At 44.6% G+C, this 65,902-nt stretch overlaps 3 protein-coding genes across 6 annotated transcripts; all 3 read right to left on the bottom strand.

The window, feature by feature from the left end:
• Positions 1 to 5,230: 5,230 nt before the first annotated feature.
• On the bottom strand, positions 5,231 to 48,531 carry LOC103785280 (zinc finger protein 878). Of its 2 annotated transcripts, XM_063599914.1 has the most exons (5): positions 42,797 to 48,531; positions 40,074 to 40,196; positions 17,997 to 18,123; positions 17,734 to 17,794; positions 5,231 to 17,182 (listed from the first exon to the last, which is right to left on the bottom strand). In XM_063599914.1, exons 3-5 carry the CDS (start codon positions 18,028 to 18,030, stop codon positions 15,031 to 15,033), a joined length of 2,247 nt encoding a protein of 748 aa, XP_063455984.1. In that variant the 5' UTR covers positions 18,031 to 18,123; positions 40,074 to 40,196; positions 42,797 to 48,531; the 3' UTR covers positions 5,231 to 15,030. The 2 variants fall into 2 exon arrangements, with proteins under 2 accessions (XP_063455984.1, XP_054959616.2); XM_055103641.2 differs by lacking the exons at positions 40,074 to 40,196; positions 42,797 to 48,531 and adding an exon at positions 37,558 to 38,091.
• On the bottom strand, positions 31,542 to 32,188 carry LOC117977082 (probable ribosome biogenesis protein RLP24). The gene has a single exon (XM_063599922.1). It carries the CDS (start codon positions 32,090 to 32,092, stop codon positions 31,640 to 31,642), a length of 453 nt encoding a protein of 150 aa, XP_063455992.1. The 5' UTR covers positions 32,093 to 32,188; the 3' UTR covers positions 31,542 to 31,639.
• Positions 48,532 to 52,433: 3,902 nt separating the features above from the next.
• LOC100988007 (zinc finger protein 433) lies at positions 52,434 to 64,811 on the bottom strand. 3 transcript variants are annotated; one of them, XM_008966337.6, is made up of 4 exons: positions 64,524 to 64,811; positions 55,343 to 55,469; positions 55,079 to 55,139; positions 52,434 to 54,185 (listed from the first exon to the last, which is right to left on the bottom strand). In XM_008966337.6, the coding sequence occupies exons 1-4, from the start codon at positions 64,524 to 64,526 to the stop codon at positions 52,454 to 52,456; spliced, it is 1,923 nt and encodes a 640-aa protein (XP_008964585.4). In that variant the 5' UTR covers positions 64,527 to 64,811; the 3' UTR covers positions 52,434 to 52,453. The 3 variants fall into 3 exon arrangements, with proteins under 3 accessions (XP_008964585.4, XP_063455985.1, XP_063455986.1); XM_063599915.1 differs by lacking the exon at positions 64,524 to 64,811 and having other exon boundaries at positions 55,343 to 55,478; XM_063599916.1 differs by lacking the exon at positions 64,524 to 64,811 and having other exon boundaries at positions 52,434 to 54,182; positions 55,343 to 55,478.
• Positions 64,812 to 65,902: the final 1,091 nt, after the last annotated feature.

Here is a 65,902-nt window from a genome sequence, read left to right as displayed (position 1 = left end):
TTTCATGACAGTGAAAGGACCTGGAAGAACTGAAAACTTTCCCACATTGCTTGCATTCATATGGCTTCTCTTTCCTGTGTACCCCTTCATGTATTTGAGATGAAGAGAAATTACTAAGCGCTTTTCCACATTGCTCACTCTCTCCAGTGTGAGTCTTTTCACGCTTTTGAAGGTTTGAGGCACATCCAGAGGTTTTGCCACATTGCTTATATTCATAGCGTTTTTCTCCAGTGTGAGTCCTTGCATGCATTTGAAGGTGTGAGGTAGATTGGAAGGCTTTTCCACATTTCTTTTTTTTTTTTTTTGAGACTGAGTCTCATTCTGTTGCCCAGGCTGGAGTGCAGTGGCGCGATCTCGGCTCGCTGCAACCTCCGCCTCCTGGGTCCAAGCAATTCTGCCTCAGCCTGCTGAGTAGCTGGAACTACAGGTGCCAGCCACCACGCCTAATTATATATATATATATATATATTTTTTTTTTTTTTTTTAGTAGAGATAGGGTTTCACCATATTGGCCAGGCTGGTCTCAAACTCCTGACCTTGTGATCCACCCGTCTCTGCCTCCCAAAGTGCTAGGATTGCAGGGGTGGGCCACTGCGCCTGGCCCTTTCTCACATTTCTTACATTCATAAGGTTTCTCTCCAGTGTGAGTCCTTTCATGATATTGGATGGAACTATGAAAAAGGAAGGCTTTATCACATTGCTTACACTCATAAGGCTTCTCTCCACTGTGAATTCTTTCATGACATTCAAAGGAAGTGAAATAAATGAAGGCTTTCCTACATTTCTTACATTCATAAGGCTTCTCACCAGTGTGACCCCTTTCATGTCTAGGAAAGGATCTGGTACTGTGGAATGCTTTCCCACATTCGTTACATTCATACAACTTCTCCCCTATGTGAGTTCTTTTGTGTACTTGAAGGGAAATGGGATGGGGGAAGGCTTTACCATATTGTTTACATTCATATGGCCTCTCCCCAGTGTGAGTTCTTTTATGTGCTTTAAAGGCACTGGCGCTATTGAATGCTTTCCCACATTCCTTACATTCACAGGGCTTCTCCCCAGTGTGAGATCTGTCATGCATTCAAAGGGTACTGGAATAACCACATTGTCTGCATTCACATGGTTTCTCTCCAGTGGGAGTTTGTTCATGAATAAGACGTAAACTGGCTTTCCCCAAAGTTTACATTTATAACGTCTACCTCCACTGTGCATTACCCTGTGTCTTTGAATGCTTAAACCAGAAATAAAGGTTTTCCCACATTATTTACAATAATAGGGTTTCCCCCCAGTGCTCACCTTTCATGTGTTCGAAAGTAGGAAAGACAGCTGAAGGCTTTCTTACAGTGTTTACAATTATATGGATTCTGTCCAAATTCCCAATACTCTGGCTTGTGTCTAGTGTCAGCTCTGATATTCCCATTAAGGGATGAATGACCTATGCCAACTTCTCCACACACACTGCTTTGAGATAATTTTACTCTGGGAAGAGTTTTCTTCTTCAACATGTCATCTGGAATCTAGGTGAAAACTTCTCCATGTTACCTTCTTTACTTTCAAAGAGTCTGTCTCCCAAAAAACTTCTATGAACAATGAGAAACACATTTTAGTGGGTTTATCAGTGATTTTATGTTTATTAACAAGTACTCCACTTGCAATTTTAACACTGTCCAGCAAAGCGTATGCTTTCTGCCCAGTCAAGATCACATGCTCTACAACATGGTCCAGCCATACCTATTATCAAAAAAAAGATAATATTCTGAGGCAGGTGGATCACCTAAGGCCAGAAATTTAATAAGAGCCTGGCCAGCATGGCGAAACCCTGTCTTTACTAAAAATACAAAAGTTAGCCAGGTGTGGTGGTGCACACCTGTAATCCCAGCTACTCAGGAGGCTGAGGCATGAGAGTTGCTTGAACCCAGGAGGTGGAGGTTGCAGTGAGCCGAGATGGCACAACTGCACTCCAGCCTGGGCAACAGAGCTCCCTCCCTGCACCCTGGTCATTAGACATTTGTATTTTAGCCAAACTTGCTCCTGATTTTTAGACAGAGCACTATCTTCTTCCTCACTCAATGGGCTGTCCCTTCTCCTTCATCCTGCAGGGGATTACAAGTGTGTGCAGGGAGTTCCAGAGTCAGTGGTGAAGTAAATTAAAATACTGCATACTAGGCTGGGCGTGGTGACTCATGCCTGTAATCCCAGCACTTTGGGAGGCCAAGGCGGGCGGATCACGAGGTCAGGAAATCGAGACCATCCTGGCTAACACGGTGAAACCCTGTCTGTACTAAAAATACAAAAATTAGCTGGGCGTAGTGGCGGGCGCCTGTAGTCCCAGTTACTTGGGAGGCTGAGGCAGGAGAATGGCGTGAACCCGGGAGGCGGAGCTTGCAGTGAGCCGAGATCATGCCACTGCACTCCAGCCTGGGTGACAGAGCAAGACTCCATCTCAAAAAAAAACAAAAAACAAAACAAAACAAAAAAATACTGCATACCAAAAAAATATTTCTTTGAAAATTCTGAATGGCCGTTGCTTGTCAGCAAACAGAAAGAGCCTTGCAAAGCTGTCTTTTGCGGGGATGAAATCTGTTAACTGTAGAGAATCTCCATTAATAAAGCTATTCCCTCTCTCCCCTTCTTTTCCTATCCCTGATCGCTGATAGACTGAGAATGACACCTTTGAAACCCAAACAGAGACTGGGCACAGTGGCTCATACCTGTAATCCCAGCACTTTGGGAAGCCCAGTGTCAGGCCTCTGAGCCAAAGCTCAGCCATTATAACCCCTGTGACCTGCACATATACATCCAGGTGGCCTCAGGAGCCAAGAAGTTTGGAGCAGCCAAAAAACCACAAAGAAGTAAAACAGCCAGTTCCTGCCTTAACTCATTAACCAACGTTACAACATTTTACCACTGTGACTTGTCCCTGCCCTACCTTAGCTGATCAATCAACTTTGTGACATTCTTCTTCTGGACAATGAGTCTTATGATCTCCCCACAACATACCTTGTGACCCCCTCCGCTAACAATAGATAACCACCTTTTACTCTAATTTTCCATTACCTACCCAACTCCTATAAAGCAACCCCTTCCCCATTTCCCTTTGCTGACTGTCTTTTTGGACTCAGCCCACCTGCACCCAGGTGAATTAAAAGCTTTATTGTTCACACAAAGCCTGCTTGGTGGTCTCTTCACACTGATGCGCTTGACACCCAGGAGGGAGAAAAATTTAAAGCGAGGAATCTGAGACCGGCCTAGTCAACACAGTAAGACTTCCATTTCTGTTACTTAAAAATCTAAGTAAGAAGGCCAGGCATGGTGGCTCACACCTGTATTCCCAGCACTTTGGGAGGCCGAGGCAGGCAGATCAGGAGGTCAGGAGATTGAGACCATCCTGGCTAACACAGTGAAACCCCATCTCTACTAAAAATACAAAAAAAAAAAAAAAAAATTAGCCGGGCGTGGTGGCAGGCACCTGTAGTCCCAGCTACTCGGGAGGCTAAGGTGGGAAAATGGCGTGAACCCTGGAGGTGGAGCTTGCAGTGAGCTGAGATGGCACCACTGCACTCCAGCCTGGGCGACAGAGCAAGACTCCATCTCAAAAAAAAAAAAAAAAAAAAAATATATATATATATATATGAAAAAAGTAGGCCGGGCGCAGTGGCTCACGCTTGTAATCCCAGCACTTTGGGAGGCCAAGGCAGGCAGATCACCTGAGGTCGGGAGTTCGAGACCAGCGTGACCAACATGGAGAAACCCTGTCTCTACTAAAAATACAAAAATTAGCCAGGCATGGTGGCACATGCCTGTAATCCCAGCTACTCAGGAGGCTGAGGCAGGAGAATCGCTTGAACCTGGGAGGCGGAGTTGCCGTGAGCCAAGATTACGCCATTGCACTCCAGCCTGGGCAACAAGAGCAAAACTCTGTCTCAAAAAAAGAAAAGAAAAGAAAAGAAAAGAAAAAAGTAAATAAGTAAATGTCTGAAAAGAAGCATTTACCATCTAGTCCCTCTGGGACCTTTCCTCTTTTATGTAACAGTCCACCTTTGCTATCTAAACCTCTTACTTTCCCTCTCTCATAAGCTGTCTTGCCACTAAATCTGACTTACCAACATAACCTGAATTTTGTTTTTCCTAGCCTCAGGATGGTATATAAGCTTTTCCATCTTATTGTTGGGTGGGCCTTCATTCTGAAGCTTCCCGTGTATACCTGTTAAATAAATTTGTATGCCTTTTCTTCTATTAATCAATCTGCCTCATGTCAGTGCAAGCCTTTAGGGGGCCAACAGCCTATTGCCCTGACAAAGCCATGCATTTGCCTTAGAGCAGGAGCGGAGCCCAGCCCAGGTACCACTGTACTAGGAGAGACAGATGTCCTCCAGGAGGCAGAAACTCGGGAAGAGGCAAGGTCAAGCCTTCCTCGCACCGCCCCCCGTCCCCTCCTCGCAGTGCAGAAATGCTCACTCCCTCCTTCCAGACTTTTATTTTCACCAGCAGGAAGTTCTCACCCAGGGTCAGTTTAAACTTCTGACCTAAAACTATCTACTTCATCAAACCTTCCTCTGATGATGCCTTAAACAATTCTGTCTCTGAGCCTGACAGTCATACATTTTCTTCATGTGTAGAAATTACAGTCTGGGCTGGGAGCAGTGGCTCATGTCTGTAATCTCAGCACTTTAGGAGGCCAAGGTGGGAGGATTTTCATGCCTCAGCTTCCCGAGTAGCTGGGACTATAGGTGAGCACCACCACACCCAGCTAATTTTTGTATTTTTAGTAGAGACAGGGTTTTACCATATTGGCCAGGCTGGTCTTGAACTCCTGAGCTCAGGTGATTAGACCTGCCTTGGCCTCCCAAAGTGCTAGGATTACAGACATGAGCCGCTGCACCCAGCCAAGAAACATTTTTTTTTTTTTTTTTTTAGACGGAGCCTTGCTCTGTGGCCAGGCTGGAGTGCAATGGCTTGATCTAGGCTCACTGCAAACTCTGCCTCCTGAGTTCATGCCATTCTCCTGCCTCAGCCTCCCGAGTAGCTGGGACTACAGGCGCCCGCCACCACGCCTGGCTAATTTTTTGTATTTTTTAGTAGAGACGGGGTTTCACCGTGTTAGCCAGGATGGTCTCGATCTCTTGACCTCATCATCCACCCGCCTCGGCCTCCCAAAGTGCTGGGATTATAGGTGTGAGCCACCGTGCCCGGCCAAAACATTTTCTTTAATGTCCTAAATGAAAAACCGTTTTTCTAGCAAAAATTAGGTTTTTTTTCCTTTTTTTTTTTTTTTAATTTTGAGACGGAGTCTCGCTCTGTCGCCCAGGCTAGAGTGCGGTGGCACAATCTCGGCTCACTGCAACCTCGACCTCCTGGGTTCAAGCGATTCTCCTGCCTCAGCCTCCCGAGTAGCTGGGATTACAGGCGTGTGCCACCACGCCCAGCTAATTTTGCATTTTTAGTAGAGACGGGGTTTCACCATGTTGGTCAGGCTAGTCTCAAACTCCTGACCTCATGATCCACCCACCTCAGACTCCCAAAGTGCTGGGATTGCAGGCATGAGCCACTGCGCCTGGCTTTTTTTCCCTTTTTTTAGAGACAGAGTCTTGCTACGTAACCCAGGTTGGAGTGCAGTAGCTATTCACAGGTGAGATTATGGTGCACTAAATCCTCCAATCCCTGGGCTACGGCGATTTTTCCACTTCAGCCTTTCAAGAAGCTAACACTATAGCCAGCTGCTGTGCCCAACGTCTACTTGAATTTTAAAAACCAAAGAACAGGGCTGGGCATGGTGGCTCATGCCTGTAATTCCAGCACTTTCAGATTTCGAGCTCTGCGGTACAAATGATCCTGTTACCCAGGTACACAGCATAGTACCCAGTAGTATTTCAACACTTGCCCTTCTCCCTTTCTCCTATCTCAAGTAATCCCCAGAGTCTGCTGTTGCCATGTAAAGCCTGATCTTGAAGACATATTTGAAAAGCATTTTTCACAATAGCTAAGAGGTGAACCAATGCACATGCCCACTGAGAGGCTAAATGGATAACCTAAATATGGTAAGCATATAAATACAACAGGATATTGTTCAGTCTTGGAAAATAACATCCTGGCCCCTGCTGCAACATGCATGAAACCTCAGACAGGATGCTATAATTGTAAAAAGCCAGTAGCCAAAAAAAAAAAAAAGTATAATTCATATTAGATGTTATGTAGAGTTCTCAAGCTAATTCAACTGTATACATCAAACTGTTTAAGCTGGTAAATTTTATGTTTTTTATAATAATGATTGATTATTCTATGAAATAAACTAGTTGATTAAAGATAGGCAGGCTGGGTACAGTGACTCAGGCCTGTAATCCCAGCACTTTAGGAGGCTGAGGCAGGTGGATCACCTGAGGTCAGGAGTTTGAGACCAGCCTGCCTAACATGGTGAAACTCATCTCTACTAAAAATACAAAAATTAGCTGGACGAGTGCCTGTAATTCCAGCTACTTGGGAGGCTGAGCAGGAGAATGCTTGAACCCAGAAGGTGGAGGTTGCAGTGAGCCAAGATTGCACCACTGCACTCTAGCCTGGGCAACAGAGCGAGACCCCATCTCAAAAAAAAAAAAAAAAAAAGGGAAGCCACAGGAACTTCCATTCACTGTTGATGTGAATGGAATATTCTACAGTCACTCTGTAAGACAGTCTGGTGAGCTCTAAAGATAAGCATGGTCTTACCACACGATTCATCAGTAACCCTACTACATATTGACCCCAATGAATTGAAAGCTCATGTCCCCAGAAAAGTCCTCCCAAAGATGTTTTCAGCAGCCTTATCCATATTTCCCAAAAACTAAAGTCAGACAAGATGAGCAAAATTTTTTTTCCCCAAGACATGGGGGATCTCACTGTATCTACCAGGCTGATCTCCAACTTCTGGCCTCAAGCAATCCTCCTACCTCAGCCTCCCATGTAGCTGGCAATTCAGGCATAAGGCACTAAGCCCAGCTCAAGATGAACTTTTCAATAAATTATTCAGTGATAAAAAGAAATTAGTGGCCAGATACAGTGGCTCACACCTGAAATCCTCGCATTTTGGGAGGCCAAGGCGGGTGGATCATTTGAGGTCAGGAGTTTGGAACCAGCCTGGCCACAAACCTCATCTTTACTTAAAATACAAAATTAGCCAGGTGTGGTGGTGTGCGCCTGTAATCCCAGACACTCAGGCTGAGGCAGGAGAATCGCCTGAACCCGGGAGGCAGAGGTTGCAGGGAGCCGAGATCGTGCCATTGCACTCCAGCCTGGGCAACAAGAGTGAAACTCCGTCTCAAAAAAAAAAAAAAACAAACAAACAAAAAGAAGGCCGGGCGCGGTGGCTCACGCCTGTAATCCCAGCACTTTGGGTGGCCGAGGCGGGCGGATCATGAGGTCAGGATATCGAGACCACGGCGAAACCCCGTCTCTACTAAAAATACAAAAAATTAGCTGGGCGCAGTGGCGGACGCCTGTAGTCCCAGCTACTCGGGAGGCTGAGGCAGGAGAATGGCGTGAACCCAGAAGGCGGAGCTTGCAGTGAGCCGAGATCCCGCCACTGCACTCCAGCCTGGGCAACAGAGGAGACTCCGTATCAAAAAAAAAAGAAAGAAAAAAAGAAAAAAAAAAAAAAAGAAATTAGTGGCCAGGTGGCCAGGTGCGGTACCTCACCCATGTAATCCCAACACTTTGGGAGGCCAAGGCGGGCGGATCAAGACCATCCTGGCTAACACGATGAAACCCCCGTCTCTACTAAAAATACAAAAAAAAAAAAAAAAAAAAAAAAAAAAAAAAAATTAGCCAGGAGTGGTGGTGGGTGCCAGTAGTCCCAGCTACTCGGGAGGCTGAGGCAGGAGAATGGCGTGAACCCAGGAGGTGGAGCCTGCAGTGAGCCGAGATCGTGCCACTGCACTCCAGCCTGGGTGACAGAGCGAGACTCCGTCTCAAAAAAAAAAAAAAAAAAAAAAAAGAAATTAGTGGCCAGGCATGGTGTATCATGCCTGTAATCTAACTATTTTGGAAAGACAAGGCAAGAGGATTGCTTCAGACTAGGAATTCCAGAAAACCCTGAGCAAAATAGTGATAACCCCCATCCATAAAGTACTTTTTAAAAAATAAAAAAATAAGGCCGGGTGCAGTGGCTCACGCCTGTAATCCCAGCACTTTGGGAGGCTGAGGCGGGCGGATCATGAGGTCAAGAGATCGAGACCATCCTGGCTAACACGGTGAAACCCTGTCTCTACTAAAAATACAAAAAATTAAAAAAATATATATATATATACACACACACACAGACACAGAGACACATACACATATATACACACATACAGGTTGTGAAACTATGAAGAAACATAAGGAAATTATAATTTACAATACTGGCTCCATCAGTATTTTGGTTCATTGTGAACTGTTTTATGTATTTGGTGCATATGCAATATTTTCAGTTTCTACAATGCAAACTCTATAAAGAAATAAATCTCAGTGCATGTTGAATTACCAGCAACAACTCGTTGAATGTAATTTTTTTTTTTTTTTTTTTTTTGAGACGGAGTCTTCCTCTGTCTCCCAGGCTGGAGTGCAGTGGCGTGATCTCGGCTCACTGTAACTTCTGCCTCCCGGGCTCAAGTGATTCTCCTGCCTCAGCCTCCCAAGTAGCTGAGATTACAGGCGCACGCAGCCACGCCTGGCTAATTTTTTGTATCTTAGTAGAGATGAGGTTTCACTGTGTTGCCCAGGCTGGTCCTGAACTCCTAAGCTCAGGCAATCCGCCTGCCTTGGCCTCCCAAAGTGCTAGGATTACAGGAGTGAGCCACCACACCCGGCTGCTAATTTTTATGTTAATATTTTTAGTAAAGACAAGGTTTTGCCATGTTGCCCAGAGTGGTCTCGAACTCCTGGCCTCAAGTGAATTGCCTGCCTTGGCCTCCCAAAGTGCTGGAATTATAAGCATGAGCCACTGCAACCACAATTAACTTTCTTGAAGTCCCTAAAATTCTCAGGAAGGATATAAAATAATTATTATGCAAAAAGTATATACTGAAAGACATCAAAGTAAAGGGTAATAAATGGAAAGATGTCATATATCCTTAAATAAAGACTGAATATCACCATAAGGTAACCTGTTTGAAATACATCAGTGGGCCGGGTGCAGTTGCTCACCCCTGTAATCCCAGCACTTCGAGAGGCCGGGGTGGGCAGATCACCTGAGATCAGGAGTTAAAAGACCAGCCTGGCTAACATGACAAAATCCTGTCTCTACTAAAAAATACCAAAATTAGCTGGGCGTGGTGGTGGATGCCAGCTACGCGGGAGGCTGAGGCAAGAGAATTGCCTGAACCCAGGAGGCAGAGGTTGCAATGAGCTGAGACTGCACCACAGCACTTCAGCCTGAGCAACAGAGCAAGACTCCGTCTCACAAAAAATAAATAAATAAATAAATAAAATAAGGGTTTTTTCACTGGTGTGTAACATGATTATTCTCTACTTTCCTCTTATGTGAAATGTTCAGAAACAACACAAATATTTTTAAATTATCATCCATGGACCCTGTGAAAAAATGATAACCATTAAAAACTGCATCGATGTGAGAGAAAGGATGAAGAAATATACTCTACAATAAAGAACAAATCGTTGATAATACTGTGAATTGGAGAAAAAGGGTTAACGTTTGGAGATTTGGGGAAGAAATTGAAAATTTCCTAACATTACTGCAAGAGTTAGGCTGGGGTCCCAGGGTTGAGGATTTGAGACCCTGTATCCCATAGATGAGGAAAATGCAGGGATAAACCAGTCCCCATAGGCAGTGTGAAGAAATTAAGAGCAGCAATTGGACCAAAGTGTTTGTAGTGCACTAAGGTTCTACCTAAGGAATCGAAACACAACTAAAATGCAATTCTTCTAAATTTTTCTGATAACAAACCACAAACCACGACTGGGTGATTCTCATTCATAAATCACCGTATGTTCAAACTGTTTAATTTTTAACAGTGCCTCAGTTTAATTTTTTGTTTACCTATATACTGTAAAGGACATTACAAAGGATATAGCTGAACAGCCAGATGAGGATGATAGAGCAAGATGTGGAGTAGGGGGATACAGAGCCTCCCTGCTCTCTCTGGGTGTCCCACCATCCCAGCCTCGCCATGTGTTCAGCAACCCAGAAGCTCCTTTTTTTTTTTTTTTTTTTTGAGACCGAGTCTGGCTGTGTCGCCCAGGCCGGAGTGCAGTGGCGTGATCTCGGCTCACTGCAAGCTCCGCCTCCCAGGTTCACGCCATTCTCCTGCTTCAGCCTCCCGAGTAGCTGGGAGTATAGGCGCACGCCACCACACCCGGCTAGTTTTTTGTATTTTTAGTAGAGACGGGATTTCACCATGTTAGCCAGGATGGTCTCGATCTTCTGACCTCGTGATCCGCCTGCCTCGGCCTCCCAAAGTGCTGGGATTACAGGCGTGAGCCACCACCCCCAGCCCAGTTTAACAGGAAAAAAACGTACTGGGGGCCCCAGGGACCGCAGCTCCTCCCACACGAACCCTACACCCAAGGCAGGACTCTCCTTTTGTCATGTGTGGCCCCCGCACAATCTGGGAAGACGCGAGGTTGCGGGGGCGGAGCTGCCCACAGAGGGCTCCGGGACCGCAGTCACCAGGCAGGGACAGGACAGGACGCCCAAGGTCCCGGCTGCTGGCACAACCCCACCTTGCGGCCGAGGAGACTGAGGGCCGAGATGTGCCAGAACTCGGGTCCCAAACCCCGAAGTCGCCTGCAGGGGGCCTGGGGTCCTCTCACAGCCGGTTCTGGCCGTTTCCACCCAGCCCCTGCCGGGTTTCGGGTAGCTGGCCCCAAACACTCACCATTTCCAGGCGTCCTGGCTTATCTCTCTAGGGCTCCCGTGACTAGTGCAGGTCACAGTGCAGGCGACAGAGCGACAGCAGTTGTGGTGTAGGGACCTGGTCCCTTTCACAGCGGGAAAGACTGGATCCCAATCTCAGTAGGCACGGTCACCAAGGTGAGAGCGGGAATGCGTCCCCACCTTCCCAGGATGGACAGTTGGCAGGGCCCCGCCCCAGCACTCCTGATTGGACAGAGGTCCAGGCCCCCATCCCCTCATCCCAGAGTGACAGTAGAAGCCCTGGGTAACTGGACCTGCGGAGCAGAAGTGAGGGGTTCTAGCCACCATCTAAGGGCCAGCTCCCTCCCTACAACTTGGTCATTGGATATGTTCATTTTAGTGAAATTTGCTCCCGATTTTTAGACAGGGCACTATCTTTTTCCTCACTCAAAGAGCTGTTCCTGCTCCTTTCTTCTCCATTGGGGTTACAAGTGTGTACTGGGAATTCCAGACTCAGTGTCCAGCAGGGCAATCTCGTCACCTCAGAGTCAGAGAGGAACCAAGACCAGGTCAGGCATGATTGGACCAGGAGGGAGAGGCAGGTGTCCTTCAGGGGGCGGCAACTGAGGATGAGACATAGCCAAGGCTTTCTCTCATACTCCCCCACCCCCTCCTCACAGTGTGGAAACGCTCCCTCCTTCCAGACCTTCACATTTACCAGCAGGAAACTCTTACCAGGTGACAGTCTAAGCTTCTGAGCTAAATAGTCAACTTCATAAACTGTTTCTGCAGGTGAGGTCCCAAACAATTCTGTCTCTGAACCTGACCTTCACAGATTTTCTTCATATATACAGATTACCGTCTGACCCCAGGGACACTATGCATGTCAGAACCAAAACACTGTTCCCGAATATGGCCCCAGGCTCCAGAGGTCCAACCACAGAAGGGACAGCACCCTGCCAAGGGCATCTGCACATAGTCTCCTGCTTTCCAGGGCTCTGTGGCTTATCAGAATCCACACTCCTGGAGCTGCTCTGAACAGCTGGAGGCCACATGCAGAATAGGTTGGGCCACCCAGGAAGCACCCATGGGAGCTCCATTTCCCTCCCTCTGCAGCCTCCATACTGGCCTCAGCCTCTGTTACCCTCTGCAAATTTGCAGTGGTGCCTGAAGGGAGGGACCGTGGATGGGTGGGGGGAGAGGCCACTCGAACCATTGGCAGGCCAGGCCTTTCATTTTTTTTCTTTTTTTGAGACGGAGTTTTGCTGTTGTTGCCCAGGCTGGAGTGCAATGGCGCAATCTCGGCTCACTGCAACCTCCGCCTCCCAGGTTCAAACAATTCTCCTGCCTCAGCCTCCCAAGTAGCTGGGATTGCAGGCATGCACCACCACTCCTGGTTAATTTTGTATTTTTAGTAGAGATGGGGTTTCTCCATGTTGAGGCTGGTCTTGAACTCCTGACCTCAGGTGATCCGCCTGCCTCGGCCTCCCAAAGTGCTGGGATTACAGGCGTGAGCCACCGCGCCTGGCCTCAGGCCAGGCCTTTCAACAACTACCTGGGAGGCCGAGTGCCATAGCTCAAGCCTGTAACCCCAGCACTGCAGGATGCCAAGGTGGGAGGATTGTTAGCAACCCAGAGTTTGAGACCAGAATGAACAAGGCAAAACCCCGTAACTACAAAAAAAACGAACATTATCTGGGTGTTGTGTCACATGCCTGTAGTCCCAGCCACTTGGGAGACTGAGATAGGAAGATCACCGGAGCCCAGGGAGGTCAAGGCTGCAGTGAGCCATGATCCTGCCACTGCACACCAGCCTGCGTGACAGAGTAAGACTGTCTACAAAAGCTATTAAAAGACAAATTATTAAATAATTTTAAAAGTTCGCTAGCTGAGGTGGCCTGTGCCTGTACTTCCAACTACTGAAGAGGCTGAGGCAGAGCCAGGCACAATGCCTCACACCTATAATCCCAGCACTTTGGGAAGCTGTGACAGAAAGACTGCTTGAGCACAGGAGTTCAAGACCAGCCTGGGCCACATGGCAAAACCTCATCTCTACCAATAATACAAAAATTAGCCAAGTGTGGTGGCAAGCACCTGTGGTCCCAGCTGCTTCAGAAGGCTGAGGCTGGAGAAGCCCAAGAGTTCAAGGCTACAGTGAGCTATGATTGCACCACTGCACTCCAACCTGGGTGACAGAGGGAGACTTTCTTTAAAAATGAATACCCATGAGGAGAGTGAAAGCTAGGAACAATTCACCAGTGGCAACAGTTCTCCTTCCTATATGCGTATAATACCTGAGTTTACTTATTGGAGTAGTTCTCAAAGAGTTACATTCCACCTTTTGGAGTTAACACAATTTTTGTATATACCTTTTTTGTATTACTTTGACCAGGGTCTGACATATGCCTTGAGTAAAAGGTTTAAGAAGCCTATAGAGGCAGGGCACAGTGGCTCACACCTATAATCCCAGCACTTTGGGAGGCCAAAGTGAGCAGATCACAAGGTCAGGAGATCAAGACCTTCCTGGCCAACATGGTGAAACCTTGTCTCTACTAAAAATACAAAAATTAGCTGGGCGTGGTGGTGCATGCCTGTAATCCCAGCTACTCAGGAGGCTGAGGCAGGAGAATTGCTTGAACCAGGGAGTCGGAGGTTGCAGTGAGCTGAGATTGCGCCACTGCACTCCAGCCTGGCGACAGAGACTCCGTCTCAAAAAGGGGGGGGAAAAAAGAGGCCTATAGAAAGGGAGACATGTAAATAAAGAGAAAGAATGTAACTTAGCTTCACATTCCCAATTACTACACCTCTTACACGAAATTTGGTGCTTTGCAAATAAAGTGAGTGCTGATTTGTGGGATCAGACATAAATAGCAAGTGTTCTAAATCACATATAATCAACCATAAATAAGAATAAACTGAGGCATTACAAAAAACACTCAAAATTCCCAGATTAAGAGCAAGGTGCTTTTTCTCACATGAAAGTCCTGGGTGACACCACTCACTACACAATGCAGAGAGAAACAAGCTCCCATCTAGTTGGTTTTCAGGGCAGCATAGTAAATGTCAGGCTGAATCATGAACAGGGTCACTGCCACTAGAACAATGCTTGCAAAAGAGTATAGACCTTAACTCACTCTATAGATTAGGGAGTTGAGCATCAGAGTATTTCCAACCATGACAGTTTGAATTAGTTCTCTGGTAATCATTTACTAATATCTGAAATAAAAAAGTCAACTGGAAATGTACCTTTAATGTGAATCATCTGGCAACATCTCTGGAGAACTACAACTCTGAGAAAAGGAAAGTCAAGTGATTTGGAGAATACTCTTAATTTGCAAGCAAGAGAATCAGAAAAAATGGGCTGAAGCATGTGGCCACACACTGCTCTCCCTGTGTGGTGCCTCTAGTATGTGACTGATAACCTTCCTTGTCTGTGCCTATGAAATCTCATTAAGATTGGCTATAGGTGGCACTTTGGGAGGCCGAGGTGGGTGGATCACTTGAGGTCAGGAGTTTGAGACCAGCCTGGCCAACATGGTGAAACTCCATCTCTAAAATTAGCCAGGCGTGATGGTGGTTACCTGTAATCCCAGCTACTTGGGAGGCTGAGGCAGGAGAATTGCTTAAACCCAGGAGGCGGAGGTTGCAGTGAGCCAAGATCGTGCCACTGCACTCCAGTCTGGGCGACAGAGCAAGACTCCGTCTAAAAAATAAAAAAATTTAAAAAAAGATTGGCTACAGATGAATTGTATCAGAACTATCTAAATACATCTAGATTTAATTGTCCATTCACAAGTAGCTCTTCTCAACTCAGAAAACAGTTATCTCAGAGGTCCTTTCCCTACTCTTTTTCTGTGTTTCAAAGGAATTAGGATAACTGAATGCATATTAACAGAATGTGTCTCTTCATGTCTCTGACAGGAACTGGAACAAATGAAAGCTTTGCCACATTGCTTGCATTCACATGGTTTCTCTCTGGTGTGTGTTCTTCCATGATTTTGAAGGCTCTTGGCAGATGAGAAGGCTTTCCCACAATTCTTACATTCATATGGCTTCTCTCCAGTGTGCATCCTTCCATGTATAAGCAAGGAAGAGAAATTACTAAATGCTTTTATACACGCCTTACATTTAGCATTTCTCTGTAGTCTGTCTTTTCATGCATTCAAAGCTCCACAGAAGATATGAAAAATCCTTTCCCACATTGTTTATTCACAGGGCTTTTCCCTAGTGTGTGCCCTTTCATGTCTATGAAAGGAACGGGAAAAACTGAATACCTTCCCACATTCCTTACATTCATAAGACTTCCCTTTTCTGTGACTCCTTTCATGTTTTTGAAAGGATGTAGGATTATCAAATGCTTTCCCACATTCCTTGCATTCATATGTCTTCACTCTAGTGTGGACCCTTTTATGATTTAGAAAGAAACTGGAACTATAGAATGATTTCCCACGGTCATTAAATTCATAAGGCTTTTTTCCAATATGAGTTAGTCCATGTATTCGAAGGCCACTCCAGTAACGATAGACTTTACCACACTGTTTACATTCATAGGGTTTCTCCCCATTGTGAGTCCTTTCATGTGTTCGTAGGTGTGAGGCACATCTGAAAGCTCTCCCACATTGCTTACATTCATAGGGTTTCTCTCCAGTGTGAGTCATTTCATGATATCGAATGGAACTGGGCAAATTGAAGCCTTTGCCACACTGCTTACACTTATAGCGTTTTGCTCCAGTGTGACTCAATTCATGACACTGAAAAGCAGTGGAAGAAATACAGGCTTTCCCACATTGCTTACACTCATAGGGGTTCTCTCCAGTGTGGCTCCTTTGATGACGTTGAAAGGCATTGAAATAAATGAAGGGTTTTCCACATTGCTTGCATTTATAGCGTTTTTCTCTAGTGTGAGATCTTTCACGTGTTTGAAATGAACTAGGAGAATGAAAGACTTTTCCACGTATCTTACGTTTATGAAGTATCTCTCCAGTGTGTATCTTCATGTGTCTAGGACAGCTTCTATGAAAAAATCCTTTCCCATGCTGTTTACATTCACAGAGTTTTTCAGTGTGTGTCCTTTCATGTCTCCGAAGGGAACTGGAAAAACTGAATACCTTCCCACATTCCTTACATTCATAAGGCTTCCATTTTCTGTGACTCCCTTCATGTTTTTGAAAGGATATGGGATTACCAAATGCTTTCCCACATTCCTTGCATTCATAAGACTTCTCCCTGGTGTGGATCCTTTTATGATTTAGAAAGGAACCAGAACTATAGTATGATTTCCCACATTCCTTACATTCATAAAGCTTTTTTCCAATATGAGTTACTTCATGTACCCGAAGGCCACTCCAATAACGAGAGACTTTACCACACTGTTTACATTCATAGGGTTTCTCCCCAGTGTGAGTCCTTCCATGTATTCGGAGGCTTGAGGCACATCTGAAAGTTTTCCCACATTGCTTACATTCATGGGGTTTCTCTCCAGTGTGAGTCATTTCATGATATCGAATGGAATTGGGCAAATTGAAGCCTTTGCCACACTGCTTACACTCATAGCGTTTCGCTCCAGTGTGATTCAACTGATGATATTGAAAAGAAGTGTAAGAAATATAGGCTTTCCCACATTGTTTACACGCATAGGGTTTCTCTTTAGTGTGAGTCCTTTGATGGTATCGAAAGGCACAGAAACTAATAAAGGCTTTCCCACATTTCTTACATCCATAAAACTTCCCGCCAGCATGAGGCATTTTATGTCTATGATAGAAACCAGAAAAATGGTATGTCTTCCCAGAACCCTTACAGGCATGATACTTCCCTCCTCTGTGCATTCCTTCATGTATTTGAAAGGAAGATAAGTTATTAAATGCTTTTTCACATTTCTTACATTTGTAAGGTTTCTCTACACTGTGAGTCCTTGCATGCATTTGAAGTTCTGAGGCGCATCCAAAGGGTTTTCCAGATTGTTTACATTCATAGGGGTTCCCTCCAGAGTGAGCTCTTTTATGACTATGAAAAGAAATGGAAAAACTAAATGCCTTCCCAGAATCCTTACATGCATAGGGTTTTTCTCCAGTGTGTGCAATTACATGTCTGCGAAAGTAGGGGAGACAGCTGAAGGCTTTCTTATAGTATGTACATTTATATGGCGTCTGTCCATATTCCTGATACTCATATGGCTTGTGTCCAGTGTAAGCTCTGGTGTGCTTAGTAAGGGATAAATGACCCATGCTGACCTCACACACATTCCTTTCACATGATTCTACTCCAGTTTTCTTCTTCAGCATGTCATCCAGAACCTGGGTCAAAATTTCTCCATGCTGATGACCTTCACTTTCAAAGAGTCTCTCTTCCATAAGACCTCTGTGAAAAATGAAAAGCACATTTAATGGGTTTATCAGTGATTTTATATTCATTCACAAGTCTTACACTTGCATTTTTAACATTATCCAGCAAAGTGTAGGCTTTCTACTCTGTGTGAATTGTTTGAACATGAATGAACCACATGGTCTACCAGATGGCCCAGCCGTATCTATTATCAAAAAATATATGGAGCTTAATATGATTTCCATGTAAACTACTGTACACATACAAAAACTCTTTGTCTTTTAATTTTGTTTCTGAGAATCTTGCCCTGTTGCCCAGGCTACAGTCTAATGATGTCATCATGGCTCAGTGCAGCCTCAGACTCCTGGGCTCATGCAATCCTCTGGTCTGAACCTCCCAAAGGGTTGATTATAGGCATAAGCCATGGTGTCCAGCCTATGTCACAAATAAATGCATGTTTTTAGAGAAAATATTCTAAGAATAAATACAATGGAACTCAGCTTTTTTGTTTCTTCCCTTCTTTTTAACATTTCCTCCCATTCTAAAATTTTCTAGAGACACTGCTTTGTCTTGTGAGTGCAGATTACCTTAGGTTGCTCCTGGGATTTTTGTACTCCTTTTCAGTGTTCTGGTCTTTCCATTTCTTCCCTAAAATACAGGCGCAGATACACAGGCCTGGATTAGTATAAAATTATGAAATGATTATTTGATTCTATGTTCATGATACACTACAACCGTGCCTCATTTACTCATCAAAGTATTGCCTGTCCATATTCCAAATTACTCAACAGCACTGATGAATGAGAAACACTTCTCTAATTCACTGAGGGAGTAATATTGTCACCGTTACCTATAGAGGCCAGGTTCCTCAAGGTTTCTTGCATCACTTCTCGGTAGAGATTCTTTTGGGAAGGATCCAGCAAAGCCCACTCGTCTGGGGTGAAGTTCACAGCCACATCCTCAAAGGCCACTGAGTCCTAAAACATCCCATATGTGTAGAGAAGGATGGGTGAGACTGATAGCACCGGGCATCTATACCCTATTCCCAAGAAGTTCTCATGATGCTATGGACTCCAAAGATTTCATGACTTGGTCATCAGACCTCTTACTCTCTGCCTATACTCACTTTCTTCCATAAAGCAATTCCGACGCTACAATTTAACCATGGGGTAAAGCAACAGCAGAATAGGAAAATGTATGAGTTTCCGGTGAATCCACACAGAAAGATGTGCTGTCTGGGCTGCCCCTAATGTCTATTTGTAGTGTGGATCTGTAGTAGCTGCTGTAACAAAGTCCTGTAAATTCGCATGCAGAAAAAAGTTAACATGAGGAGTCTTGAGGCTGTGTATCCTTGAAAATGTCTGTTCCCAAGTTTAAACTTTCATGATATCTAGAAAGTAGATTTCGTTCTAAATACCAGCAACAGAAACAAACAAAAAACTGGATTTTGCGAGGGGCCCATCAATCTAACTAATAAGACAGTTATAAATAACTAAAAAAAAACCAAACTCATGAGAAGAAACGATTCTGGGAATCTCTGCTTGGGTAGCAAAGCCTAAATTGTAACTGAATTGCTCAAAGCTGAATGTCAACAAGATTGAGAGGTAAAAACCCCAGGGTGCCAAATCGTGACAAAAAGGCAAGTATTTATCAAACATAAAAACGTTTGTGTGAACAGGCGTGGTGGTTCATGCCTGTAATCCCAGCACTATCGCAGGCTGAGGCAAGTAAATCACTTGAAGCCAGGAGTTTGAGACCAGCCTGGGCAACATGGTGAAACCCGTTTCTACTAAAAATAAGAAAATTAGCTGGGTGTGGTGGAACGTATCTGTAACACCAGCTACTTGGGAGACTGAGGCACGAGAATCACTGGAACCCAGGAGGTGGAGGTTGCAGTGAGCTGAGATCGTGCCACTGTACTCTAGCATGGAGACAGAGCGAGACTCTGTCTGAAAACAAAAACAAAACAAACTTTTGTTTATGAGAGGACACCATTCACAGAGGGAAAAGGCAACCCATGTGCTCTGTCCCAAGGATTATAAATGGCTCAGCCCTTCTGGAAAATAGTATGATAGTGCCTTTAAAAATAACAAAATCATGGCCAGGAACAGTGGCTCATGCCTGTAATCCCAGTACTTTGGGAGGCCAAGGAGGGCAGATCACCTGAGGTCAGGGGTTTGGGACCAGCCTGGCAAAAATGGCAAAACCCCATCTCTACTAAAAGTACAAAAATTAGCCGGGTGTGGTGGCACACATCTGTAATCCCAGCTACTTGGGAGGCTGAGGCAGGAGAATTGCTGGAATCTGGGAGGCGGAGGTTGCAGTGAGCCAAGATTGCGCCACTGCACTCCATCCAGCCTGGGCGACAGAGTGAGACTCAGTCTCAAAAAAAAAAAAACAAACAAAATTCCCATATCTTCCAATAGCTGACTTGTAGGTCTATTTATACTGAATTTAAAAAAAAAAGTAGAAAACCAGATCATGGAGACATATTTGAAAACCACTGTTGGCAATAGCCAAGAGCTGGATCCATCCACATGTCTACTGACGGTTGTATGCATAACAAAAATGTGGTAGGCATCTACATAAAATGAAATATTATTTAATCTTAGAAAATAACACCCTGTCCCATGCTTCATACATGAAAATTCACGATGCTATAGAAATTACACAATGGTAGTCACACACAAAACAGATTATGATTCATCTTAGATAAGTTACACAGAGCTGTCTAAGTAAACTGTACACTTAAAATTGCTTAAGCTAATAAAATGTAATTTTATTTTATAGTAATTAAAAATAATAAATTCACTTTGGGAGGCCGAGGCAGGTGGATCACGAGGTCAGGAGATCGAGACCAGCCTGGTTAACACAGTGAAACCCTGTCTCTACTAAAAATACAAAAAATTAGCTGGGTGTGGTGGCACACACCCAGGGTTCCAGCTACTCGGGAGGCTGAGGCAGGATAATTGCTTGAACCTGGGAGGCAGAGGTTGCAGTGAGCCGAGATCGGGCCACTGCACTCTAGCCCGGCAACAGAGTGAGACTCCGTCTCAAAAAAAATAATAAATAAACAAATTCCTGTCCCAAGTATAAAACTACTTGATCAAAACATGGGCAATGGGGCTGGGTGCAGTGGCTCACAGCTTAATCCCAGCTCTTTGGGAGGCCGAGGCGGGCAGATCACTTGAGGTCAGTAGTTCGAGACCAGCCTGGCAACACGGTGAAACCTCATCTACACTAAAAATACAAAAATTAGCTGGGGGTGGTGGTAGACACCCATAATCCCAGCCCCTTGGGAGGCAGAAGTTGCAGTGAGCCAGGATCGTGCCATTGTGCTCCAGCCGAGGCAAGACAGCGAGACTCTGTCTCAAAAAAAAAAAAAAAAAAAAAAAGATAGGCAATGTATTCCAATAACATTTCTCCAAGATAAATCCAAATGACCACAACACACATAAAAAGGTGCTTAACATCAGGAATTATTAGGTGTACTTATTTTTTTTTTGAGTCAGAGTCTTGCTCTGTCACCCAGGCTGGAGTGCAATGGCACAATCTTGGCTCACTGCAACCTCCGCCTCCTGGGTTCAAGCAATTCTCCTGCCTCAGCCTCCCGAGTAGCTGGGATTATAGGTGCCCACCACCACGCCCAGCTAATTTTTGTGGGTTTTTTTGTTTTGTTTTATTGAAATGGAGTTTTGCTCTTGTTGCCCAGGCTACAGTACAATGGCATGATCTCGGCTCACTGCAAGCACCGCCTCCCAAGTTCACACCCATTCTCCTGCCTCAGCCTCACAAGTAGCTAGGACTACAGGCACCTGCCACCACACCCAGCTAATTTTTTTTAATATTTTTAGTAGTGATGGGGTTTCACCATGTTAGCCAGGATGGTCTCGATCTCCTGACCTCATGATCCGCCCGCCTTGGCCTCCCAAAATGCTGGAATTACAGGCATGAGCCAATGGACCCAGTCAACATAATAAAATTTCAAAGAGAGTCATATATGGCTCTGTGGGAATATAAAAAACAATTAAAATACTGCAGCTCTTTCAAATATGTCAGGGTGGATCCATAATTGAAGATGTCCTTTAGAGAGGGAAAGCGGGTATTTTGGAATATAGCGAGGAAATCAAATATTTAGGGATTGTCCTTCCTAAAAACAGCCAGCTACGGGAGTCTTACAGACTTCTTCCTTCCTTGACCAAACGTGAGTCAGGCTGCTTAGGCCCTCTTCTTGACCCGTTTTGTCCTTCTCCTGCAGAGCCCAGTTACATCAAAAATCCATCTAAGGGAGTTCAGGGAGAATCCCCCCAAAACTTGATATTCAATCAAGTTCCATTTCCTCAACCCATGATAATTCATCAAGTTTCTCTACCTTGTTTTGAGACAGAGTCTCGCTCTGTCGCCCAGGGTGGGGTGTAGTGGCATCATCTCAGCTCACTGCAACTTCCACCTTCCAGGCTCAAATGATCCTCCTACCTCAGCCTCATGAGTAGCTGGGACCAAAGGCGTGCACCACCACTCCCAGGTAATTTTTTGTATTTTTGGTAGACATGGGGTTTACCGTGTTTTTGAGGCCAGTCTTGAACTCCTGAGCTCCTGCGTCAGCCTCCCAAAGTGCTGGGATTACAGGTATAAGCCACGGCGCTCGGCCCCTTTTCTTTTTTTAAAGTGTACAGCACTCGGTATTCCCAGTATTACTCTCATAGAAGTAATAACCAGACCCAATCCTGGTAGGAACTGAGATCAAAAAAGATCAGGTGCATTCAGGCTGGCATGGCTATATGCTTTTCAATGTCTTGCTGGTGTGGTGTCCTTTGAAACACAAAAAAGTTTAAAATTTCAATGCAGTCTCAATTACATACTTTTTCTTTGTTCCTAGTGCTTGTATTGTCACATCATAGAATCTTTCCTAAATCCATGATCACGAATATTTTTGAATGGCACACTGTAGCATCAAGAGGGTAAGATTTTCCTTTGTTCCCGTGGGAGGATGAGAATGTGGTATTTGAATAATTCTGCAGGCTGACATAGAAATGAAACCCACTATACACTGGAGACTAAAACTATATCAATTTTATATACTATAATGTCATAATTCATTAAGTTGTTTACTATAATGCCATTTATATACAACAGCTATATACCACATTACAAGTTATATATAATATTTACGTTATCTATCATAACTAGACTATATACTATATATACTTTATGTGTGCATGTATATAAATGTGTATATATATGCATATTATAATGCTAGACTATAATACTATACATGAATATCTCTTTAAATGTTAACACACAAAGCCGGAGCAATATAATTGCAAAGAGAATCCACCCATATATGACAACATCTGTACTCCATGACAAAGTGGGATTTAATTCATGGAAGCAACATTGCTTACATTTCAAAAATCAACTTATGCAATACACAGTAGTTACAGAATCAACATCAAAAACCACAATCTAAACACATGCAAAAAAAAAAGTGACAAACCTCAACACTCCTTCAAAATAGAAATAATCAGGAATACAAGGGAACTTCTACAACCTACTATAAAATATGTATAAAGGCTGGGCACAGTGGCTCACGCCTGTAATCCCAGCACTTTGGGAGGCCGAGGCAAGCGGATCACCTGAGGTCAAGAGTTCGAGACCAGCCTGACCAACATGGTGAAACCCCATCTCTAGTAAAAATACATAATTAGCTGGGCATGGTGGCTCATGCCTGTAATCCCAGCTACTTGGGAGGCTGAGGCAGGAGAATTGCTTGAACCCGGGAGGCGGAGGTTGCAGTGAGCCAAGATGGCGCCACTGCACTCCAGCCTGGGCAACAAGAGTGAAACTTCATCTCAAATAAATAAATAAATAAATAAATAAATAAAATATGTATAAAAATGCATAGTTACCATCATATTTGGATGATCCACTGACAGTTAACAAACAACTCAATATAACTAAGCAAACCTATAAACTAATTATTTTCTCCAAATTGTTAAGCCAACAAAGGCAAGCACTAAGGAAAGATTTTAAAAAATAAAAGGAACTCAGCAAAACCAAACCCTGCCTGTTTACCAAAAACATCACCAAAAACTGGCACTGCCTGCCCAGTGACATGTTTAATGGTGCCAGTATCTTGACTGTACAGGCATAGCATAATCATTTGTTCCCGAAACAGAGACTTGCAAGACTGGTCACATGAGGGTTTAGCTGTCTCTTAATCAGTGCAATTGACCTATCTGTGAAGAGGCAGAAATACTTAAATATGATGAGAAGACTCTACGGAACTTAAATTTATTAGTCCATATATCCAATAATTAACCTAACTTAACAGGTATTAACATTGTATCCAATGAACTAAAAATTTTAGTTGAGGTGACCTCAGAGCAAAATATAACCTCAAAATGATTTTGACTAAGACGTACTAGTCAAAGTAAACTAATCCTTCTTCTTAACAATAAGTTTATAATTAACCTTCTCCTACTTATTTCCCACCATTCTCACTATAGCAATCTTAACATTTGTTGAATGAATAGCTTAGGTTACATACAACTCTGTAAGGGACCTAACATCATAGGCTCATATGGATTATTCCAACCTTTTGCCAAAGCAATAAAGCTGCTCATTAAAGAACCACTACAGGCTGGGCATGGTGGCTCACGCCTGTAATCCCAGCACTTTGGGAGGCTGAGGTGGGCAGATCATCTGAAGTAAGGAGTTTGAGACCACCCTGAACAACATGGAGAAACCCCGTCTCTACTAAAAACACAGAATTAGCCAGGCGTGGTGGCACATGCCTGTAATCCCAGCTACTGGGGAGACTGAGCAGGAGAATCGCTTTATAAAAAGTAAAGTAGAGGTTCCTCTTCAAAGACTTTCCTCCCCATCTAATTAAATTATAACTTCTCTTAAAAACAAAATTTATTCAAAAACCTATACTAACATTCTTAAATATATACTAGCTGTAATAAAAAAACATCAATATACTTCATGTTGGGAGCAGGCCCCCCAAAATCTGGCCATAAACTGGCTCCAAAACTGGCCATAAACAAAATCTCTGCAACACTGTAACATGTTCATAATGGCCCTAACGCCCATGCTGGAAGGTTGTGGGTTTACTGGAATGTGGGCAAGGAACGCCTGGCCTGCTCAGGGCGGAAAACCACTTAAAGGCATTCTTAAGCCACAAATAATAGCATGAGCTATCTGTGCCTTAAGGACATGCTCCTGCTGCAGTTAACTAGCCCAACCTATTCCTTTAATTCGGCCCATCCCTTTGTTTCCCATAATGGATATTTTTAGTTAATTTAATATCTATAGAAACAATGCTAATGACTGGTTTGCTGTTAATAAATATGTGGGTAAATCTCTGTTTGGGGCTCTCACCTCTGAAGGCTGTGAGACCCCTGATTTCCCACTTCACACCTCTATATTTTGGTGTGTGTGGTGTCTTTAATTCCTCTAGCGCTGCTGGGTTAGGGTCTCCCTGACCGAGCTGGTCTTGGCAAGTGGCGTCCATTCATGGGGGCTTGAATGCAGGTTGAAGGGTCACCGGAGCAATGGTTGGAACGGAAAACTAGCTGGAGGACACCCGAGTACTCTTAAAGCAATCCCCATGGTGAGTAAGAAGGGGAGCTCGGAAGCCTCAGGGTAACAATGGGACAAGTGTGGGGTCTGGTTCGTTTCACCTTGAACTTCTTCACACTGATGATGAGGAGGAATGAGAGAATAATGAAGTAACAGAAGAGGTTACAGACGAGGTTTATTTGCCAGTTAAAGCTAAAGCAGGAAAGGAGGGAGAGGTTCATCCCTACCCTTCTGTACCCCCTCCTTATTATTTTCAAGAAAAAGACCCTCCAGATCTTTCTTTTCTGGAGGACACTGGGCAAAAAGTAGTTGCCCCAGTGACTGTTTGAGCAGCGCCAAGTGACCACTCTTAGTTCTATTCAGGCAGGAATTCAGCAAGCTAGAGGAGAGGGTGATACAGAGGCTTGGCAGTTCCCTGTTAGAATGAATACACCCCCCAAGATCAACAGGGAAATATTACAGCTACATTTGAGCCTTTTCCTTTTAAATTACTCAAAGAATTTAAAAAAGCTATAAATCAGTATGGACCAGGTTCTCCTTTTATAATGGGACTGTTAAAGAATGTTGCTGTTTCCAGTCGGATGATACCTACTGACTGGGATGCTCTTACTCGAGCTTGTCTAACTCCTGCTCGGTTCTTAAAATTTAAAATTTGGTGGGCAGATGAAGCTTCCATTCAGGCTGCTCGCAATGCCCAGGCCCAAACTCAAATTAATGTAACTGCAGACCAACTTTTGGGGGTTGGCGGCTGGGCTGGTTTAGATGCACAACTGGTCATGAGGGATGATGCCATAGAACAGCTTAGAGGAGTGTGCATTAGAGCTTGGGAAAAAATCACTTCAGGTAGAGAACAATACCCTTCCTTTAGTGCTATAAAACAGGGATCCAAAGAACCATACATTGATTTTATAGCTCAGTTACAGGAGTCTCTTAAAAAGATGATTGCAGATTTGGCTGCTCAGGATATAGTGTTGCAGTTATTAGCTTTCGACAATGCTAATCCCGATTGCCAGGCTGCTCTGTGACCTATCAGAGGGAAAGCACATTTAGTTGATTTTATCAAGGCCTGTGATGGTATCAGAGATAATCTACATAAAGCTACTTTGTTGGCATAGGCAATGGCAGGACTGAGAGTGGATAAAGGAAATACTCCACTTCCTGGAGCTTGTTTTAACTGTGGGAAGCATGGTCATACTAAAAAAGAATGTAGAAAAAAATCAGCGAGTCAGGCCGCCAGATGGGGAAAAAAGAAAACTGCTGATTCTGAAATATGTCCAAAATGTAAAAAAAGGAAAACATTGGGTTAACCAATGTCATGCTAAGTTTGATAAAGAAGGGAACCCGATTTCGGGAAATGCCATGAGGGCCCCATTCTAAACCGGGGCATTTCTAGCTCAGGCCATTCCCTCACCCCTGTACAATGTCTGTCCCCCACCCCCCAACCCAGAGCTGGTAGTGCTGCAGTAGATTTATGCTGCACAAAAGCTGTGAGCCTTCTGCCTGGGGAACCCCCGCAAAAGGTCCCAACAGGAGTCTGCGGACCCTTGCCAGCAGGGACAATAGGATTACTTTTAGGAAGGTCTAGTTTAAGTTTAAAAGACGTACAAATACATACAGGAGACATTGATTCAGATTATAATGGGAAATTCAAATTGTATCTACTTCTGTTCCCTGGAAAGCAGAGCCAGGAGAGCACACATAGCACAGCTCCTGATTGTGCCGTATGTGGAAATGGGGAAAAGTGAAATTAAACGAACAGGAGGATTTGGAAGCACAAATAAACAAGGCAAACCAGCTTATTGGGTAAATCAAATTACTGATAAACATCCTACCTGTGAAATAACTATTCAGGGAAAGAAATTTAAAGGTTTGGTAGATACAGGAGCGGACATTTCAGTCATTTCTCTACAGCACTGGCCGTCCGCGTGGCCAATTCAACCTGCTCAATTTAACATAGTTGGAGTTGGTAAAGCCCCTAAAGTATATCAAAGTAGTTATATTTTGCATTGTGAAGGGCCCGATGGACAACCTGGTACTATTCAACCAATTATAACTTCTGTACCTGTAAATTTATGGGGGAGAGATTTATGACAATGGGGAGCACAAGTTCTAATTCCAGAACAATTATATAGCCCTCAAAGTCAACATACAATGCATGAAATGGGGTATGTCCCTGGTATGGGACTAGAAAAAAATTTGCAAGGTTTGAAAGAACCGCTTCAAGCAGAAAGAAAGTTCCCGCCAAAGATTAGGGTATCATTTTTTATGGTGGCCATTGTCAAGCCTCCAGAACCTATACCTTTAAAATGGTTAACAGATAAGCCAATTTGGTAGAACAATGGCCGCTAAGTAAAGAGAAACTGGAGGCTTTAGAGAAATTAGTCACTGAACAATTACAAAATGGACACATAGCTCCAACATTTTCCCCTTAGAATTCTCCAGTTTCCATAATTAAGAAAAAAATCAGGTAAATGGAGAATGTTAACTGACTTAAGAGCCATCAATTCAGTTATATAACCTATGGGGACATTACAGCCAGGATTGCCTTCTCCTACTGTAATTCCAAAAAACTGGCCTTTAATAGTCATAGATTTGAAAGACTGTTTCTTTACTATCCATTTAGCTGAGCAAAACTGTGAACGGTTTGCATTTACAATTCTTGCAGTAAACAACCTGCAGCCTGCTAAGCATTTTCATTGTTTTACAGATGGGTCTAGTAATGGTAAAGCTTCTTATTCTGGCTCAAAAAGTAAAGTTTTCCAGACGCCCTATACTTCAGCTCAAAAAGCAAGAGCTTGTAGCTGTAACTGAGGTATTGACTGCTTTTGATATGTCTATTAATGTGATTTCTGATTCTTCATAGGTGGTTCATTCCACACAGTTAATTGAAAATGCACAGTTACAATTTCATACAGATGAACAACTGATTACTTTACCCAATTGCAAACAGCAGTTAGAAGTAGAATGCACCCTTTTTACATCACTCACGTTAGCGCTCATACACCTCTATCAGGGAGCTAAAGTTATTATCCAGCAATGAATGCACCCTTTTTACATCACTCACATTAGGGCTCATACACCTCTTCCAGGACCTTTGATTGAAGGGAATCAAATGGCTGATCGCCTAGTTGCTAATGCAATATCTAATGCTAGACACTTTCACAATTTAACCCATGTTAATGCCTCTGGCCTCAAACACAGATACAGCATTACCTGGAAAGAAGCTAAAGCTATTATCCAGCAATGCCAAATTGCCAAATGGTACATTCCTCATCTTTTACAGGAGGAGTTAATCCTCAAGGATTGGAACCTAACTCTCTTTGGCAAATGGATGTCACACATATTCCCTCGTTTGGTGCCCACATGTATGTGTGGACACCTTTTCTCACTTTGGGCTACATGCCAACAGGAGAGTCTTCTGCCTGTGTTAAACGTCATCTTTTGCAGTGTTTTGCAGTGATGGGCATTCCAGCTTCTATTAAAACAGATAATGCCCCAGGCTATACTAGCCAAGCTCTAGCTACATTTTTCTCTATGTGGAATATTAAACACATTACTGATATCCCATACAATTCAAGGACAAGCCATAGTGGAAAGAATGAATCTTTCCCTAAAACAGCAGTTGCAAAAGCAGAAAGGGGGAAATAGAGAATATGGAACCCCACAGATACAACTGAACGTAGCATTATTAACATTAAATGTTTTGAACCTGCCCAAAGGCCAGATGTTATCAGCAACTGAACAGCATCTACAGAAACCAGCTGCAAATAAAAAAGCAGAACAACTGATTTGGTGGAGATATTCAATAACAAAAAGTTGGGAAATAGGTAAAATAATAACTTGGAGTAGAGATCATGCTTGTGTTTCTCCAGACCAAAATCAACAGCCGATTTGGGTACTATCAAGACACCTGAAACCTTATCATGAGGCAGATGCTGAGGAAGAGACTCCGAGAGGATCCCAAAGACTCCCCGGTTGCAGCCAGGTCGAGACTGACGCTGAGGAGGACCCCAACTGTCACGAGCAACACCCATCGAACACAGCCACCCACCTGGGGACAGATCAAGAAGCTGTCACAGATGGCGGAAGAAAACCTGAGGAAAGCGGGACAACCAGTCACAATGAATAATTTAATGGTAGCTATGACAGCAGTTATCACCACTACCTTGAGTATTCCTTCAATAAGGGCTGACACAGAGAACGATTATACTTACTGGGCATATTTATCAATCTTGACTGGTAATAATGCCTGGATGCAATCACTCTGTGACACAGTTACACATGCTTTCTAATCTCAGTATTTACCATAATAAATCTGCTCCTATAATTGAGGCATACTGCCCTCAAAAACCTATTTGTAAACAGGATCAGACCCAGTTAGAAAAAATGAACGTTACCTTGTTTAGGAAGACTGCATTGCAGAACAGGCAGAGGTGCTACACAACAATTTCTATGGAATCATTATTAATTGGTCCCCTAAGGGGATGTTTAGCTTAAACTGCACCTCTCAGTCTGCATGCCACAGCCACACTATGTTCAGCTGATCTGAACAAAACGGTCAGATGGTAGAAATGATAAGAAGTATGGCAAAAGTTCCTATTATCTGGAACCATGGCAGTATAGTGGCACCTCAACCTCAAATGATATGGCTCATTGTAGGAGCTTAACATAAGGATTTAAAATTAAAAGAACAAATATTTAAAGCATCCCAGGCACAGCTGACCTTAATGCCAGAACTGGAGTGCTTAAAGGAGCTGAAAATGGATAAAAACACTTGGAAGTTCTGTGATTTCAACGATGATTGTGCTTTTAATCTGTGTTGTCTTTGTATAGTCTGCAGACGTGGATCCTGACTCCTGCGAGAAGTAGCTCACTGTGACAAAGCTGCCCTTGCTTTTATTGATTTGCAAATCAAAGAAAGGGGACATGTTGGGAGCAGGCCCCCCAAAATCTGGCCATAAACTGGCTCCAAAACTGGCCATAAACAAAATCTCTGCAGCACTGTAACATGTTCATAATGGCCCTAACACCCACACTGGAAGGTTGTGAGTTTACCGGAATGAGGGCAAGGAACACCTGGCCCGCCCAGGGCAGAAAACCGCTTAAAGGCATTCTTAAGCCTTAAGCCACAAATAATAGCATGAGCTATCTGTGCCTTAAGGACATGCTCCTGCTGCAGTTAACTAGCCCAACCTATTCCTTTAATTCAGCCCATCCCTTTGTTTCCCATAAGGGATACTTTTAGTTAATTTAATATCTATAGAAACAACACTAATGACTAGTTTGCTGTTAATAAATATGTGGATAAATCTCTGTTCAGGACTCTCAGCTCTGAAGGCTGTGAGACCCCTGATTTCCCCCTTCACACCTCTATATTTTGGTGTGTGTGGTGTCTTTAATTCCTCTAGCGCTGCTGGGTTAGGGTCTCCCCAGCCGAGCTGGTCTTGGCAACTTTATATTCTTAACTCCCACAAGTTAGCCTAAATACTTGCCCTGGCAGGCTTATACTGGTCCAAGCAAACATTAAGTCATAGCCTGTTCCTCTTCCTTAAACGTGTTTTTCCTTTCTCAACATTCCACGAGTTACTTCTTCCTTCCTTTATTCTCCTATGCCTTTGCCTCTTTAAATAGTTCTACGTTACAGCTGGACATGGTGGCTCACGCCTGTCATCCCAGCACTTTGGGAGGCCGAGGCGGGCAGATCACGAGGTCAAGAGATCGAGACCATCCTGGCTAACATGGTGAAACCCTGTCTCTACTAAAAATACAAAAATTAGCCAGCCGTGGTGGCGGGCGCCTGTAGTCCCAGCTACTTGGGAGGCTGAGGCAGGAGAATGGCGTGAACCCGGGAGGCGGAGCTTGCAGTGAGCTGAGATCGCGCCACCGCACTCCAGCCTGGGCAACAGAGCGAGACTCCAACTAAAAAAAAAAAAAAAAAAAGAAAAAAAAGTAAAAAACAATTTTATTCTTATGAATTCAGGTTTCAGGTATCATACCCATGATTTTGGTATGATCAACTTATGCATGTTCTTTTTTTTCTTACTTTTAAACTGGTTTTACATGCAAATAATGAACAGATGTTTTCCCCTAAATTCTACTTTCCAAAAACAAGAGCTTTTTAAAAGAAAACCACATAATAGATTTTAAAAGGCAATGAGATTCCTCTGCTTCTAGATCGTTGCTAGTCTAGAAAAATAAAGTTGTTCTACCAGGAATCACAAGTTCTGAGTATTCTCCAAAGTGGAAATTCTAGAGAGCAGTGCCATTTCAGGCAAAGATTGTTCAGTTCTCATCCCCAATATCCACAACTACCTATCAGAACAATTAAACAGGTCAAAACAGTCCGGCATAATGAGGCTTCATCAAACAATGCCATTATGCTCTTCTAAGATGCAAATAAACCAAAACAGTAAATACTAAAATCAAAATAATATTTGACACTGTCATACAAATTGTTAGTTCCTTGTTGTATTCCCCTTCTATAACTTTAAGTGAATTATTTTACTCTAAGTAATATTTTATTTTGTACATCACTAGCCATGAATTTTTGCCATCAGTTATTACACAAATGCTGCCACGTGCCATTATCCAAACAGCATAACCACTTAAATCCACAATTCTCTTCTATAGTTATAAGCAGAATTTTCATGATTTTTACATAAGTACATCTGTCAGTGAAAATTTAACACTGAGATGCAATCTAACATCCGTAATATCTGATGTCTTGTAGACAGTAATGTAGGAAAAATATATTTTAATTACTTTTCATTTGAGTGACCTTATGTAAAAAATAAACTAAGAATTTAGCAGTTCTAATTCTCCAAGGGGCTTTTTCAAATGCACATAAAGAAATGGTTACAGAGATTTTTAAGAAGCACCTTCCATGTCCACATCCTGTTGTAAATGCTATACCATTTTCTCTTCCAACTGCTTCTCTTTGCCTGCAAAAGGGGCTAGGATAAGATGGATGTTTTGCTTGACTTCTTTGATATCCTGAACTTTCTGTAGCTCTTTATTTTTCTTCAATCCGTTCATTATAAATTTAGCTTGCCATTTCTGTTTGATCTCTTCAACTCTCTTCATTGCATCAATAGTTTTATTCCATAGCTCTTGCTGATATTTGATAGGTTCATTTCTATGTTTTTCAAATTCAAATGAATTGTCCACTGTAAGCTCTTTACTAGTTGCTTTCTGGAATGCTTTCGTCCACCTAACCTTGTGAGGATTGCACTTCTTTTTAAAGTTTTTATGACATTTAGATTTACAAAATCTGAACACCTTGCAATTGTTGCAGAAGAACATAATGCCATGGCCAGGGTAGATGGGCCCCAAACAGAAATAACACTTCTCGATACGCATGTTGAACCCGCGTGGGTCCCCACCGACCAAATGCCCAACTTAAGCATCTTCTGTGAAAAAACTGTTTACCCCAGACATGAGTCCTGTGCATATATCTCAATGCCCATCCTAATATCTAGTATCCCACCACAAACATAAAAAATATGTATGATAGAATGGTTACTTTAATAGAATAAATTATAGAGGTTTAAACCCTCTTCTTACTAGAACTGTAGGAACTGAACCCACTCCTGAGAATTCCAGATTCTCCATGGTACCTAGGACACCATATCCTACAGTAGGGTAAGCTAAATAAGCTACCCAGCCCATACCTTGAAAATGTCGGTTTATATCCTTCCTATTCGAATTCATCCCCTACATCTCCTCACTATTCTCTTTATATTATTTTCACAGAGACTCTGATTATAATAATGGACTTACACTGGCTCCTAATCTGAATGAGGTTAGAAATATGCTAGCCATTATCCCCATTCTACCTGAAAAAGTGCCTGCTTCACAGAAGCCACCACCAAAGTATTTCCTTACATAAGCAACTGCATCTCTAATACTAGTAGATCCTAGTAGCTATCATCAACAATATGATATACTCCAGACAATGAACAATCACAAAAGCCCTAAACCAAATAGCATCCCTTATAATTATCACAGCACTGGTGATAAAGTTAGGACTATCCCCCTTTCACTTCTGAAGTAATGCAAGGGGTCTCACTAATATCAAGTGTAATTCTCCTTACATGACAAAAACTAGCACCGATCTCCATTTTATTTCAAGTCTACTCATCAACAGACTTAAACATACTATGGGAGATTGCAACACTATGGGAGATTGGTTAAGGGGACCTTAACCAAACACAGCTGTGAAATATCTTGGCCTATTTGGCAATTGCTCACAACAAATTGAATAATCACAATTTTAACATAATCCTTCTTTCACAATCCTAACCTATCAATTTATGTAAATCTAGCAATTACAATGTTTATACTATTTAACCTAATATACACAAAACATTATTATTATCCACATATGTAATAAATTACCACTCCTAACTTCCATGATTCTTCTCACTCCCTAAGGGGGTTACCCTCAGTTACAGGATTTGTGTGCCCAAATAGGTATAGGGTAAATCCCAAAGTGCTGAGATCACAGGAATGAGTCACCATGCCTGGCCAAATGTAATTTTTATTTTTTATTTATTTTTTTGAAATGGAGTTTCACTCTTGTCACCCAGGCTGGAGTACAATGGAGCGATCTCAGCTCACTGCAACCTCCGCCTCCCGGGTTCAAGCCATTCTCCTGCCTCAGCCTCCTGAGTAGGTGGGATTAGAGGTGCCTGCCACCATGCCCAGCTAATTTTTTTGTATTTTTATAGAGACGGGGTTTCACTATGTTGGCCAGGCTGGTCTCGAACTTCTGACTTCGTGATCCGCCAACCACACTGGGCAACATAGTGAGACCCCATCTCTTTAAAATTTTGTAAAATAAAGAAATAATAAATCTGTTATCAAGCCACATAGACACAAAGATACTTTAAATGCGTATTTTTACGTGAAACAAACAGGCCGAAATGGCTACTTACAACATGATTCCAAGTACATGACATTCTGGACAAGGCAAAACTCTAAAGGCAATAAAATCATCAGTTGTGCCAGGGATTAACGGGTTAGTGGAAGAGAGGGAGGGGAGTGTGATGGCTACACAAAGCACAAGGGATTTTTAGGGCAGTGAAACTCTTCTGTGTAAGACTGGTAGGTATAGACTGGGCACAGTGGTTCGCGCCTGTAATCCCAGCACTTTGGGAGGTCAAGGCGGGTAGATCATCTGAGGTCAGGAGTTCAAGACCAGCCTGACCAACATGGTGAAACCCCAACTCTACTAAAATACAAAATTATCCGGGCGTGGTCGCAGGCACCTGCAATCCCAGCTACTTGGGAGGCTAAGGCAGGAGAATCACTTGAACCTGGGAGACGGAGATTGCAGTGAGCCAAGATCAGGCCATTGCACTCCAGCCTGGGCAACAGAGTGAGACTCCATCTCAAAAAAATAAATAAATAAATAAATAAATAAATAAATAAGACTGGTGGGCCGGGTGTGGTGGTTCACGCCTGTAATTCCAGCACTCTGGGAGGCCAAGGCAGGTGGAGCATCTGAGGTCAAGAGTTCGAGACAAGCCTGGCCAACATGGTGAAACCCCATCTCTACTAAAAATACAAAAATCAGCCGGCAATGGTAGCGCGCACCTGTAACCACAGCTACTCAGGAGGCTGAGGCAGAAGAATTGCTTGAACCCAGGAAGCAGAGGTGGCAGTGGGCCGAGATCGAGCCACTGTACTCCAGCCTGGGCAACAAGAGCGAAATCCTGTCTCAAAACAAAAAGAAAAACAAACAAAACCAAAAACAAAACTGGTGGGTATATGACATTTGTAGTTGTCAAAACCCGACTGCCATCCTGCTCACTGATGTGCTCAATGACGGTTTCTCATCAACACTGTATTGTGTCATTCCCTACCGTACTGTGTACCCCACATACATTTTGATTTGCTTCACCCTGTTGGGGTGGGTTTTCTTTGTCCTGTGGAATCATATTTCTCATTCACTAGTCTGAGAGAATCCAGAGGACAGGAATCATTTCTCTTTTCCTTCAATAGCACCATCCAACTGGCTGACCAGCCACATGTTTCAAAGTAATGGAAACTGGAGTTGGAGAAAAGCTGAGCATGACAAGGAGTTGGCTAACTAGATGAAGAGTGTACCAGTCATCTCCTTTCACCCCGGAAAATTCAGTGGCTCCCTTTGGAGGCCCCACCCCCATACCACATGCTAACTTGTGAGAAGAGTGACCCCTGGGGTGATACTCTCTAAACCCTCCTAGAGACATGGCAAGTGTGGGCATGTTGGGGTAGCCCCAGGCAGTTCTAAAACCCAATACCAGGGAAAGATAGGAGGCGGCTCCTGAAGACACATCACCCCACAAAGTTTCCAAAGAGGAACTGAGGCAAGAGAACAGGGTGTCTGGAGGCAGAGAACTTAAGGCCAATTTGTGCTGACTTCCTAAAGCTGAATCAAGGAAAAACACCAAAGTCTGGGGTCAGGGAATCTAAGGCCAATTCGTGCTGACTTCCCAAAGCTGGATCAAAAGGAAAACACCTGGGTCTGGGGGCAGGGAACCTAAGGCCAATTAACGCCAACTTCCAAAAGCTAAACCAAAAGGAAAAACCCCATCTCACCCAGGGGATCAAAGACTACTCTCTCTACAACCCTTCCCCTTCCACCTTCTCAGATGGAAAGGAAAAGTGTATCTGCATAGGGCACCAATTAACCTCAGCCTTTAATTAGCCAGGGACCAAATCTTTCATCCAGGACCAAATCCTACATCAAGAGAAGGGGTAGCCAAAAGGGACCTCAAAAGGAGTATTTAAAACCTAGAAAACTTTGTAACTGGGCCCTTGAGCCACTTGCTGAGCCCACTCCCACCTTGGAGTGCTTTCTCCCTTTAATAAATCTCTGCTTTCCTCTCCTTGCTTCCTTACTGTGTTTCGTTAGTTACTTTGCTAGTGAGTTTTGTTCAATTATTTGTTCAAAATGCCAAGGACCTGGACAGCTCACACTCACAACCTTCTTTCAGGTAACAAAACCTCAAGTGCAAGATATTCTGAGCAGGTGTTTGTGCCCTAAGGAAAGATAATAGGAGGAAAGGAACAAGGGTTTTTTTCCACTGGTGTGTCACGAGGTTATTTTCTACTTTCCTCTTATGTGAAATGTTCCGAAATAGAACAGAAATATTTTTAAAAGTCACCCATGCACTCCAGCCTGGGCAACAAAAGCGAAATCCTGTCTCAAAACAAAAACAAAACCAAAAACAAAACTGGTGGGTATATGACACTTGTAGTTGTCAAAACCCCACTGCCATCCTGATCACTGATGTGCTCAATGACGGTTTCTCGTCAACATTGTATTGTGTCATTCCCCACTGCACTGTGTACCCCACATACATTTTGATTTGCTTCACCCTTTTGGGGTGGGTTTTCATTGTCCTGTGGAATATTTCTCTGTTAAAAAAAAAAAAAACCATTAAAATACTTCATCTATTTGAAGGAAAGGATGAATATATTGTACAATAAAGAACAAATAGGCCGGACACGCTGGCTCCCGCCTGTAATCCCAGCACTTTGGGAGGCCGAGGCGGGTGGATCACTTGGGGTCAGGAGTTTGAGACCAGCCTGGCCAACCTGGTGAAACCCTGTCTCTACTAAAAATACAAAAATTAACCGGGCATAGTGGTGGACGCCTTTAATCCCAGCTACTCTGGGAGGCTGAAGCAAGAGAATCGCTTGAACCCGGAAGGCGGAGGTTGCGGCGACCGAGATCACACTATTGCACTCCAGCCTGGGTGACAGAGTGAGACTCCATCTTTAAAAAAAAAAAAAAAGTACAAATAGTTGAAAATACTGTGAATTGGAGAAGAGGAGTTAATGTTTGGAAATGTGGGAAGGGAACTGAAAATGTAAGATGCTACCGCAAGCCTTTAAAGAGTTACGCTGGGGTCATAGCGGGGAGGGTGTGAGACCCTGTATCCCACAGATTTGGAAAATGGAGGGAGAAACCAGTCCATGTGGACAGCGTGAAAAAATTTAAACAAGTAAACAGACTGAAGTGTGTGTAGTGCACTAAGGTCCTACCTAAGGGCACTGAAATCCAACTCAACTGCAATATTTCCAAATGTTTCTGGTAACAAACCACAAACCATGACTGCGTGATTCTCATTCATGAATTCCCATTTGCACAAACTCTTGAATTTTTATCAGTGCCTCTTTTTTTTTTTTTTTTTTTTTTTAGACGGAGTTTTACTCTTGTTGCCCAGGCTGGAGTGTAACGACAGGATCTCGGCTCACCGCAACCTCCGCCTCCCGGGTTCAAGCGATTCTCCTGCCTCAGTCTCCCGAGTAGCTGGGATTACAAGCACGCGCCACCACGCCAGGCTACTTTTGTATTTTTAGTAGAGACGGGGTTTCTCCATGTTAGTCAGGTTGGTCTCGAACTCCTGACCTCAGGTGATCCACCTGCCTTGGCCTCCCCAAAGTGCTGGGATTACAGGCGTGAGCCACCGCGCCCGGCCATTTTAACTTTTAAGAGGAGAAAAGACGACTGGGGACCCCACAGGCCACCGCTTTTCTGACGCAAGAACCCTACACCCGAGACGGGATTCCCCCCATGATCCTCCTCATGGCCCAGCACAATCTGAGGACACCCGCGGCTGAAGACGCGGAGCTGCCCAAAGAGGGCTCCGGGGCCGGGGCCGCGGTCGCTGCGAAGGGACGAGACAGGATGCCCCGGGTCCCGGCTGCCGGCCCAGCCCCACAGACCCCGGAGTCGCCGCGGGGAGGCCCGGGTCCTGCCACAGCCGGTTCCAGCAGGTTCTAACAAGCCCTTCGCCCCCGTCTCAGGACGCCTGGCCCCACACACTCACCATTTCTGAGCTTCCAACTGTCTTCCCCAAGGCTCTTGTGACTAGAGAGGAACACAGCGCAAGTGACAGAGCGACAGGAGCTCTGGCGGAGAAACCTGGAGCCTCTCAGAGCCGAGCGTTCCAAGAGCAGGAAAGAGGGTTCCAACGGTCGTTAGCACAGCAACAAGAGACCGCGGGCGTGCAGCCGTCTCCTTCCCCGAGAAAAGTTGGCAGGGCCCCGCCCCGGCGCTCCTGATTGGACCGTGCTCCCCGCCTCGCCTTCAGAGCCCTGAGTGTCAGCAGAAGCCCGGGATAACGGGGCCCTGCAGAGCCAGACTGGTTCTATTCACTTCCTCTTTAAGGCCCACCTCCCTCCCTGTGCCCTGATCCTTGGATATCTGCATTTCCGCCAAACTTTCCTGAACTTCATATATATGATTGATTGGTTGATTGATTAACTAATTGAGACGGAGTTTCGCTCTCGTTGCCCAGGCTGAAGGTGCAATGGCACGATCTCGGCCCACTGCAACCTCTGTCTCCCGGGTTCAAGCGATTTTCCCGCCTCAGCCTCCTGAGTAGCTGGGATTACAGGCACCTGCCACCACGCCCAGCTAATTTTTGTTATTTTTAGTAGAGACAGGGTTTCGCCATGTTAGTCAGGCTGGTCTCGAACTCCTGACCTCAGGTGATCCGCCCGCCTCGGCCTCCCAAAGTGCTGGGATTACGTGAGCCGCCGCGCCTGGCCTCTTTCCTGAACTTTAGAAAGGGCACTGACCTCTCCTTCACTCAATGGGCTTTCTCTGCTCCTTCCTCCTGCATCAGGTCACAAGTGTATGCAGGAAATTCCAGACTCGGTGTCTGTTGGGGCAATCTGTTTGCCTCAAAGCAGGAGGGGAACCGAGACCAGGCCAGGCACGACTAGACCAGGAAAGAGAGACAGATGTCCTCCAGGGGGACAGGAATAGGGGATGAGGCATGGACAAAGCTTCCTCACACATCTACCATCTCTCCTCACAGTATGGGAACACTCCCTCCTTCCAGAACTTCATTTTCAACAGCAGGAGACTATCCCTTGGAGTCAGTTTAAGCTTCTAACCTAAATAAACTGTCAACTTCATAAACCCTTTCACCAGGTGATGTTCCAAACAATTCTCTCACACTGACCTTCACAGATTTTCTTCATATATACAAATTACCGCCTGAACCCAGTGACCCTATGCATGCCAAAACCAAAAACACTGCCCTCCAAATGGCCCCAGGCTCCTGAGGTCCAACCTCAGACATGACAGAACACCTCCCCCTCTGCATGCCCCCTGTCCGCCACCCCAAATGCATCTGCACTTGGGTCTCCTGTGTTCCAGGGCTCTGCAGCTTCTCAGAATCCACTCCTGGAGCTGCTCAGAAACACCCAAGGGAGCTCATTTTCCTTCCCTTTGCAGGCTCCAGGCTGGTCTTAGGCTCTGCTGCCCCCTGCAGGTTATTCACCTACTTCTCTCCCCCACTGATCACGTCCACCAGACCAACATCTACAATCTCACTGTGTGAATAAGACACTAGCAGAATCCCTGCTTTCCTCCTGGGAGGAAAAACTGGGAGAGAAAAAACTAAGATAATTTAACTGCATTAAAAGACTTCCAAATCGCAGTGGCGGCGGTGGCTGAGGCACTAGCAGTCAGGGACACTAGAGATACCAGTGGTGGAGTGGGGCTGGGCTGGGAATGGGTTGGGGAAGGGGCTGCAGGGAGAGATAGCTGCCTGGGCTCAGCAGCAGTGCAGCTGTACAGCCTAAGGCACCTGGCAAGCAGAGCTGGGGGCTTCTGGGAAATGACTGTGGGGAAGAAAAAGGAGTCAGGCTTGATGGAGCCTGGAGCTGTGGGAGCTGATGCAGACTTATGATAGCTGCTACTATCGTAAGTAAGCCCGATTGAGATGTGAGAACTTGGATTCCTTGGCAATTTATGAAGAGGAAGACTGATGACAAAGAAGTCATTGATGAAGAGGAGGATGAGGATCATTGACATGCTTGTCCCACTATGCAAACAAAAGGGGAAAGCGCAGCAACTTCTGCAACATGGGGTGAAAGGATGAAGGGGACTCTCATTGTCAGGTAATATACTGCTGCAGAACAATTAGAGTTCGCAAAACCTTCAATAAATACCTGGAAGGCCAGTTGCCATGGCTCACATCTGTAATCCCAGAAGTTTGGGAGGCCAAGGGGAGCAGATCACTTGAAGCTGGGAGTTGGAGACAGCCTGACCAGAGCAAGGGGAGAGGATCACTTGAAGCTGGAGTTGGAGACCAGCCTGACCAGAGCAAGACCAACCTGGGCAAAAGAGTGAGACCCTGTCTCTATAAACAAACAAACAAACAAACAAAAAGAAGTTCGGGCACGGTGGCTCATGCCTGTAATCACAGCACTTTGGGAGGCCGAGGCAGGTGGATCACCTGAGGTCGGGAGTTCCAGACCAGTGTGACAAACATGGAGAAACCCCGTCTCTACTAAAGATACAAAATTAGCCAGGCATGGTGACACATACCTGTAATGCCAGCTACTCGGGAGGCTGAGGGAGGAGAATCTCTTGAATCTGGGAGGCGGAGATTTCTGTGAGCTGAGGTCGTGCCATTGCACTCCAGTCTGGGCAACAAGTGCGCAACTCCATCTCAAAAAAAAAAAAAAAAAGAGAAAGAGAGAGAAATTAGCCTGGCAAGGTGGCCTGTGCCTGTAGTCCCAAGCTACTCAAGAGGCTGCAGTGGGAGGATCACTTGAACCCAGTAGTCCGAGGCTGCAGAGAGCTAGGATCAGGGCACTGTACTCCAGCCTGGGCCACAAAATGAAGCCAAGCTGGGCGTGGCTCACACCTGTAATCCCAGCACTTTGGAAGGCCAAGGTGGATGGATCACGAGGTCAGGAGATTGAGACCATCCTGGCTAACACGGTGAAACCCCGTCTCTACTAAAAATACAAAAAATTAGCCGGGTGTGGTGGTAGGCACCTGTAGTCCCAGCACTTTGGAAGGCCAAGGTGGATGGATCACGAGGTCAGGAGATTGAGACCATCCTGGCTAACACGGTGAAACCCCGTCTCTACTAAAAATACAAAAAATTAGCCGGGTGTGGTGGTAGGCACCTGTAGTCCCAGCTACTCGGGAGGCTGAGGCAGTAGAATCGCTTGAACCTGGGAGGTGGAGGTTACAGTGAGCCGAGACTGCGCCACTGCACTCCAGCCTGGGAGACAGAGCAAGACTCCGTCTCAAAAAAAATAAAAAATAAAAAATAAATAAAAGGCCGGGCGCAGTGGCTCACACCTGTAATCCCAGCACTTTGGGAGGCCGAGGCGGGTGGATCACCTGAGGTCAGGAGTTCAAGACCAGCCTGGCCAACATGGTGAAACCCCATCTGTACTAAAAATACAAAAAATTAGCTGGACATTGTGGTGGGCACCTGTAATCCCAGCTACTTGGGAGGCTGAGGCAGGAGAATCGCTTGAACCCAGGAGGTGGTGGAGGTTACAGTGAGCTGAGATGGCACCATTGCACTCCAGGCTGGACAACAGAGTGAAACACTGTCTCAAAACAAAACAAAACAAAAGAAATGAAACCATCCTACCTGGGGATTCCCCGGACCACTTGGATCATCCAATTGTGGGACACAGAGTGTGATGGTATTCCCTTATGGACTAGATCATTCTACCCATAAGAGATGCTTGGCCTACTGAAGATTTACCAGAAGAGATGACTTCCTAGCAGTCAATGGAAGAAGCGCTGATGAAGCCATCCCTTTAAATTTTGTCAAATTAATCAATGATGGAGGGAGGGAGAAAACTGAAATAAACAAAGCTTGCTGCACATTCAGCATTAATTATTAGGTCAGCTTGCTCTCTGACCCCCCTGCCAAATTTTTTTTTTATTTTTTTGAAATAGAGATGGGGTCTCACTATGTTACCCAGAATAGTCTCAAACTCCTGGGATCAAGCAATTCGCTCGCCTCAGCCTCCCAAAGTACTGGGATTACAGGCGTGAGCCCCCATGCCTGGCCCCCTTCATAGTTGTTTGATGCCTAGTGTCCTAGAATCCTGTAAACCCTAGATGATAATTCCCCTTAACTGCTCTATAGATAAAAACTTGAACGTTAAAAAATGTTAATTTTTCCCTTTGAGATATTATTTCAGGTCCTGCATAACAGTGAAACTACTGACTTCAGCTGCTCTGAAGGACCCCAGTAGTAGCTGACTCACCAAAGAAGGTAGTTTTCACATCCTGATGATTTCATCGCCTGTACTTCAATCAACAACCTCAATTTTTCAGCCTCTTGCACACCACAATCCCCTTAAAAATCCCAGCCTAGTGTGGGTCCAAGTGCAGTGGTGTTTAAAACTAATTGATCACAACCAGTTACAGATGTCTTTGTTTCTCCTCCATTCCCACTGCTTCAATTGACTAGTCCAAAAAACAAAAAATCCAGCCCAGAACTTTTTGAGGAGTTGGATCTGAGGGCCCCTCTCATCTGCTTGCTGGGTCACCCCATGATCATTAAACTCTCTGTGCTGCAAATCTTGCTGTCTCAGTGTATTGGTCTGTTACTGCACAGTGTGCATATGAACCTGGTGATTCTGTAACCCTGGGGCTTCTTGGAGGTTGAGGAAGGAGGCAAGCCATCTAGGACTGGCTTTCCATGGGACCAGTAAAGCAGTTTGTACTGCCCAGATTAAAAAAATGCTACAGGGTGCACCAGAGGAATGGCATGGCCCTTTGCTATCTTTCTCGAGTCCTATAGTGGGACAATGTATATATGATGTGGGAGAAGCACTGCAGATTTGGAGAAATTTAGAAACCCAGGAACAGGGTAAACTCGGTAATCCAACAAGGGCTAACAAAGGGAAAAAAGAAAAATCAACAGAAAGAAAAGGGGAGATAGGGAAAGGGACCAATAGGAGTCACCCATGAGCAAATGTGGCATAATTTGTTGGGGGCAGAAACACCCTGAAGAGAAACAGACAAACAACCTAAGACTTTATTAGTACCCTTATGGTAGAAACTACAGCCTAAACTGCAGTTTCATCCCTTCCCTTCTGCCTCTATGGAAGAAGAAGATGACTCAATCTTTCATTTGATTGTCCCACTCTACCAGGAGTGGATTCCACCATGGCTCAGAGATTAGGACTGGGGCAAAGTCAACCCCATGTTCAAGCAATAGGTGGAAACCAGAGGTCCCATATCAAGCTCACCATTTCCTGTTGCCCCCCAAATAAAAAGATTATTACCTTAGTAATAGTCTGTAATCCTATTACAGGGTGGAATGTACTTTCATCTCTGGAAATCCAGAAACAAATCCTGGTCAGTGGCCTGCCATTGATGATTATAGAGGACAAATGACTCAGATAAAAAGGACTTTAATACATCTAGGTATTGGGAAGCTCCCCAACCCATATATGGCATTTATTACCCCTACTTTAGAAAACATTTTAGGCATGGATATTCTGTTAGGAAAGACTTCGCAAACTTGAGTGGGAGAATTCAGCTTGAACGTGCTGTAGTAAAGGCTGTTCTCAAGGACAGGCAAATGGGAACCTGAACAGCTTTCTGCTCCTAGGCGAGTTGTCAAGTTTAAAGAGTACAAATTACTAGGCTGGGCTCAGTGGCTCACGCCTGTAATCCCAGCACTTTGGGATGCTGAGGTGGGTGGATTGCCTGAGGTCAGGAGTTCAAGACCAGCCTGGCCAACATGGCAAAACCCCATCTCTACTAAAAATACAAAAATTAGCTGGGTGTGGTGGCGCACATCTGTAGTCCCAGGTACTTGGGAGGCTGATAGCTTGAACCCAGGAGGCGGATAGCTTGAACCTGGGAGGAGGAGATTGCAGTGAGCCGAGATAGCACCACTGCACTCCAGTCTGGGCGACAGAGCAAGATTCCATCTCAAAAATAAATAAATAAATAAATAAATAAATAAATAAATAAATAATAGTACAAATTATTTTGGGCGGGGGGGCTGTGCACATGATGAAATAAGTGCAAATAGGCCGGGTGCGGTGGCTCACGCCTGTAATCCCAGCACTTTGGGAGGCCGAGGTGGGTGAATCACAAGGTCAGGAGATCGAGACCATCCTGGCTAACACGGTGAAACCCCATTTCTACTAAAAATACAAAAAAAAAAAAAAAAAATTAGCCAGGCGCGGTGGCGGGCGCCTGTAGTCCCAGCTACTCGGGAGGGTGAGGCAGGAGAATGGCGTGAACCCGGGAGGTGGAGCTTGCAGTGAGCCGGGATCACACCACTGCATGCCAGCCTGGGCGACAGAATGAGACTCCGTCTCAAAAAAAAAAAGAAATAAGTGCAACTATTGAGGAACTGGTAAGTGGACACATTATCCACCCAGCTCAAACTCATTTTAACAGTTTCTCTGGCCTGAACACAAACCAAACAGTACCTGGTGGATGACTGTAGATTACCAGGAATTGACCAAGGTAACCCCCATCCATACATCCTGTAGTTCCTATTACTCAGGTAGCTGATCACATAGTGTCCCTGCTGGGGATGCATCACAGTGCGTTAGATTTAGCTAATGTTTTTTTCAGCATTCCTCTCTCTAAATAATCACAAAACCAATTTGCTTTTACCCTGCCAGGCTGCTACTGGAATAAAAGGGTTCATGTTCAGCTCTCCACTTACTGGTCCCCCAAAATAGAGAGAAGACTGTCACATTAGTAGATGCTATGGTGGAGTGTGCTTTAATCCATGGAAGTCCAGAAGATGCCCTGGTGAGTCGGCTGCCATTCAAGGGTTGCTCCAGGGTTATCTCCAAAGTCCTAGGATTTGTCACAGAATGTTGGCTAGAGGCTTGTCTTTGTTCCCATTCCTGTCATCTTTCATGGTTTAATTATATATATATTTTTTATTTCATTATTTATTATTTTATCTATCTATTTTGACAGGGTGGGTCTTGCTGTGTCACTCAGGCTAGAGTGCAGTGATGCAGTCATACCTCGCTACAGCCTTGAACACCTGGGCTGAAGTGATTCTCATGCATCAGCCTCTTGAGTCACTGGGACTACAGGCATGAGCCATCTGACCTGGCCCTGGTTTCATTATATTGATGACATCACGTTAACCTCTGAAGACTGTAATGTGTTACAGGAAAGTCTTATACCATTGTGTGCTCGTCTACAGGAATGGGGATGGGCAATCAACCCTCAGGAAATCCAGGGACCACGGCCCGCAGTGAAATTTTTAGGAGTGATATAGTCAGGTAAGACACATTGATATCAGGCATGGTAATTGACAAAGTCCAACACTTTCCTAAAAATATCATTCAATTTACAAAACCTCATTTAGCTCATGTGTAGATAACTCATATATATTTATTCTTTAAGCATAGATACCCACAACAAAGAGAGTGATGACTATGCAAAATTATACTGGGATAAAGGAATAATAAACTGTCCTTAGGAAACCAAGTAGTCACATGATGTTTGATGCATTTACATATATGAGGGCTTTTATAAGGAGCTTGTGCTTGCCTAACAACAGAGTATCACACAGAAGCCATAATTCCATCTTACTTACCAGTTACTTGTTCACGAGTGGTCATAATTCTCTTTCCATATAAACCTAAGTTGCGTGTTAAACTGATTGTCAAAAATTAAATTTAACCTTTTTTTTTTTTAGATGGAGTCTCGCTCTGTCTCCCAAGCTGGAGTGCACCGGCATGATCTTGGCTCACTGCAACCTCTACCTCCCAGGTTCAAGGGATTCTCCTGCTTCAGCCTCCCGAGTAGCTGGGATTACAGGCGCCCACCACCACGCCCGGCTAATTTTGTATCTTTAGTAGAGACGGGGTTTCACCATATTGGCCAGGCTGGTCTCGAACTCCTGACCTTGTGATCTGCCCGCCTTGGCCTTTTATATCATTTGCCTATTGTATATGTCCTACCATGGTCAAAGTAATACAAGAAAGGTATATACAAAGGCCAGGTGTGGTGGCTTATGCCAGTAATCCCAACAATTTGTGAAGCCCAGATGGGTGTATCACTTGAAATCAGGAGTTCGAGACCAGCCTGGCCAACATGGTGAAACCATGTCTTTACTAAAAATAGAAAAATTAGCCAGGTGTCGTGTTGGCCACCTGTATCCCAGCTACTTGGGAGGCTGAGGCAGGAGAATCACATGAACCTGGGAGATGGAGGCTGCAGTGAGCCAAGATCTTACCACTGCACTATAGCCTGGGTGAGAGAGCCAGACTCCGTCTCAAAAAAAAAAAAAGAAAAGAAAAAAAGAAGAAAGTACATACAAAATTCCTTTCAACACCACAATAAAAGTTAAATTTGGCTGTTTGAAGTGGCTCAAGCCTATAATCCTAGCACTGTGAGGCTGAGGGAGGAGACCTGCTTGAGGCTAAAAGTTAAAGAGCAGCCTGGGACCACAGTTAGATCACATCTCCACAGAAAATTTTTAAAATTTGGCAGGACATGGTGGCTCATGCCTGTAATCCCAGTAATTTGGGAGGCCGAGGTGGATGGATCACTTGAGGCTAGGAGTTTGAGACCATCCTGGCCAACATGGTGAAACCTCATCTCTACTAAAAATACAAAAATGAGCCAGGCATGGTGGCAGCTTCCTGTAATCCCAGCTACCTGGGAGGCTGAGGCAGGAGAATCGCTTGAACCCAGAAAGTGGAGGTTGCAGTGAGCAGAGACCATGCCAGTGTAGACTCCATCTTAAAAAAAAAACAAAACAGTTACCTGGGCATGGTGGTGTATGCTTGTAGTCCCACATATGTTGGAGGCTGAGGTGAGAGAATCACTTGAGCCCAAGAGTTAAGGATGCAGTGAGCTATGATCCCACCATTATACCCTAGCCTGAACAACCACCGTGTCTGGCCCAAATTTAGTAAATGTTTCTGAATAAAACATTGTGATACTGCAAACAAACTGGATGATAGGCTAGGCACGATGGCTCATGCCTGTAATCCCAGCACTTTGGGAGGCTGAGGTGGGCGGATTACCTGAGGTTGGGAGTTTGAGATCACCCTGACCAACATGGTGAAACCCCATCTCTACTAAAAATACAAAATTAGCCAGGTGTGGTGGTACAGACATGTAATCCCAGCTACTCAGGAGGCTGATGCAAGAGAATCGCTTGAACGTGGGAGGCGGAGGTTGTGGTGAGCCAACATCGTGCCATTGCACTCCAGCCTGGGCAACAAAAGCGAAACTCCATCTCAAAAAAACAAAACAAAACAAAACAAAAACTGGATGATGAATTGTTGGGTCAGATGTGAATTATAAGTTTTTTTGAGGAAAATTTAAAGTTCATTTATCTTAAAAAGGATTTTTCCTGTTTTGTTATTTGACCTTCCTTCGTGAAAAAATACAAAAATAAAATATGCATATTTAAAATATGCATATTTTTTGGCCAGGCGTGGTGGCTCACGCCTGTAATCCCAGCACTTCGGGAGGCTGAGGTGAGCGGATTACCTGAGGTCAGGAGTCTAAGACCAGCCTGACCAACATAGTGAAACCCTGTCTTTACTAAAAATATAAAAGTTAGCTGGGTGTAGTGGCGAGTGCCTGTAATCCCAGCTACTCAGTAGTTCAAAAAAAAAAAAAAAAAAAGATAAGGCAAAAATGGGTCTAGAAGTCCAGGAGCTATCTCCTCTCACCACAAGGCCAAGTCTTTTCTTTGTTTGCTTTTTGAGACAGTGTTTTGCTCTTGTTACCCAGTCTGGAGTGCAATGGCGTGACCTCAGTTCACTGCAACCTCCACCTCTTGGGTTCAAGTGATTCTTCTGCCTCAGCCTCCCAAGTAGCTGGGATTACAGGCATGTGCCACTATACCCGACTAATTTTTGCGTTTTCAGTAGAGACGGGGTTTTTCCATGTTGGTCAGACTGGTCTCGAACTCCCAACCTCAGGTGATCCACCCGCCTCAGCCTTCCAAAGTGCTGGGATTATAGGCATGAGCCACCACGCCCGGCCACAAGGCCAAGTCTTATGCCATTGGAAAGACACATGTCATACACCTGCAATGTGAGACAATGTTCTTCAGTGACCATGATGGATCAAGACAAAACAAGGGCACTCTGTAACCATGTCTCAAAATAGTATAGAAGAAAACATATTTCAAATTATCAAACTGAGCAAATTTTTTTCAGTAATGTGACTCATTTGTAATTCTCATATATCTCACTGTCATTTATGGCTTTTGGTCATATTTATTACTATATTACACCCTCTTTGACAACAAGTATGGTACTGGTGGTCTTTGGCAAGATGTCACTGAGAACATTGAGTTAACTTTTGGTACAATGAGTGAATGAAAAGTTAGGACTAAGAGGCTGGGCGTGGTGGCTTACCCATGTAATCCCAGCACTTTGGGAGGCTGAGGCAGGTGGGTCACAAGGTCAAGAATTCTAGACCAGCCTGACCAACATGGTGAAACCCCAACTCTACTAAAAATACAAAAATTAGCCGGGTGTGGTGACCAGCACCTGTCACCCCAGCTACTCGGGAGGCTGAGGCAGTAGAATCGCTTGAACCCAGGAGGCAGAGGTTGCAGTGAGTGGAGATCGCACCACTGCACTCAAGCCTGCGCGACAGAGCGAGACTGCGTCTCAAAAAAAAAAAAGAAAAAGAAAAAAAGAAAAGTTAGGACTAAGATAAAAAATTTAAGGATAGCCAGGCGCGGTAGCTCACGCTACCCCAGCTCACGCTAATCCCAGCACTTTGGGAGGGCGAGGTGGGCGGATCACAAGGTCAGGAGATTGAGACCATCCTGGCTAACACGGTGAAACCCTGTCTCTACTAAAAAAAATACAAAAAAATTAGCCGGGCGTGGTGGCAGGCAACTGTAGTCCCAGCTACTTGGGAGGCTGAGGCAGGAGAATGGCGTGAACCCGGGAGGCAGAGCTTGCAGTGAGCCGAGATCGTGCCACTGCACTCCAGCCTGGGCGACAGAGTGAGACTCCGTCTCAAAAAAACAAACAAACAAACAACAAAAAAATTTAAGGATATAAGTGAGTATAAAAAGTAAAATTTTTTTACATGAGAAAAAGCATGCCTGGCATTCTATTCACATGGTAATATTGACTCACAATGTCCAACCAATAACTTGGCAACATTATGAACTTGATCTAATACATATTTTAATATAGCTACTGAATTAATTAAGAAAGAATAATGTTTGTCAGTATACAGTTGTGGAAAAGTTGAACTATTTCTATGACACATGTACAGAAATCTTGGTTGCCAAAAAAATTATTGTTTTTAATCAAATATAATCAAACATAATTGAAAATAAATGGAGACATTACATTCAGAAATGAAACACAGGAAACACTCAAAACTTCCTGGGAGGAGGAAGGTGCTTATTCTCACCTTCCTGAAAGTCCTGGGTGAGACCAGTCACTGCAGCAGAGGAAGAAGCTCCTATCTAGTTGGACTGGACAAAAGCATAGTAGCTGTGAGGCTACAAGATAAGGGTCAGTAACAGCAGGAACAAATGTGCTTGCCAAACAAATCGCATCTCATACTGACTCAATATACAAAGTAGGGGAATTGAACATCAGAGAACAATCTCACCCATGACAGTCTGCATTAGCTCTCTGGTAAAGACATTATACCTAAAGAAACACCAGGCCAGGCACAGTGGATCACGCTTATAATCCCAGCATTTTGAAAGGCCAAGACGGACGGATCACTTGAGGTCAGGAGTTTAAGACCAGCTTGCTCAACATGGTGAAACCCCATCTCTACTAAAAATACAAAAATTTAGCCATGCGTGGTGGTGTGCACCTGTAATCCTGACTACTCAGGTGGCTGAGACACCAGAATCACTTGAAACCAGGAGGCCCAGATTGCAATGAGCCAGGATAATGCCACTCTACTCCAGCCTGGGTGACAGAGCGAGACCCTGTCTCAAAAAAAAAGAAAAAGAAAAACCGTATTACAGATGGGGCTTTTTCATTGTTCTATTCTTTCAGTCTTTTAAAAAAATATCTTAGTCTTTATTTCTCTTCAATTTGCCCTTAACCACTGATGGATCTTTAATGTGGAGCTTCTGAAGACACCTTTACCCAAAGGCCCACACCTCTGAGCAAATTTTGAGGACATTCTTGATTGGCAAGCCAAAGATTCAGAAAAAAATGGGCTGGGAGCAGGGAGTCAGCCTGTATGGATGTGGTACCTGTTTGGTGCCTCTAAAATGTGACTGATGACTTCCTCTTGTCTGCCTTTGAAATCGCATGTAAGATAGGACACTGGTGAATTGTATCATGACATCCTCCAACTCCATTTCTAGATTTTATTGTCCTGTCAGACTTCTCTTTTTTTTTTTTTTTTTTTTTTGAGACGGAGTCTTGCTCTGTCGCCACTGGAGTGCAGTGGCGCGATCTCGGTTCACTGCAAGCTCTGCCTCCTGGATTCACGCCATTCTCCTGCTTCAGCCTCCCGAGTAGCTGGGACTACAGGTGCCCACCACCATGCCCAGCTAGTTTTTTTGTATTTTTTAGTAGAGACGGGGTTTCACTGTGTCAGTCAGGATGGTCTTGATCTCCTGACCTCGTGATCCGCCCACCTCAGCCTCCCAAAGTGCTGGGATTACAGGCGTGAGCCACCGTGCCCGGCCAGGTCTCTCTTCTTAACTCAACAGTCAGTTATCTCAGAGGGTTTCTCTCTAGTGTCTCTTCCTGTTTGAAAGGAAGTGGGACAACTGAATGCTTCCTCAATTTTTTTTTTTTTTTTTTTTTGAGATGGAGTTTCACTCTTGTTGCCCAGGCTGAAGTGCAATGCTGTGATCTTGGCTCACTGCAACCTCCGCCTCCCAGGTTCAAGCAATTCTCCTGCCTCAGTCTCCCGTGTAGCTGGGATTACAGGCATGTGCCACCACGCCCATCTAATTTTTTGTATTTTTAGTAGAGACAGGGTTTTGCCATGTTTTAGCCAGGCTGGTCTTGAACTCCTGACCTCAGGTGATCTGCCTGCCTTGGCCTCCCAAAGTGCTGGGATTACAGGTGTGAACCACTGTGCCGGCCCCTCGCTTTTTTTTTTCAGATGGAGTCTCACTCTGCTGGGGTACAGTGGCGTAATCTCGGGTCACTGCAACATCCAGCTCCTGGGTTCAAGTAATTCTCCTGCCTCAGCCTCCTGAGTAGCTGGGACTACAGGCACGCGCCACCACGCCTGGCTAATTTTTGTATTTTTGGTAGAGACAGGGTTTCACTATGTTGGCCAGGCTGGTATTGAACTCCTGACCTCAAGTGATCCACCTGCCTTGGCCTCTGGAAGTGCTGGAATTACAGGTAAGCTACCGTGCACAGCAATCAATTTCTTATATTAATAGGATTTCTCTCATATATTAATAGTATGAATTGCTTCATTTTAGGAATGAAGGCTTTTCACATTCCCTTCATTTACAGGATTTCTCTTCAGCGAGTTCTTTCATGGCTACAAAAGGATCTGATACAATGGAATGCTTTTCCATATTGCTTGCATTCAGAGGGTCTCTCTTTATTGTGCATCCTTTTATGTCTTTGAAAATGAATGGGGAGAAGGCCGGGCGCAGTGGCTCACGCCTGTATGCACAGCACTTTGGGAGGCTGAGGCAGGTGGATCACCTGAGGTCAGGAGTTCGAGACCACCCTGGCCAACATGGTGAAACCCCGTCTCTACTAAAAATACAAAAATTAGCTGGGCGTGGTGGCGGGCACCTGTAATCCCAGCTACTTGGGAGGCTGGGGCAGGAGAATCACTTGAACCCAGGAGATGGAGGTTGCAGTGAACAGAGATGGAACCACTGTTCTCAGCCTCGGTGACAGAGCAAGACTCCGTCTCAAAAAAGAAATGAACGGGGAGAGAGGCCTATCTGTCGTGTGCAATACCATGTGGGTTTCAATGCCACTCAGATCAGAAAATGCTTTCCCACGCAGCTTACATTCATAGGGTTTTCCTCTAGTGTAAGTCCTTTTGTGAATTATACCCTCTTTGAAGACAGGTATGCCACTGTGGGATATGGCACAAAGTCACTCTGAAGAACATGAGATAACTTTTGGTATTATGAATGAACAAAAAATTAAGACCAAGATAAATGTTCTAAGTATATAAGCATGAAAATTAAAATGTACATGAGGAAAAAGATGCCTGGGATTTTGTCCACTTGGCAATATTGACTCATAATGTCCAAAAAATAATGTGGTAACATAAACTTGATCTAATGCATGATGGCACTGAGATATTTTATTATGGCTTCTCAATTAATTAAATAGAGAATAACAGCTGGGTGCAGTGGCTCATGCCTGTAATCCCAGCACTTTGGGAGGCTAAGGCAGGTGGATCACTTCAGGTCAGGAGTTCAAGACCAGTGTGGCCAATAGGGTGAGACCTCATCTCTACTAAAAATATAAAAATTAGCCAAGTGTGGTGGTGCACACCTGTAATCCTAGGAATCTTTTTCCTCAGGAGCCTGAGGCAGGAGAATTGCTTGAACCCAGAGGCGAAGCTTGCAGTGAGGCGAGATCATGCCACTGCACTCCAGCCTGGGCAACAGAACAAGACTCATCTCAAACAACAATAACAAAAATTAGAGAATAACGGCCGGGCACGGTGGCTCATACCTGTAATCCCAGCACTTTGGGAGACTGAGGCGGGCGGATCACGAGGTCAGGAGATTGAGACCATCCTGGCTAACACGATGAAACCCTGTCTCTACTAAAAAATACAAAAAATCAGCCAGGTGTGGTGGCAGGCGCCTGTAGTCCCAGCTACTCGGGAGACTGAGGCAGGAGAATGGCGTGAACCCAGGAGGTGGAGCTTGCAGTGAGCTGAGATCACGCCACTGCACCCCAGCCTGGGTGACAGAGCGAGACTCTGTCTCAAAAAGAAAAAAAAAAATACAGAATAACATGTTAGTATGCAGCTGCTATGAACATTTAATTGTTTACATTCATTGTCTGTATTTGAAGGTTCTTAGCAGATCTGAAGGCTTTCCCATATTGCTTATATTCATAGGGTTGCTCTACAGTGTGAGTCCTTTCATGCACCCGAAGTTGTGAGACAGATCTGTAGGCTTTCCCACATTGCTTACATTCATAGGGTTTCTCGCCAGTGTGAATCTTTCTATGCATCTGAAGTTGAGTGGCAGATCTGAAGGCTTTACCACACTGCTGACATTCATAGGGTTTCTCTCCAGTGTGAGTCCTTTCATGATATCGAAGGCTACTGGAAGAAATGAAGGCTTTCCCACACTGCTTACATTCATAGGGTTTCTCTCCGGTGTGGGTCTTTTCATGATACTGAAATGCAGTAGAAGACATGAAGGCTTTACCACATTGCTTACACTCATACTGTTTCTCTCCAGTGTGAGTCCTTTCATGGTACTGAATGGAACTGAAAGAAATAAAGGCTTTTCCACATTGCTTACACTCATAGGGTTTCTCTCCAGTGTGAGTCCTTTCATGTCTACGAATGGCAGTGGAAGAAATGAAGGCTTTACCACACTGCTTACACTCATAGGGTTTCTCTCCAGTGTGAGTCCTTTCATGATATTGAAAGGAAGTGGAAGAAATGAAGGCTTTACCACACTGCTTACATTCATAGGGTTTCTCTCCAGTGTGAGTCCTTTCATGATAGTGAAAGGAACTGGAACGATTGAAGGCTTTACCACAGTGCTTGCATTCATAAGGTTTCTCTCCAGTGTGAGTTCTTTCATGTCTTCGAAACGAACTGGGAGAATCAAAGGCTTTTCCACAAGTCTTACATTTATAAGGTCTCATTCTAGTGTGCATTTTCATGTGTCTTTGAAAGTTAAGATAAGATAATGCTTGCCCACATTGTTTACATTCACAGGGCTTTTTCCCAGAGTGGGTCACTTCATGTCTACAAAGATAACTGGGACACTTGAATGCTTTCCCACATTTGGTACATTCATAAGGCTTCTCCTCACTGTGAGTTCTTTCATGTATTTGAAAGGAATGGAACCATCTGAAGGCTTTTCCACATTGTTTGCATTCATATGGCTTCTCTCCAGTGTGAGTTCTTCTATGTTCATAAAAGGAATTGGGACTACTGAATGCTTTCCCACATTCCTTACATTCATAAGGCTTCTCTCCAGTGTGAGTTCTTTCATGTATTTGAAGGGAAGTTGAATAACTAAAGGCTTTACCACATTGTTTACATTCATATGGTTTCTCTCCAGTGTGAACTCGTTCATGTATAAGATATATGCTGAGACAAGGGCAGGCTTTCCCACAAAACTTACATTTATAAGTTCCATCTCCATTGTGCATTACCATGTGTCTTTGAATGCTTGAATGGGATATGAAGGTTTTTCCACATTCTTTACAATCGTAGAGTTTTTCTCCAGTGTGGGCCTTTTCTTGCATTTGAAAGGAGGGGTGACATCTGAAGGCTTTCTTATGTTGTTGACACTTATATGGCTCCTGTCCATATTCCTGATACTCAGATGGCTTGTGTGCAGTGTCAGCTCTAATGTGCCTATTAAGGGAAGAATGACCCACGAAGACTTCTCCACACACACTGCTTTCACATGATTTTACTCCAGGAGAAGTTTTTTTGTTCAGTGTGTCATCTGGAATCTGGCTAGAAGTTTCTCCACAATGATTTTCTTCTGTATTTTCATCGACTCTCTCTCCCAGAAGACTTCTGTGAAAAATGAGAAACACATTATTGAAGGTTTGTTTATAAGTGATTTGATGTTTATTAGCAAGGATTGCACTTGCATTTTCTTTTTTTATTTTATTTTATTTTATTATTAATATACTTTAAGTTTTAGGGTACATGTGCACAACGAGCAGGTTTGTTACATATGTATACATGTGCCATTTGGTGTGCTGCACCCATTAACTCGTCATTTAGCATTAGGTATATCTCCTAATGCTATCCCTCCCCACTGAACTTGCACTTTCAACATTATCCAGGAAAGTGTAGGCTTTCTACCCTGTCTAAATTGTTGGAAGGTGACTGGACCATAGGGCTACAAGATGGCCTATCTATACATATTATTTTAAAAAATCATATGTTTAAAAAAGAAAAACACCATATGAGAATTCTTCATAATATTTCCATGTAGACTATTTTATAAATACTAAACTTCTATATCATTTTCTTGAGTCAGGGTCACCATATAGCCCAGGCTGGAGTGCAGTGGCATCATCATAGTTCACAGCACCCTTGAACTCCTGGACTCAAGTGATCTTCCTGCCTCAGCCTTCGATGTGGCTAGGACTACAGGTATATGCCACAATGTATAGCTAGTTCTTTGTTTGAGATGAAGTCTCGCTATTTTGCTCAGGCTCTTCTCAAACTCCAGGCCTCTAGCAATCCTCCCACCTCCAACTCCCAAACAGTTGAAATTACAGGTGTGAGCCACTGTGCCCAGCCTACATCACATTTAAATGTAGGTTTTTAGAGTGAATATTTTAAGAGTAAATAAATTTAATGCTAGGCATATTTCCTTTATTTGCTTCTTCTTAACATATTCTCGCATTCTGAGATTTTCTAGAGAGACATTGCTTTGTCTTGTGAGTTTAAATCACCTTAGATTATTCCTGGGATTTTTGTACTGATCTTCAATGTACTGGTCTTTCCATTTTTCTCCTAAAATACAGAATCAGAAAAATAATCCTGAATTAAAATAAAATTATGAAAAAATGATTAGATTCTATGTTCATGGGACATTAGAGCCATACCTCATTTATTCATCAAAGTATTGCCTGTCCATATTCCAAATCAAGGAATACCATTAATGAGCTAGAAACACTTGTCTCATTCACTGGGGGATGTAATACTGTCATTCTTACCTATAGAGGCCAGATTCCTCAAGGTTTCCTGCATCACTTCTCTGTAGAGATTCTTCTGGGAAGGATCCAGCAAAGACCACTCCTCCTGGGTAAAGTTCACAGCCACATCCTCGAAAGCCACCGAGTCCTGAAACATCCCACATGTATAGAGGAGGATGGGCGAGACTGACAGCACTGGGGGTCTATACCCTCTTCCTAAGAAGTTCCCATGATGCTGTGGACCCCAAACATTTATTCTATTTCTTGGTCATCTGACCCATTACTCTCTGTCTACACTTTCTTCTATAAAGCAATTCTGATGCTGGAACAGAACTAAGCAATAAACGAACAGCAGAATAGAAAAATGTGTCTTTTCATGGAATCCAGGGAGAAAGGTGCGCTGCCTGGGCTGCTCTTAATGTCTGTTTGTAGCATGGGTCTATAGCACCTGTCATAACACAGTCCTCTAAATTCACATGCAGAAAAATGTTAACATTAGCAGTCCTGAGGCTATATATCCTTGAAAATGCCTGTTCACAAAGTTTAACCATTGAAGATTACCTGGAAGGGGGATTTTATTCTGATTGAAGCAGCAGACAACAAAAGCAAAAAAAAAAAAACCTGGATTTTGCAAAGGGTTCAACCAACCCAACTGATAAGAGAGGCAGAACTATCTAAATAAAAAAACTCATGAATAGAAATTTTGTGAAAAACAGTACTGTGGGCCGGGCGTGGTGGCTCACACCTGTAATCCCAGGACTTTGGAAGGCTGAGGCGTGCGGATCGCTTGAGGTCAAGAGTTCGAGACCAGCCTCAACATGGAGAAACCCTGTCTCTACTAAAAATACAAAATTAGCCTGGCGTGGTGGTGCATGCCTGTAATCCCAGGTACTCGGGAGGCTGAGGCAGGAGAATTGCTTTAACCTGGCAGGCGGAGGTTGCGGTGAGCTGAGATCGCACCATTGCACTCCAGCCTGGGCAACAAAAGCGAAACTCTGTCTCAAAAAAAAAAAAACAGACTGTGGTAGGAAAACTTAAATTGTAATTGATGAAATGCTGAAGGCTGAATGGAGACAAAGTTCAGGGATAAAAACTCCAGTGCACCCACTCTTAACAAAAAGGCAAATATTTATCAAAATTTAAAAGTTCTGTCTATGAGGGGACACCATAAACAGAGGGAAAAGGCACCCCATGACACTGGAGCAAATATTGGCAAGTCATATATCTGGAAAAGTCTCAATATTCAGAAAATATAATGAATTCTTACATTCAACTAAAAAGAAAAGAAAAATCAAGGCCAGGCGCAGTGGCTCATGCCTGTAATCCCAGCACTTTGGGAGGCCGAGGTGGGTGGATCACCTGAGGTCAGGAGCTCAAGACCAGCCTGGTCAACATGGTGAAACCCTGTCTCTACTAAAAATACAAAAAATTAGCCAGGCATGGTGGTGGGTGCCTGTAATCCTAGCTACTCAGGAGGCTGGGGCCAGAGAATTGCTTGAAGCCAGGAGGCGGAGGTTGCAGTGAGCGTAGATCGCACTATTGCACTTCAGCCTGGGCAACAACAGTGAGACTTTATCTCAAAAAAAAAGAAAAAGAAAAAAGAAAAATCAAACACCTCAAATATAAAGTTTGGAAAAAACGTTGAGAAACTGGAACCCATGTGCTCTGACCAAAGGATTGCAAAATGGCTCAATCTCTATGGAAAACAGTATGGTGGTGCCTGAAAAACTAGCAAAAAAAAAAAAAAATTTTCTTCCAGCAACCCATTTCTGGGTCTATTTATATTCAATTCATATAAATTGAAAGTTGGATCTTTGAAGAAATATTTGAAAACCACTGTTCACAATAGCCAAGAGATGGATCAATCCAAATGTCCACTGATGGCTAAATGGATAAAGAAAACGTGGTATGCATGTACTTACAATGGGATAGTATTTAGTCTTACAAAATAACATTCTGTCCCATGCTACAAAAAGCATGAAAATTCAGGATTCAGTTGGATGCAGTGGCTCATGCCTGTAATCCCAGCACTTTGGGAGGCCGAGGCAGAGTGGATCACGAGGCCAGGAGTTCAAGACCAGCCTGGCCTAGATGGTGAAACCCCGTCTCTACTAAAAATACAAAAATTAGCCGGGCATGGTGGTGGGTGCCTGGAATCCCAGCTACTTGGGAGGCTGAGGCAGAGAACAGCTTGAACCCAGGAGGCAGAGGTTGCAGTGAGCCAAGATCATGCCACTGCACTCCAGGCTGTGTGAGAGAGTGAGACTCCATCTCAAACAAACAAACAAAAAAAAAAAAGAAAAAAAATTCAGGATTCTATACTGATTGCAAAAGGCCAGTCACAAAAATACAGTATTATTCATCTTAGACGAGTTATATAGATTTGACAAACTAACTCAATAGTACATGTAAAATTCCTAAAGCTAATAAATGTTAATATTTTTTACAATAATAAATTATTGTACCAAGTAAAAAAAAAAAAACCTAATTGATTGAAAGATAGGGAAAGTATCTGAATGACATTCCTGCAAGATATATGAAAAAGGCCAAGAAGCTCATGAAAACGTCAGTGGACCAGGAGTCATCAGGCACAAGGATTTATATAATGTAGTTTTTAGTGGTTATTGAGTGCTTTCCTCTCATGAATAGTATTCATAAAGTAATACATTTTTAACCCATTTCCCATTTAGAAAAAAAAGTGCAGCTTGCTGCCAGCATTCATTGAATTTTACACAAGCATACTCTTTAAAGCTGAAGCAAATCTGATTGATTTTCAATGTGAAAATAAAATTTCTAAACAGAACTTGTTTCTAATCCTAATATAACAAAAACGTATATGATGTTACATTAGGATTAGAGACAAGAGTATTCTCGGGGCACATGGAAAATGGGTTGAATATACCCACCACTTATTGCTTTGTGGAAAAAAATGGTAAGCAATTAAAATACTGCAGCAGTTTCACATGTATCATGGGGGACACATGATTGATAATGATGTCCAGTGGAAAGGGGAAATGAGGGAGTGTTTTGGAATGTGGGGAGGAAACCAGAAACTTAAGGATTTATCATCAGCCCTAGCAAGAACTAGGCTGGGAGGATCTCAAGGACTCCTTCCTTGACCATACTTCAGTGAGGCTCCTCGGAGCCCACTTCCTGACTAGCTTTTGTGTTTGTCCTGCAGAGCCCAGTTATAGCTAAATCCTAATAAGAGAGTTTAGAGAGAATCCCCCCCAACTTGATATCTAATCAAGTTGTTTCCCTCACCTATGATAATTTATTAATATTCTCTTCCCCAACTCTTGACACCTCACCAAGTTCCATCCTCTACAGTACCTTGCTCTTTAGATATAATTGTCTTGTTGATGCATTCAGGTTGAGTTCAATTTCTTTCCCATATTAAATTGTCCTATAACATATAGGCAAAAAATAAGGCTTTATTCAACACATATTGCAATTGTGCTGAATAAAACCTTCCTTGAAATTTTTACCAAGTTTTCAGTGTAATCTCTCTTTACAAGGAATAAAGACTTAGACTTGAGACCCTAATTCATATGTCTGCAATGCATTAGTGATAAGAAGTTCTCTTCTGGTGGGGAGGAAGATGGATTTCTTGAGAGTACCTCCTACTCAAACATCCAAAACACCAGGTCAGATTTCTCTCCTGATGACCACTTCTTGTTGTCACCCTATAAACGGGATGAGATTGGAGACTGTGGTTGCATCACTGCCAGAGAGGACTACAGGGTAGAGTTCACCTCCTGCAGTAATGGGCCAGGATGCCTCAGAGTGCTGGCTACCAATTCATCCACCATCCTATGTGAAGAACAAGATGGACCAGATATTCAATATAGAAGTTTTTCTTCCATTTGGTGAATTATCTTGTGAAATCCTTTCTTTTTTTGTTTTTAAGCATAAAACAGCCAGTATTCCTAGGCATTTTCTATACATTTACTAACCAGGCCCAACCCTGCTTAGCTACAGAGAATAGATGTGTTCAGTGTGGCATGACCACACATGCTTCAGTTTCTTTTTTTTTTTTTTTAACACTTATTTTTATTTTTGTCTTTTTTTTTGTTTCCTTTTTGTGGAGAACGGGGTCTCGTTATATTGCCCAGGCAGGTCTCGAACTCCTGGGCTCAAGCTATCCTCCCGCCTCTTGCCTCCCTGAGAGCTGGGATTACATACAGGCATGAGCCACCGCTCCCGGCCTCTTTTTTTTTTTTTTTTTTTTTTTGAGACGGAGTCTCACTGTTGTCCAGGCTACAGTGCAGTTGGCGCAAACTTGGCTCTCCGCAACCTCCGCCTCCTGGGTTCAAGCGATTCTCCTACCTCAGCCTCCTGAGTAGCTGGGATTACAGGCACGCGCCACCACGCCTGGCTAATTTTTGTATTTTTAGTAGAGACAGGGTTTCACCATGTTGGTCAGGCTAGCATCAAATTCCTGACCTCAGGTGATCCACCCACCTCGGCCTCCCAAAGTGCTAGGATTATAGGTGTGAGCCACCGCACCTGGCCTAAAATACAAATTATTAACGAATGAAATTGTATCCTGACCTCCCACTCTCACCTTCTTCCTAACCTTGTTTTCTCCTCTCTGTAAAAAAAAAAATTCCTTTTTGGGCTAACTTTGAGATGCTTGCAGATCTTATACTTTGTCCCTTTTCCTTATTTCAATTCTCCTTTGGAATAAAGTCATTCCTGGCTGGGCGCGATGGCTCACCCCTGTTAATTCCAGCACTTTGGGAGGCCAAGGTGGGTGGATCACCTGAGGTCAGGAGTTTGAGACCAGCCTGACCAACATGGTGAAACCCTATCTCTACTAACAATACAAAAAATTAGCCGGGCGTGGTGCTGGGCGCCTGTAATCCCAGCTACCCAGGAGGCTGAGACAGGAGAATTGCTTGAACCCAGGAGGCAGAGGTTGCAGTGAGCCGAGATCACGCCACTGCATTCCAGCCTGGGTGACAGAGCAAGACTTGGTCTCAAAAAAAAAAAAAAAAAAAAAAAGAATAAAAGAATAAAAAGAAAAGTCATTCCTTACCTAAATCCACATCTGTTTCATTAAAAATGTTTAGAAACAACCTTAGGACAACTAGCCTCAGAAAGGCATCGCTGACCCGCTGCATCTGCCTGTGGATCCTCAGTTTTCCAGGGCTCTGAGATTCTCTCAGCATAAAGGGCTCCTCCCATGGTCAGTGTGAGCAGCTGGGTCAGTGTGAGCAGCTGGGACACTGCAGGAGAGGCTCCCCAGCAAGAAACAAGTGAGCCTTCAATGACTTCTCTTTGCAGGCTTCTGATTGACCTTAGCTTGCAGTCACTGGGCTCAGGCCTGATTCAATGAGAAAATACCCAGTGTTTGAAGAATCTAGCAAAATCCCTCAAACTCAGGTTCAGGTTTACACATGGAAAGGAAATTATAAGGCATTTGCATTTCGTACCACAAAATGGAAAGCAAAAGTATCTAATCGTTTCAGACAATACACACATTTGTGGAAGTCAATAATTCCAACCTGAAGCCATTAGAACTTTAAATTATTTTATTTTTTATTTTTTTTGAGATGGAGTTTCACTCTTGTTGCCCAGGCTGGAGTGCAGTGGCACGATCTTGGCTCACTACAACCTCCGCCTTCTGGTTTCAAGCAATTCTCCTGCCTCAGCCTCCTGAGTAGCTGGGATTACAAGCGCCCACCACCATGCCCGGCTAATTTTTGTATATATTTTTTTAATAGAGACGGGGTTTCACCATGTTGGTCAGGCTGGTCTCGAACTCCTGACCTCATGATCTGCCCACCTCAGCCTCCCAAGGTGCTGGGTTTACAGGCGTGAGCCACTGTGCCCAGCCTTTAACCATATTTTTTGAATCCCTATTTTTATTTTTTGAGACAGTTTCTTGCTCTGTCGCCCAGGCTGAAGTCCAGTGGCATGATCATGCCTCACTGCAGCCTCCACCTCTCAGCTCAAGCCATCCTCCCACTTCAGCCTCCCAAGTGGCTGGGTACTACAGACACATACCATCATGCCTGGCTATTTTTTAAGCAGTTTGTTAAGATGAGGTTCTACCATGTTACCCAGACTGGTCTCAAACTCCTGAGCTCAAAGGATCCCACAACCCCTCGCCCACCCACCTTGGCCTCCTAAAGTGCTAGGATGTAGGTGTGAGGCACTATGCCTGGCTATTTTTAAATTAATTTTTAATTTTCTTTCTTTCTTTCTTTCTTTTTTTTTTTTTTGAGACAGAGTCTCGCTCTGTGGCTCAGGCTGGAGTGCCGTGGCGCGATCTCGGCTCACTGCAAGCTCCACCTCCTGGGTTCACGTCTCCTGCCTCAGCCTCCCTGATAGCTGGGACTACAGGTGCCCACCACCACACCCGGCTAATTTTTTGTATTTTTAGTAGAGACGGAGTTCCACTGTGTGTGCCAGGCTGGTCTCGATCTCCTGACCTCGTGATCCACCCACCTCGGCCTCCCAAAGTGTGGGGATTACAGGCGTGAGCCACCGCGCCCGGCCTTTTTTTTTTTTTTTTTTTTGAGACAGAGTTTCACTCTTGTTGCCCAAGCTATAGTGCAATGGTGTGGTCTCAGCTCACTGCAACCTCCGCCTCCCAGGTGCAAGCAATTCCCCTGCCTCAGCCTCCCCAGTAGCTGGGATTATAGATGCACCACCATCACGCCTGGCTAATTTTTGTATTTTTAGTAGAACGGGGTTTCACCATGTTAGCCAGCCTGGTCTTGAACTTCTGACCTCAGGTTATCGCCCAACCCGGCCTCCCAAAGCGCTGGGATTACAGGCGTGAGCCACTGCGCCCGGCCTAATTTTCTTATTTTTGAGACAGGGTCTCACTCTGTCACCCAGACTGGAGTGCAGTGGTGTGATCACGGTTCGGTGCAGCCTTGACTGCCTGGCCTCCAGGGAAATCTCATTATTATTATTATTTTACTTGAGAGGGAGTCTCACTCTGTAGCCCAAGCTGGAGTGCAGTGGCGCGATCTCAGCTCACTGCAACCTCCACCTCCCGGGTTCAAGCGATTCTCCTGCCTCAGCCTCCGGAGTAGCTGGGACTACAGGAGCGTACCACCACACCCAGCTAATTTTTTATGGAAATCTCATTATTTTTAAGTTGACAATATTATTTTATTACTATTTCCATGATAATGAGGCCACTTTTGCAAAAACTATAACACTGAAAAAATTATGGCAGTCAAAGAGATCTAGCCAACTGCTTCTCTTGCCTTTATCTTTCAAGCTGCCTTAATTACTCCTAGGCTTAGGCTGAGCTAACTTTAGAAGACATTTGGCGGGGCAAGGTGGCTCACGCCTGTAATCCCAGCACTTTGGGAGGCCGAGGTGGGCGGATCATGAGGTCAGGAAATCCAGACCATCCTGGCTAACACGGTGAAACCCCGTCTCTACTAAAAACACAAAAAATTAGCCGGGCGTGATGGCAGGCGCCTGTAGTCCCAGCTACTCAGGAGGCTGAGGCAGGAGAATGGCGTGAACCCGGGAGGCAGAGCTTGCAGTGAGCCGAGATCGCGTCACTGCACTCCAGTCTGGGCGACAGAGGGAGACTCCGTCAAAAAAAAAAAAAAAAGAAGACATTTATGTTATAGTTTAAATGATAATAGCTCTTCCTTAAACACTGCCTTCCTAAAGTTAATGAAAAACCATGAGTCGGGGCGGCGGGAACAGAGTGGGGAGCGATGAGGAGCCTGAATTTTGCTATGGTATAGACTGGTCCCAAGATACTTCTGCAGATAAGTGTTTTCAGGTTTTTTGCTTGTCTGACACCCATGGCTCCACTCAGGCCCACCAACCCTGCTCCTCTAGAAGCAACTCAGCACTCAGGAGGACCATTTCCCACCACCTCTTCCCCGAATCTGCCTTTGAAAAACCCCTGGCCGAGTTCAGTGGCTCACGCCTGTAAACCCAGCACTTTGGGGGGCCGAGGTGAGCAGATCGCTTGAGCCCAGGAGTTCAAGACCAGCCTGGGCAACATGGCGAAACCCCATCTCTACCAAAAATACAAAAATTAGCTGCCTGCGCCTGTAGTCCCAGCTACTCGGGAGGGTGAGGCAGCAGGATCACCTGAGCTGCTGCTCAGGTGGGTCCAGGATGCAGTGAGCCGTGATCGCGCCATGCACTCCAACCTGGGCGACAGAGTGAGACCTTGTTTAAAAAACAATTTTTAGCCGGGCCAGGTGGCTCACGCCTGTAATCCTAGCCCTTTGGGAGGCCGATGCGGGCGGATCACCTGAGGTCAGGAGTTCAAGACCACCTTGGCCAACACGGTGAAACCCCGTCTTTACTGAAAATACAGAAATCAGCAGGGCGTGGTGGCGTGCCTGTAACCCCAGCTACTAGGGAAGCTGAGCAGAAGAATCGCTTGAATCCGGGAGGCAGAGGTTGCACTGAGCCCAGATCGTGTCATTGCACTCCAGCCTGGGCAAAAAAGAGCAAGACTCTGTCTTAAAAAAAAAAATTGTAAGAAAAAAATATTAAAGAAAAATCCCTAACTATAAGCCTTCGGGGAGACTGATTTGAGTGCTAACTCTGTCTCCGTCTTCGGCGTTGCGTGCTCCATCTCGTGTCAAACATTTTCTTTACTGCAATGTCCTGGTCTTTCTTTTTGCAGCACAGGCAGGAAGAACCCCTCAGGCGATTACAACAACAAAGCATCTAGTACACATTGATCATGATGTGAACAAAAACATGACAGCAGTTGCCAAGCTCTGAGCCACAGACAACAGGGAAAACATTCATCCGCTGTCACAAGTTCTCCACGCTAGGCCAGGCGCGGTGGCTCACGCCTCTATTCCCAGCACCGGGCCTGTTTAAGTTTTAACAGGAGAAAGGGGGCACTGAGGGCCTCACAGCGCAGCTCCTCCCGCACGAGCCCCACACCCAAGGCGGGATTGCCCCCATGACCCTCCCGTGGCCCCGCACAATATGGAGAGGGCTCCCGGGCTGGGGCCGCAGTCGCCGCGCGGCGACGAGACAGGGCGCCCAGGGGTCCCGGCTGCCGGCCCAGCCGCACCCGGCGGCCGAATGGACCGAAGGCCGAGCTGCGCCAGGGGGGCTCGGGCCCCAGACCTCGAGTCGCCGCGGGGAGGTCCGCGTCCCGGCACAGCCGGTTCCAGCCAGTTCCAAGCAGCCTCCGCCTACCCTCCCCCACGTCTCGGGACTCCCAGCGGGGGCTCACACTCACCATTTCCTGGCTTTCAGGTGACTCCCACGTCCAAAGCAGTCACAACGCAGACGACAGGGCGACAGAAGTACGGCGGTGGCAACCGGTCCCTCTCAGAGCAGGAAAAACGGAGTGCCAACCTCACCCGGCGGGAGGGGCCAAAGACTGAGGCGAACGGCAATGTGACCCGCGGATAAACAGTTGGCCGGGCCCCACCCCGGCGACTCTGATTGGGTGGAGCGCCAGGCCCCGCCCCCTGCATCCTGAGTGACAGCAGAAGTCCTGGGTAACAGGGCCAAGCAGAGCAGGACTGACCGCTTCAAGCCACAATCCAAGGTCAAGTTCCCTCTCTACGCCCTGCTCTTTGAAAATTTGCATTTCGGCCAAACTTGCTCGTCTTAATTACTAGAAGTGGCTCTGTCAATGGTCTGTCCCTGCTTCTTCGTCCTGCACAGTGTCATAAAGTGTGTGCAGGGAGTTCCAGACTCTATGTTTAATAGAGGTGAAAGCAATTAAAATATTTTATTCCAAAATATATTTATTTGGCAATTTCGAATGGCTGCAGCTTTGCCCTTGCACAGCTGTCTTCTGGGGGGTGAAATTTGCGTCTATGGAGTATTTCCATTAGTGAAGCCATGCCCCCTCTCCCCTTTTCTCTTTCCCTGATCCGGGAGAAATTGAGAGTCTGACACTTTGAAAAGTCTGGAAAGCCGGGCGCGGCGGCTCACGCCTGTAATTTCAGCACTTTGGGAGGCCGAGGCGGGTATATCACCTGTGGTCGGGAGTTCGAGACCAGCCTGGCCAACATGGTGAAACCACATCTCTACTAAAATACAAAATATTAGCCGGTCGTGGTGGCGGACGCCTGTAATCCTAGCTATGTGGGAGGCTGAGGCAGGAGAATCACTTGAACCTGGGAGGCGGAGGTTGCAGTGAGCCGAGATCATGCCACTGGACTCCAGCCTGGGCAACAAGAATGAAACTCCGTCTCAAAAAAAAACAAAAACAAAAAAAGTCTGGAAAGAGGCCAGGCAAGGTGGCTGGGGCCTGTAATACCAGCACTTTAGGAGGCCAGGGCAGGAGAATCACTTTGGCCCAGGAGTTGAGGGCTGCAGTGAGCTGTGATTGCACCAGTACACTCCAGCCTGGGCAACAGAGTGAGACCAAAAAACAAAATAAGTAAGAAATTCTGTTTTTGCTTTTTTTTTTTTTTTGAGATGGTGTCTTGCTCTATTGCCCAGGCTGGAGTGAGTGACATGATCTCGGCTCACCGCAAGCTCCGCCTCCCAGGTTCACGCCATTCTCCTGTCTCAGCCTCCCGAGTAGCTGGGACCACAGGCGCCCGCCACCATGCCCGGCTAATTTTTTGTACCTTTAGTAGAGACGGGGTTTCACCGTGT

The sequence above is a fragment of the Pan paniscus genome, chromosome 20 (genome assembly GCF_029289425.2).
Source record: "Pan paniscus chromosome 20, NHGRI_mPanPan1-v2.0_pri, whole genome shotgun sequence".
NCBI classification, from domain to species: Eukaryota; Metazoa; Chordata; class Mammalia; order Primates; family Hominidae; genus Pan; species Pan paniscus.
The sequence above is the reverse complement of the archived record's forward strand: the minus strand, read 5'-3'. Positions and strand labels throughout refer to the sequence as shown.

What these genes read in the sequence shown, in the direction of transcription:
- LOC117977082 (XM_063599922.1), bottom strand. Translation starts at nt 32,092, where the DNA reads ATGCGTATCGAGAAGTGTTATTTCTGTTTGGGGCCCATCTACCCTGGC.
- LOC103785280 (XM_055103641.2), bottom strand. An exon ending in GAGGAACCTGGCCTCTATAG is followed by an intron (nt 17,795 to 17,996) that starts GTAACGGTGACA and finishes CCTGTATTTTAG; the next exon opens with GGAAGAAATGGAAAGACCAG. An exon ending in AATCCCAGGAGCAACCTAAG is followed by an intron (nt 17,183 to 17,733) that starts GTAATCTGCACT and finishes CATTTTTCACAG; the next exon opens with AGGTCTTATGGAAGAGAGAC.
- LOC100988007 (XM_063599915.1), bottom strand. Translation starts at nt 55,478, where the DNA reads ATGTTTCAGGACTCGGTGGCTTTCGAGGATGTGGCTGTGAACTTTACC. An exon ending in GAGGAATCTGGCCTCTATAG is followed by an intron (nt 55,140 to 55,342) that starts GTAAGAATGACA and finishes TCTGTATTTTAG; the next exon opens with GAGAAAAATGGAAAGACCAG. An exon ending in AATCCCAGGAATAATCTAAG is followed by an intron (nt 54,186 to 55,078) that starts GTGATTTAAACT and finishes CATTTTTCACAG; the next exon opens with AAGTCTTCTGGGAGAGAGAG.